A 71,815-nucleotide genomic window follows, 5' to 3' on the forward strand; every position below is an offset into this window, starting at 1 on the left:
GCTATCTAACACTCTGTAGCTGTCTAAAATTCTCTTGCTATCTAACTCTGTAGCTATCTAACTCTCTGTAGCTATCTAACACTCTCTGTAGCTATCTAACACTCTCTGTAGCTATCTAACACTCTCTGTAGCTATGTAACACTCTCTGTAGCTATGTAACACTCTCTGTAGCTATCTAACACTCTCTGTCGCTATCTAACACTCTCTCTTGCTGTCTAACACTCTGTAGCTATCTAACACTCTCTAGCTATCTTACACTCTGTAGCTATCTAACTCTCTGTAGCTATCTAACACTCTCTGTAGCTATCTAACACTCTCTGTAGCTATCTAACACTCTCTGTAGCTATGTAACACTCTCTGTAGCTATCTAACACTCTCTGTAGCTATGTAACACTCTCTGTAGCTATCTAACACTCTCTGTAGCTATCTAACACTCTCTGTAGCTATCTAATACTCTATGTAGCTATCTAATACTCTATGTAGCTATCTAATACTCTATGTAGCTATCTAACACTCTCTGTAGCTATCTCACACTCTCTGTAGCTATCTAACACTCTCTAGCTATCGAACACTCTGTTGCTATCTAACACTCTCTAGCCATCTGACACTCTCTGTAGCTATCTCACACTCTCTGGAGCTATCTTAACTCTCTCTTGCTATCTGACACTCTCTGTCGCTATCTAATACTCTCTGTCGCTATCTAATACTCTCTGTAGCTATCTAACACTCCCTGTAGCTATCTAACACTCTCTGTAGCTATCTAGCACTCTCTGTAGCTATCTAACACTCTCTAGCTATCTAACACTCTCTGTAGCTATCTAACACTCTCTAGCCATCTCACACTCTGTAGCTATCTAACACTCTCTGTAGCTATCTTAACTCTCTCTTGCTATCTGACACTCTCTGTCGCTATCTAATACTCTCTGTAGCTATCTAACACTCTGTAGCTATCTAACACTCTGTAGCTATCTAACACTCTCTCTAGCCATCTAACACTCTCTAGCCATCTCACACTCTGTAGCTATCTAACACTCTCTAGCCATCTCACACTCTCTGTAGCTATCTAACACTCTCTAGCTATCTAACACTCTGTTGCTATCTAACACTCTCTCTAGCTATCTAACACTCTCTGGAGCTATCTAACACTCTCTCTTGCTGTCTAACACTCGCTATCTAACACTCTCTAGCCATCTGACACTCTCTGTAGCTATCTCACACTCTCTGTAGCTATCTCACACTCTCTGTAGCTATCTCACACTCTCTGTAGCTATCTCACACTCTCTGTAGCTATCTCACACTCTCTGTAGCTATCTCACACTCTCTGTAGCTATCTCACACTCTAGCTGTCTAACACTCTAGCTGTCTAACACTCTCTAGCTCTCTAACACTCTCTAGCTCTCTAACACTCTCTAGCCGTCTAACACTCTGTAGCTATCTTACACCCTGTGGCTATCTTACACCCTGTGGCTATCTTACACTCTGTGGCTATCTAACACTCTGTGGCTATCTAACACTCTGTGGCTATCTAACACTCTGTGGCTATCTAACTCTGTAGCTATCTAACTCTGTAGCTATCTAGCACTGTAGCTATCTAACACTCTGTAGCTATCTAACGCTCTCTGTTGCTATCTTACACTCTCTGTAGCTATCTAACACTCTCTGTAGCTATCTAACACTCTCTAAATATCGAACACTATCTGTAGCTATCTAACACTCTCTCTAGCTGTCTAACACTCTAGCTATCTAACACTCTCTGTCGCTATCTAACACTCTCTGTCGCTATCTAACCCTCTCTCTTGCTGTCTAACACTCTAGCTATATAACACTCTCCAGCCGTCTAACACTCTCTAGCTGTCTAACACTCTGTAGCTATCTTACACTCTCTAGCTATCTTACACTCTCTAGCTATCTTACACTCTCTAGCTATCTTACACTCTGTAGCTATCTAACACTCTGTAGCTATCTAACACTTTGAGGCAATCTAACACTCTGTAGCTGTCTAAAATTCTCTTGCTATCTAACTCTGTAGCTATCTAACACTCTGTAGCTATCTATCACTGTAGCTATCTAACACTCTGTAGCTATCTAACACTCTGTAGCTATCTAACACTGTAGCTATCGAACACTCTCTGTAGCTATCTCAAACTCTCTGTAGCTATCTCACAATCTCTGTAGCTATCTCACACTCTCTGTAGCTATCTCACACTCTCTGTTGCTATCTCACACTCTCTGTTGCTATCTCACAATCTCTGTTGCTATCTAACACTCTCTCTAGCTCTCTAACACTCTCTAGCTCTCTAACACTCTCTGTGGCTATCTAACACTCTCTGTAGCTATCTAACACTCTCTGTAGCTATCTAACACTCTCTGTAGCTATCTAACACTCTCTGTAGCTATCTAACACTCTCTGTAGCTATCTCACACTCTCTGTAGCTATCTCATAATCTCTGTTGCTATTTAACACTCTCTCTAGCTATCTAACACTCTCTGGAGCTATCTAACACTCTCTGTCGCTATCTAACACTCTCTGTCGCTATCTAACACTCTCTCTTGCTGTCTAACACTCTCGCTATCTAACACTCTCTAGCCATCTGACACTCTCTGTAGCTATCTTACACTCTGTAGCTATCTAACACTCTGGAGCTATCTAACACTGGGGCTATCTAACACTGGGGCTATCTAACACTGGGGCTATCTAACACTGGGGCTATCTAACACTGGGGCTATCTAACACTGGGGCTATCTAACACTGGGGCTATCTAACACTGGGGCTATCTAACACTGGGGCTGTCTAACACTGGGGCTGTCTAACACTGGGGCTGTCTAACACTGGGGCTGTCTAACACTGGGGCTGTCTAACACTGGGGCTGTCTAACACTGGGGCTGTCTAACACTGGGGCTGTCTAACACTGGGGCTGTCTAACACTGGGGCTGTCTAACACTGGGGCTGTCTAACACTGGGGCTGTCTAACACTGGGGCTGTCTAACACTGGGGCTGTCTAACACTGGGGCTGTCTAACACTGGGGCTGTCTAACACTGGGGCTGTCTAACACTGGGGCTGTCTAACACTGGGGCTGTCTAACACTGGGGCTGTCTAACACTGGGGCTGTCTAACACTGGGGCTGTCTAACACTGGGGCTGTCTAACACTGGGGCTGTCTAACACTGGGGCTGTCTAACACTGGGGCTGTCTAACACTGGGGCTGTCTAACACTGGGGCTGTCTAACACTGGGGCTGTCTAACACTGGGGCTGTCTAACACTGGGGCTGTCTAACACTGGGGCTGTCTAACACTGGGGCTGTCTAACACTGGGGCTGTCTAACACTCTGTTGCTGTCTAACACTCTGTTGCTGTCTAACACTCTGTTGCTGTCTAACACTCTGTTGCTGTCTAACACTCTGTTGCTATCTAACACTGTGTAGCTATCTAACACTGTGTAGCTATCTAACACTGTAGCTATCTAACACTGTAGCTATCTAACACTGTAGATATCTCAAACTCTCTCTAGCTATCTAACACTCTCTGTAGCTTTCTCACAATCTCTGTTGCTATCTAACACTCTCTGTAGCTGTCTAACACACTCTAGCCGTCTAACACTCTCTAGCCGTCTAAAACTCTGTAGCCGTCTAAAACTCTGTAGCCATCTTACACTCTGTGGCTATCTTACACTCTGTGGCTATCTTACACTCTGTGGCTATCTTACACTGTGGCTATCTAACACTCTGTGGCTATCTAACACTCTGTAGCTATCTAACACTCTGTAGCTATCTAACACTCTGTAGCTATCTAACACTCTGTAGCTATCTAACACTCTGTAGCTATCTAATACTCTCTCGAGCTATCTAACACTCTCTGAAGCTATCTAGCACTCTCTGTAGCTATCTAATACTCACTGTAGCTATCTCACACTCTCTGTAGCTATCTCACACTCTCTGTAGCTATCTCACACTCACTGTAGCTATCTCACAATCTCTGTTGCTATCTAACACTCTCTAGCTATCTAACACTCTCTGAAGCTATCTAACACTCTCTGAAGCTATCTAACACTCTCTGTAGCTATCTTAACTCTCTCTAGATGTCAAACACTCTCAGTAGCTATCTAACACTTTCTGTAGCTATCTAACACTCTCAGTAGCCATCTCACACACTCTGTAGCCATCTCACACACTCTGTAGCCATCTCACACTCTCTGGAGCTATCTTAACTCTCTCTAGCTATCTAACACTCTCTGTAGCTATCTAACACTCTCTGTAGCTATCTAACACTCTCTGTAGCTATCTAACACTCTCTGTAGCTATCTAATACTCTCTGTAGCTATCTAACACTCTCTGTAGCTATCTAATACTCACTGTAGCTATCTAATACTCTCTGTAGCTATCTCACACTCACTGTAGCTATCTAACACTCTCTGTAGCAATCTAACAGTCTCTCTAGCTGTCTAACACTCTAGCTATCTAACACTCTCTGTAGCTATCTAACACTCTCTGTAGCTATCTAACACTCTCTGTAGCTATCTAATACTCTCTGTAGCTATCTAACACTCTCTGTAGCTATCTAATACTCACTGTAGCTATCTAATACTCTCTGTAGCTATCTCACACTCACTGTAGCTATCTAACACTCTCTGTAGCAATCTAACAGTCTCTCTAGCTGTCTAACACTCTAGCTATCTAACACTCTCTGTAGCTATCTAACACTCTCTGTAGCTATCTAACACTCTCTGTAGCTATCTAATACTCTCTGTAGCTATCTAACACTCTCTGTAGCTATCTAACACTCTCTGTAGCTATCTAAAACTCTCGAGCTCTCTGACACTCTCTGTAGCTATCGAACACTATGTAGCTATCTCAAACTCTCTGTAGCTATCTCACAATCTCTGTAGCTATCTAAAACTCTCTGTGGCTATCTAACACTCTCTGTAGCTATCTAACACTCTCTGTAGCTATCTAACACTCTCTGTAGCTATCTAACACTCTCTAGCTATCTAACACTCTCTAGCTATCTAACACTCTCTAGCTATCTAACACTCTCAGTAGCTATCTAACACTCTCGACGGATCTAACACTCTGTAGCTATGTAACTCTCTGTAGCTATCTAATACTCTGTAGCTACCTAGCACTGTATCTATCTAACACTCTCTGTAGCTATCTAACACTCTCTGTAGCTATCTAGCACTCTCTGTAGCTATCTAGCACTCTCTGTAGCTATCTCACACTCTCTGTAGCTATCTCACAATCTCTGTTGCTATCTAACACTCTCTCTAGCTTTATAACACTCTCTGAAGCTGTCAAACGCTCTCTGGCTATCTAACACTCTCGAGCCATTTAACAATCTTTTGCCATCTCACACGCTGCAGCTATCTAACACTCTCGTAGCTATCTCACACTCTCTGTAGCTATCTAATACTCTCTCGAGCTATCTAACACTCTCTAGCTATCTAACACTCTCTGAAGCTATCTAGCACTCTCTGAAGCTATTGAACACTCTCTGTAGCTATCTAATACTCACTGTAGCTATCTAACACTCTCTGTAGCTATCTCACACTCACTGTAGCTATCTCACAATCTCTGTTGCTATCTAACACTCTCTCGAGCTATCTAACACTCTCTAGCTATCTAACACTCTCTGAAGCTATCTAACACTCTCTGTAGCTATCTTAACTCTCTCTAGATGTCAAACACTCTCTGGAGCTATCTAACACTCTCTCTTGCTATCGAACACTCTCTGAAGCTATCTAACATGCTCTGTAGCTATCGTACACTCTCAGTAGCTATCTAACACTTTCTGTAGCTATCTAACACTCTCTGTAGCCATCTCACACACTCTGTAGCCATCTCACACTCTCTGCAGCTATCTAACACTCTCTAGCTATCTAACACTCTCTCTCGCTATCTAAAACTCTCTCTAGCTATCTAATACTCTCTGTAGCTATCTTACACTCTATGTAGCTATCTCAAACTCTCTGTAGCTACCTCACAATCTCTGTTGCTATCTAACACTCTCTCTAGCTATCTCACACTCTCTGTAGCTATCTCACACTCTCTGTAGCTATCTCACACTCTCTGTAGCTATCTCACACTCTCTGTAGCTATCTCACACTCTCTGTTGCTATCTTACAATCTCTGTTGCTATCTAACACTCTCTCTCGCTGTCTAACACTCTCGCTATCTAACACTCTCTAGCTATATAACACTCTCTAGCTATATAACACTCTGTGGCTATCTAACACTCTCTGTAGCTATCTCACACTCTCTGTAGCTATCTCACACTCTCTGTAGCTATCTCATAATCTCTGTTGCTATCTAACACTCTCTCTAGCTATCTAACACTCTCTGGAGCTATCTAACACTCTCTGTCGCTATCTCACACTCTCTGTCGCTATCTAACACTCTCTCTTGCTGTCTAACACTCTCGCTATCTAACACTCTCTAGCCATCTGACACTCTCTGTAGCTATCTTACACTCTGTAGCTATCTAACACTCTGGAGCTATCTAACACTGGGGCTATCTAACACTCTGTTGCTGTCTAAAACTCTCTTGCTATCTAACTGTGTAGCTATCTAACTGTGTAGCTATCTAACTGTGTAGCTATCTAACTGTGTAGCTATCTAACTCTGTAGCTATCTAACACTCTTTGTAGCTATCTAACACTCTCTTGCTATCTAACACTCTCTGTCGCTATCTAATACTCTCTCTTGCTATCTAACACTCTCTGTAGCTATCTCACACCTTCATGATGCTTTCTTACACTCTCTCTAGCTGTCTAACACTCTAGCTGTCTAACAATCTCTAGCTGTCTAACACTCTCTAGCTGTCTAACACTATCTAGCTATCTAACACTCTCTAGCTATCTTACACTCTGTAGCTATCTTACACTCTGTAGCTATCTTACACTCTGTAGCTATCTTACACTGGGGCTATCTAACTCTGGGGCTATCTAACTCTGGGGCTTTCTAACACTGGGGCTTTCTAACACTGGGGCTATCTAACACTCTGGGGCTATCTCACACTCTGGGGCTATCTCACACTCTGGGGCTATCTCACACTCTGGGGCTATCTCACACTCTGGGGCTATCTCACACTCTGGGGCTATCTCACACTCTGGGGCTATCTCACACTCTCTGCTCTTCCTTCCCTGCCGTGACAACCTTGCAGCCCAACCTATTGAAAACTGACACCATCGATTTTTCAGACCTCATAAGTATGTTAATCGAATCCAGTCACAAGATCCACCCAATAATAACCTGAGGAGTAAGTAATGACCAGCAGTCACCAATCTCTTCAGTCCTTCCATCTTTGTCCCAAATTGCACCCTATTCGCTTTATAGTGCACATACTAAATTAAACCTCATTCTGCTCGTGTCGTGACACATTGCATAAAGGCAAAAGGAAATAGGCCCACTTCTGATGGATTTCCTTCCCAGTGGCCGTTATTAAGAATGATGACACGTCACTGATAATGGCTGCTGCATCAGATTGACAAATTTCGACTGTGTCCAAAATGGCACCCTATTCCCTATGTAGTGCACTGTCCCTCGTCAAATGTAATGCACTATATAGGGAATAGGCGTCAAAAGTAGTGTACTGTAGGGAATGGGGTGCCACTTCAGACACACCCTTGTCATGATGAGGGGAGGAGCTAGCTACTATCATGTCACAAGGCATCTTAGCCTCTCTCTCTCTGTCTCTCTCTCTCTCTCTGGCCAGCAGAACAATGCAATTAGTGGTGTAGCTTTGCTCGTAGTTAGGTCTTCCTCTGTGACACGTCCTACATCATCACGGCCACATAGGGATTGAGTCAGCTTTTCTGCAAGAGGATAATGAGGAACAATACGGTGATGGGGGCCGGTTGAGTCAGAGTAATGAGAGAGTCAAACTCTGTTCAATTCAACCACAGCAGAGTAGAGCACCTTCCTGTTTTATGGTTATTGTGTCTGTTTTGAATGATACCCTAATCCCTACATAGTGCACTCATTTAACCAGGGCTATGGTCAAAAGTAGTACACTATATAGAAAATAGGGTGCATTTCAGACCAAGCCATTGAGTTTTGTTCTATTTTCTCTACCAGCAGCAAACCACCGCAAAACCAAGCTGACACATAGGCTTTTATTCAAATATATATAAAAAAGAAAAACCTCATTCAAATATGCTATTAGAATTTCAAGTTTGGTTGAAAGGATTCTACACAATGTCCAGGCTTTATATTCAACTAAAAATACATGCAATAAAAAATGTAAACTTCAAATGGAGACATAAATAAGAAATGTGTTCTTTGTTGCTTTGTTCTCCCTCTCTAGTTTTCACACACCAGACTAAACATTAGCCTGGTACCAATTACCAAGGTTAGGTTTCTCACTGTGACTTTAGACATCATGACAGAAACATCACAGATCAAAGAGAACCTCCTTCATATGTACGCCCAACACATCCCATTTAGGTCAACTATCACTTCACAAATTGGTTAAAAAAAACAGATAACAGCAGAGGAATGAATTATAATTTAAGTGTATAACAAATACTTTAACCTGGGTGGTTTGAGCCCTGAATTTTGATTGGCTGAAAGCCATGGTATATCAGACCGTATACCACGAGTATAACAAAACATTTTGTTTTACTGCTCTATTTATGTTGGTAACAAGTTTATAATAGCAATAAGGCTCCTCGGGGGTTTGTGCTATATGGCCAATATACCACAGCTAATTTATATTTGTTGCGTTGTGCCTAAGCTGTGGTATATTGGCCATATACCACACCTCCTCTGGCCTTATTGCTTAAGTATATTTCTGTTGTAAGAAGGAAGGCAACAACAGTTCCTTCACTGCACTGGTTAATAAGAGCAGAGCAGGCCTCCGAGTCTGAATGAAACTGCTGCTGCCTGCTCTGTTGCTGGCATTCCAGGCTCATCTGTATCCTATCACTGAAAAGTCCCCTGAACAGAAACAGCTTCAGCTCCACCCAGGCTTTCCTTCCTTTAGGGAACGGCTGTTATCTTCGAGGAGGGATCGCTTTTGGCTCTGCCCCATGCACCCCCAGTCCCTGCTTCAGCCCCAGCCTCAGCCCTATAGCCTCAGTCCTATAGCCCCAGTCTCGGCCCTATAGCCCCAGCCTCAGCCCTATAGCCCCAGTCTCAGCCCTATAGCCCCAGTCTCAGCCCTATAGCTCCTGCTTCAGCCCTATAGCCCCAGTCTCAGCCCTATAGCTCCTGCTTCAGCCCTATAGCCCCAGTCTCAGCCCTATAGCCTCAGCCCTATAGCCCCAGCCTCAGCCCTATAGCCCCAGCCTCAGTCCTATAGCCCCAGTCTCAGCCCTATAGCCTCAGTCCTATAGCCCCAGCCTCAGCCCTATAGCCCCAGTCTCAGCCCTATAGCCCCAGCCTCAGCCCTATAGCCCCAGCCTCAGCCCTATAGCCCCAGCCTCAGCCCTATAGCCCCAGCCTCAGACCTATATCCCCTGCTTCAGTCCTGTAGCCCCAGTCCTATAGCCTCAGCCCTATAGCCCCAGTCTCAGCCCTATAGCCTCAGTCCTATAGCCCCAGCCTCAGCCCTATAGCCCCAGTCTCAGCCCTATAGCCTCAGTCCTATAGCCCCAGCCTCAGTCCTATAGCCCCAGCCTCAGTCCTATAGCCCCAGTCTCAGCCCTATAGCCTCAGTCCTATAGCCCCAGCCTCAGCCCTATAGCCCCAGTCTCAGCCCTATAGCCCCAGCCTCAGCCCTATAGCCCCAGCCTCAGCCCTATAGCCCCAGCCCTATAGCCCCAGCCTCAGCCCTATAGCCCCAGCCTCAGACCTATATCCCCTGCTTCAGTCCTGTAGCCCCAGTCCTATAGCCTCAGCCCTATAGCCCCAGCCTCAGACCTATATCCCCTGCTTCAGTCCTGTAGCCCCAGTCCTATAGCCTCAGCCCTATAGCCCCAGTCTCAGCCCTATAGCCTCAGTCCTATAGCCCCAGCCTCAGCCCTATAGCCCCAGCCTCAGCCCTATAGCCCCAGCCTCAGTCCTATAGCCCCAGTCTCAGCCCTATAGCCTCAGTCCTATAGCCCCAGCCTCAGCCCTATAGCCCCAGTCTCAGCCCTATAGCCCCAGCCTCAGCCCTATAGCCCCAGCCTCAGCCCTATAGCCCCAGCCTCAGACCTATATCCCCTGCTTCAGTCCTGTAGCCCCAGTCCTATAGCCTCAGCCCTATAGCCCCAGTCTCAGCCCTATAGCCTCAGTCCTATAGCCCCAGCCTCAGCCCTATAGCCCCAGCCTCAGCCCTATAGCCCCAGCCTCAGCCCTATAGCCCCAGCCTCAGCCCTATAGCCCCAGCCTCAGCCCTATAGCCCCAGCCTCAGCCCTATAGCCCCTGCCTCAGCCCTATAGCCCCAACATCAGCCCTATAGCCCCAGCATCAGCCCTATAGCCCCAGCCCTATAGCCCCAGCCTCAGCCCTATAGCCCCAGCCTCAGACCTATATCCCCTGCTTCAGTCCTATAGCCTCAGCCCTATATCCCCAGCCTCAGCCCTATAGCCAAAGCACTATAGCCTCAGCCCTATATCCTCAGCCTCATAGCCCCAGCCTCAGCCCTATAGCCTCAGCCCTATAGCCTCAGCCCTATAGCCTCAGCCTCATAGCCCCAGCCTCAGCCCTATAGCCTCAGCCCTATATCCCCAGCCTCAGCCCTATAGCCAAAGCACTATAGCCTCAGCCCTATATCCTCAGCCTCATAGCCCCAGCCTCAGCCCTATAGCCTCAGCCCTATAGCCTCAGCCCTATAGCCTCAGCCTCATAGCCCCAGCCTCAGCCCTATAGCCTCAGCCCTATAGCCCCAGCCCTATAGCCTCAGCCTCATAGCCCCAGCCTCAGCGCTATAGCCTCAGTCCTATAGCCTCAGCCCTATATCCCCAGCCTCAGCCCTATAGCCCCAGCCCTATAGCCTCAGTCCTATAGTCCCAGCATTATAGCCCCAGCCTCATAGCTCCAGCCTCAGCCCTATAGCCCCAGCCTCAGCCCTATAGCCCCTGCCTCAGCCCTATAGCTCCAGCCCTAACCCTATAGCCCCTGCCTCAGCCCTATAGCCCCTGCCTCAGCCCTATAGCCCCAACATCAGCCCTATAGCCCCAGCATCAGCCCTATAGACCCTGCCTCAGCCCTATAGCCCCTGCCTCAGCCCTATAGCTCCAGCCCTAACCCTATAGCCCCAGCATCAGCCCTATAGACCCTGTCTCAGCCCCGGCCCTATAGTCTCAGCCCTATAGCCCCAGCCCTATAGTCCCAGCCCTATAGCCCCTGCCTCAGCCCTATAGCCCCAACATCAGCCCTATAGCCCCTGCCTCAGCCCTATAGCCCCTGCCTCAGCCCTATAGCCCCAGCATCAGCCCTATAGCCCCTGCCTCAGCCCTATAGCCCCTGCCTCAGCCCTATAGCCCCTGCCTCAGCCCTATAGCCCCTGCCTCAGCCCTATAGCTCCAGCCCTAACCCTATAGCCCCTGCCTCAGCCCTATAGCCCCTGCCTCAGCCCTATAGCCCCAACATCAGCCCTATAGCCCCAGCATCAGCCCTATAGACCCTGCCTCAGCCCTATAGCCCCTGCCTCAGCCCTATAGCTCCAGCCCTAACCCTATAGCCCCAGCATCAGCCCTATAGACCCTGCCTCAGCCCTATAGACCCTGCCTCAGCCCTATAGCTCCAGCCCTAACCCTATAGCCCCTGCCTCAGCCCTATAGCCCCTGCCTCAGCCCTATAGCCCCTGCCTCAGCCCTATAGCCCCTGCCTCAGCCCTATAGCTCCAGCCCTAACCCTATAGCCCCAGCATCAGCCCTATAGACCCTGCCTCAGCCCTATAGCTCCAGCCCTAACCCTATAGCCCCTGCCTCAGCCCTATAGCCCCAGGCTCGTCCTGGTTCTCATCATCTTGAAAATAAAACTAGAGATCTTAAAACAAAGCACATTTTCATGAAAGAGGGTCTGGAGATTTCCATTGCTGTATGACTGTGGCTGTGCAGTGTGAACAATCCTCCTTTTTCCACTCATCTCCGTGAAAAAAAAGAGAGAGAGAGAGAGAGAGAGAGAGTTGATTTTAGGAGAGCTAAGAGGAGAGGTTCTCCTTCCTTTGGAATGCTATGGAGACTAATCTGCTGGGATTCCATTCAGGCACCCTGGGGCAGAGGGACAGAAGACCAAAGAACTGCTCCTCAGTCCTGGGGTGAGCTGGCCCTCAAAGCTCAATGAGAGATTGTCTGTGTCCCCATGGTACCCTATTCCTTTTATAAGTGCACTACTTTTGACCAGGGCCCATACAGGAAATATGGTGCAATTTCAGACAGCCATTTTGCCCAAGTTCCACAGGGGTTGGTGTCACACAACCTGCATCTTATGGGCTGATTAACTTGGCTTTACTTGAGCTTGGTAGAGTTAGTATATACATTTACAAGATCTCTCCTCAAAGAACAACATTCAAGTAAAGTCATAGCAGGTGAAATGTATGAGAACAGTCTTCAGTTTTATTACTTCAGCTTCATGAATTAAGTATATTCACCCATATCTGTTCTCAGTTCCAAGAATCAAAACATACATGAATGATATTGTCCAATTGTCATTTCACTCCTTCACGTGACACTTCACTCGAGGACAGACAGAGAAGCACCTCTTTTAAGAGGGGAAAATCTATGTAGAAGAACAGTCAGTCTGTCCCCCATCCATACACCAGTTCTCATTCACAGCCCACGCCCCTTTAGCAGTTATCCAGGGGTTATCCCTAGTCTCAGACGATGTGTGGACTAGAAGGGAGGGCTGGTTGAGAAGGACTACAGATCAGACAGACTAGTGCATGCTTTCGTCCTGGACCCAGCTACTGGGAAAACAATAGCAATGCCCAGTTATATACTTACTGTATGGTTATATTTACAGACAATTCATATGTACAGTTTCTACATTATCTTCTCTATAAATGCAATAGAAAAAAAGTCCAATGTTTTCAATTATGAAAGATGGATCATGGAAGCCCCTTGAGTGTCTTGATATCATCAAATGTCTGCCGTGGTGGAGACCTGTGAGAGCCTGGGGTCGGCGTCGTGCTCGTAGCGGTAGCGGTATCCCTCCAACACCTCCGTGCAAGCTTCCCGCATGTCATTGATCCTCTTCTTGATGCCCTGCCGGTTGAGGTAGAGGACCAAGAGGAAGACGAGTCCCACGAAGCCCAGGACGATCCCTAAGAACACGTAGGAAGTCTGGAGGGCCAGGTCCGCCCCCTCATCCACCCTGTGGCACCCCAGCGCCACCCTGTCCCCGCCCACCCCAGCCTGTCCAGCCACCCCAGCCGCCAGCCTCAGCAGAGAGATGTTCTTCATGTCTGGGGGGAAGGCACACACCAGGCTCTCTGCATCCCCCACATGTCCCTGGGAGGAGTTGAGCCAGGCAGCGAAGGGCTCCATGCCACAGATACAGGTCCAGGGGTTCTCCCCTAGAATGAGTCTCGCCCCGGGACACAACGAGTCCAGCTCAGCCAGGCCCTCCTCCTGGACGGTCCGCAGAGCATTGAAGGTCAGATCCAGCTGCTCCAGAGAGTCCAGCCCAGAGAAGGTGCCATTGTAGAGGGCTACCAGGGAGTTGTTGGCCAGGATGAGCCTCCGCAGGCCCCCCAGGTAGGAGAAGGTGTGAGAGGGCAGGTAGATCAGGCTGTTCCCTGACAGGTCCAGGGTCCGGATCTCCCCCAGAGTGGACCAGCGAAGAGACATAGCCAGGTCCATGACAGAGGAGTGGTTGTAGAGAGCTCGGCTGAGGTTGAGCTCCCTGAGGGTGTGGCCCGGGACAGTGAAGGCCTCTGGGTTGATGACAGTCAGCTGGTTGGAGCTCAGGTCCAGAGAGCGGAGGGAACGCAGTCCGGAAAACGTCTGAGACTCTATCTCTGTTATCCTGCAGGGAGGGAGGGACAGTGGGAGCAGAGGATGTATAGTCATTACTGTTATTATAGACCATGAGTAACACAATAGTAGGCACATGGTTGATTCAAGACTACCCAACACAACAGGACACTACTCATCAAATGTTTCATGCTAAGACACATTCAAAAGTGTGAGAAAATATAAATATAAAAAAATATATAGACAAACTCTATGACTTGTTTGCTATAATAACACATTGATATTTCAAGTAATGCTAATGAAAGTGAGTCTAATAAAAGTAGGCCAAACTACAAAAGTCTTATTTTGGGGAGGGGGGGGGGGCAATGTTTTATCTTACCGGTTGTTACTCAGTGACAACGTGGTTAAATTGTCCAGCCCTTTGAACGATTCTGGTCCAATTCTGCTGATCTGATTGCCCGTTATAAACAGATTCCTCGTGTACCCTGGTATCCCGGACGGGACACTCCGCAAGTATTTGGAAACACACTTGACGGTTTGCGCGGCTTCTGAGCATTCGCACCGGAGAGGGCATCCGGATACGCGCCCAGAGATTGAACATAGCAGCGCAAACAAAACAATTAGTGGGGCCAAATCCGGCATTTTTTACAAATATGCTATACTAGTTTTTGTACATTCAAAACAAAAAAACTCTACTGAGCGGCACTCACGGAAATTGACTTGATTGCCATTTCAAACGAAGAACAAACTCGCCCCTATTGCCTACTTTTCTAAGCGCGACAAAAGTTATGCATATGCTTTGGGCTACAGAGCACTGTAGCTCGCCAGCTATATACACACCAGCTATATACAAATATGTGTATCCTACTGCCGATGAGAGTGAAACGTGGAGAGAGTCCTGTCGTACACTGTTCAGATTGTCCTCAGCATCTCCTTGATCCGTTCTGTATTACAAGTCCTGGCTGGATGTTCAACTTTTTAGCATTTCGGAAGCCCAAGTGTGACTGAGAGGCAGTGTCCGATTTCTATGACAAAAAGGGATCTCGCTGTCGGGGTTGTTTGATCCCAGCGGATGCAAGCGGGGCGCAGCTCCACTCAAACAATGACATTAAAGCACCATCGCGTCGTAGGCTACAATCACTAGGGAGGGGCTTTCCAGCTTTCCACTCAGCCTGTCCAGAGCCTTTCTGCTCTCCCACTCTAACAAGAAGGGTGAAATTACTACCCACAATTGGGGCGTTCCTGCATATGGTCATTTCCCTCCACTCAAACAGGAGTAATACAGGCCTAGTTCACTCATTTTGTCGGGAAATAAAAATATTCCAAAAATATAGTTATAATATGATTGTGATTTATCAGGGGGTGCTGCAGCACCAGTATTCCACCGGTATGTTATAATATGATTGTGATTTATCAGGGGGTGCTGCAGCACCAGTATTCCACCGGTATGTTATAATATGATTGTGATTTATCAGGGGGTGCTGCAGCACCAGTATTCCACCGGTATGTTATAATATGATTGTGATTTATCAGGGGGTGCTGCAGCACCAGTATTCCACCGGTATGTTATAATATGATTGTGATTTATCAGGGGGCGCTGCAGCACCAGTATTCCACCGGTATGTTATAATATGATTGTGATTTATCAGGGGGCGCTGCAGCACCAGTATTCCACCGGTATGTTATAATATGATTGTGATTTATCAGGGGCGCTGCAGCACCAGTATTCCACCGGTATGTTATAATATGATTGTGATTTATCAGGGGCGCTGCAGCACCAGTATTCCACCGGTATGTTATAATATGATTGTGATTTATCAGGGGCGCTGCAGCACCAGTATTCCACCGGTATGTTATAATATGATTGTGATTTATCAGGGGCGCTGCAGCACCAGTATTCCACCGGTATGTTATAATATGATTGTGATTTATCAGGGGCGCTGCAGCACCAGTATTCCACCGGTATGTTATAATATGATTGTGATTTATCAGGGGTGCTGCAGCACCAGTATTCCACCGGTATGTTATAATATGATTGTGATTTATCAGGGGCGCTGCAGCACCAGTATTCCACCGGTATGTTATAATATGATTGTGATTTATCAGGGGCGCTGCAGCACCAGTATTCCACCGGTATGTTATAATATGATTGTGATTTATCAGGGGCGCTGCAGCACCAGTATTCCACCGGTATGTTATAATATGATTGTGATTTATCAGGGGCGCTGCAGCACCAGTATTCCACCGGTATGTTATAATATGATTGTGATTTATCAGGGGCGCTGCAGCACCAGTATTCCACCGGTATGTTATAATATGATTGTGATTTATCAGGGGCGCTGCAGCACCAGTATTCCACCGGTATGTTATAATATGATTGTGATTTATCAGGGGGCGCTGCAGCACCAGTATTCCACCGGTATGTTATAATATGATTGTGATTTATCAGGGGGCGCTGCAGCACCAGTATTCCACCGGTATGTTATATGATTGTGATTTATCAGGGGGCGCTGCAGCACCAGTATTCCACCGGTATGTTATAATATGATTGTGATTTATCAGGGGGTGCTGCAGCACCAGTATTCCACCGGTATGTTATAATATGATTGTGATTTATCAGGGGGTGCTGCAGCACCAGTATTCCACCGGTATGTTATAATATGATTGTGATTTATCAGGGGGTGCTGCAGCACCAGTATTCCACCGGTATGTTATAATATGATTGTGATTTATCAGGGGGTGCTGCAGCACCAGTATTCCACCGGTATGTTATAATAACTGGATGCACAAAGTGGCCAGAATTAGTCATACACACGAAGATGGAGAACTGACACATTCCCAGATCCTTGTGTCATGACACTTGATTTGAACTATTGTGGGGCACTGAATAAGCACTCATGGGGTCCACTTCAGCAACGTTTAAAAGTTAAAGTTCTTAATTTAATGTAGTGAGCCATCAGGTTGAATATATCTAAATACTCGCCAAAGTCATTGATATAACAATGTTATAACAATGAAGAACACAGGCTGTGTCTATAAATAAGTATAATTCACAAGCGAAAAGTGAATGTATCCAAATCAATAAAGACGGACGCACCTTCAAGCATTTGCAGATCAACATGTGTGCTACAGAAAATGCGGATAGAACAGTGTCAGGTAGAAGTGCCCTCCTCTCTCACTGTGATATTAGATCAACAAGGCTTTTCAGAGGAGGGGGAGCAGAGCCTCTGTCTGCCCACCCCTCCTCCCCCAATGCTCTCTACAGAAAAAGAGAGAGGGAGAGAGCAGAGGGTGTTTGCAGAATGATGACAAATGGCAATTGAATCTGCGGTTGTCCTTTTCACAGCCTAGTGTTTACTCAGAAATATGATACGAATGGTTGGATCAGTGGTGAAATTCACTTGAAATTGAGCGTTTAATTAAATTAGCATTTTCTCCTTGACACAAATGAGACTAACTATAATGTTGAGCACATCTAGTACTAAACCTATGCTGTATGAGTAGGCATAAGTAATATGATCCAATACCAGCATAATGTATGCATTATTTCTTTAGAAATTAAATCACCAACAAATAGTTACAATAATAAATGTCTTTATTGGTATCATAGTTACATGTTATTTAAATACAATCATAGTTCACTCAGTCCCTTGCAGATTATTTAATGGGAAACCTGAACTCTAATCTTCAAGGGATGAAAATAACAAAATAAGGGTATTGGTGTTTATAACTTTATATGATTATTGACACTCAGTCATAATAGCATCCCAACTGTCTTTTGTTAGCAAGACAATGTGAGAAACCACAGGTGTCCACATTCCACAACCCAGCTTCTGGTTACAACCAGGGGGAAAGAACATCTAATATGAATTCAACTACTCTGAAGAGTGTTACTGATTCTAGAACATAACAGAATGAGAAAATGAGGGGTTCCATTGCCCAAAAACATGTCTGGCTCCTCTGTTTCCATTAGTTAAATAAAAAACAAATTATAGGAAAGGAGCAAGGTTTTCAAATGGAATCAAGGCTACAATTTATATACAATCGTGCCTCTAAATTAAAAAAAGACTATTGCTTCAGTCAACCTCTAGTGTTCTGAGAATGATCATCTATCATAGACATTGTCCAAGGATGCTACTAACAATAAAAAAGGCCACCTAGCCTGGTCCCAGACCTGTTTGTTCTGGATAGACAACTCCTATGGCCATTGGCATGCCAGCACTAGTAGATCTGGGGCCAGGCTTGGACATACCATACAAAATGGATGATGTAGTCCACACAAACAGAGCCACTTTAGGCCCTTTGCACCATTTTCAAAACTACTGACTGGAATTATACACAAGTTTGAAAGTGCATCTTTGACTACAAGCCCCACTGTTTGTTCACAAGAAGCAGAGCTATTCTCCTGCATCTCAGATGATGTTCATCACTCACCGACAATATCAGTCATTGACTTCGGGAAGGAGGGACAACCCTTCTGCTGTTTAGTTTTAATCTACCTTTCTATTATATGGCACCTACACTCCTAGGAAGAAAAAACTAAAATGGTTATGTGGCCGTCTCCATAAGAGAAGCCTTTGAAGAACCATTTTTGGTCCCAGGTAGAACCCCTTTGAGTTCCATGTAAGACCCTTTTCACAGAGGGTTCTAAGTGGAACCAAAAAGAGGTCAGCCTGGAACCAAAACGGGTTCGACTACGGGGACAGCTGAAGAACCCTTTTGGAACCCTTTTTCTGGGAAAGACTGGTAAACAGAGTTAACTACGGATCATTTAAAAGGTCTAATAAAGTCTAGTGTATTATATACAATACTTACAGTTGAAGTTGGAAGTTTACATACGCTTAGGTTGGAGTCATTAAAACTCACTTTTCAACCACTCCACACATTTCTTGTTAACAAACTATAGTTTTGGCAAGTCGGTTAGGACATCCACTTAGTGCATGACAAGTCATTTCTCCAACGATTGTTTACAGACAGATTATTTAACTTATAATTCACTGTATCACAAGTCCAGTGGGTCAGAAGTTTACGTACACGAAGTTGACTGTGCCTTTAAACAGCTTGGAAAATTCCACAAAATGTCATGGCTTTAGAAGCTTCTGACAGGCTAATTGACATCATTTGAGTCAATTGGAGGTGTACCTGTGGATGTATTTCAAGGCCTACCTTCAAACTCAGTGCCTCTTTGCTTGACATCATGGGAAAATCAAAAGAAATCAGTCAAGACCTCAGAAAATAAATTGTAGACCTCCACAATTCTGGTTCATCCTTGGGAGCAATGAAGGTACCGCGTTCATCTGTACATACAATAGTATGCAAGTATAAACAACATGGGACCACGCAGCCGTCATACCGCTCAGGAAGGAGACACATTCTGTCACCTAAAGATGAACGTACTTTGGTGCGAAATGTGCAAACCAATCCCAGAACAACAGCAAAGGACCTTGTGAACATGCTGGAGGAAACGGGTACAAAAGTATTTATATCCACAGTAAAACGAGTCCTATATCGACATAACCTGAAAGGCAGCTCAGCAAGGAAGAAAAAGCCAAACTACGGTTTGCAACTGCATATGGGGACAAAGATCATACTTTTTGGATAAATGTCCTCTGGTCTGATGAAACAAAAATAGAACTGTTTGGCCATAATGACCATCGTTATGTTTGGAGGAAAAAGGGGGAGGCTTGCAAGCCGAAGAACAACATCCCAACCGTGAAGCACGGAGGTGGCAGCATCATGTTGTGGGGGTGCTTTGCTGCAGGAGAGACTGGTGCACTTCACAAAATAGATCGCATCATGAGGCAGGGAAATTATGTGGATATATTGAAGCAACATCTGAAGACATCAGTCAGGAAGTTAAAGCTTGGTCGCAAATGGGTCTTTCAAATGGACAATGACCCCAAGCATACTTCCAAAATTGTGGCAAAATGGCTTAAGGACAACAAAGTCAAGGTATTGGAGTGGCCATCACAAAAGCCCTGACCTCAATCCTATAGAAAATGTGTGGGCAGAACTGAAAAGGCATGTGCGAGCGAGGAGGCCTACAAACCTGACTCAGTTACACCAGCTCTGTCAGGAGGAATGGGCCAAAATTCACCCAACTTATTGTGGGAAGCTTGTGGAAGGCTACCCGAAACGTTTGACCCAAGTTAAACAATTTAAAGGCAATGCTACCAAATACTAATTGAGTGTATGTAAACTTCTGACCCACTGGGAATGTGATTAAAGAAATAAAAGCTGAAATAAATCCTTCTCTCTACTTTTATTCTGACATTTCACATTCTTAAAGTAAAGTGGTGATCCTAACTGACCTAAGACAGGGAATTCTTACTCAGATTAAATGTCAGAAATTGTGAACTGAGTTTAAATGTATTTGGCTTGGTGTATGTTAACTTCCCACTTCAACTGTATATCAAACACACCGTCATTGACAATTTACATCATTTTAGAAAACCCGTTGTGGTAATAAGTAAGTGTATCCAAATGTATTGTTAATAGGTAGTCATCTGCTATGATATTCAGTTATCAGCAATTCCCCAAAAAGCCACAGGATTCAAGAAAATATTTATGACCAGAGACATAGAACATGCAGCCAGGACATGCACACTCACACATCCACTGACAGACTCACTCACTCATGCATTCAGGCACAAACTTGCTTCATAGCAGAACAGTGATGAGTTTTGATATAATATAGTATGGTATGGTATTGCATGTAGAAGATTAAGGAAACTAAGGAGGATAGTTCATTTACAATATACATATAAATTAAAACAGGATATTTGAGATTATACAATGTTACTTAAAGACAATATCACTTGGTCTAATATTTGCGCATGAACATGAAAGGAAAAATATGAGAAAGAAGCCATGGTACCTCTAGGCATAAGCACACCAAAGGAGTGGAAATACCCTAGAAAGAATTGGTATCTTGGCATAAAATCGCCAAACAGCTACAGAAAGTGTAAAACTGCCATGACTGTGAATGTCATGGAAAACAAAAGAAGGATCTTTAAAAACCTACACCAATATATACGTTGTTGTTTTTGTTTTTTATACATACAATGTGGGGTTATTGCAGTAGTAGATCAACATCGATCACATTTACTGGAATTTTAAAGAATGAAGTCCGACAGGATAGAAAGCAGGAATGTGAAAAGGGCTGCATGGTGATGCATTGACATTTCACAATGTCCTTCTAATCTCATCTGAGACAGCAGGAGTGGCACTCTGGCACAGGAGGAGAGGAGACCCCAGGATATTAAGCCAAAGACTGCTTTTCACACTATCGTGCCGACCCAAACCAAGCTGTGCTGGCTCAGACCTTTTTCCTTTCAGCGCGGTTACACATTATGCTGGATGCGTAACCAAGCCAGCTCAGTACATCGGTTCAGTCCAGCTCGGTAGTGTGACAAGGGTATTGGTGTGTTCAACCTGGAGGACCCAGCAGGCTACCTGCTGCTTCTGGCAGCTCCATGGCTAAAGAGAGAAAGCTCAAGGCTCAGCGCTTTGTGGTTTCACTCCAAACAATGAGGGGATTTGAACCTGCCACCGCAGAAGGAAGCCATGGCAATGGATTTTGTGTGCCAACCATCATCTAGGATTAGCCAGTGTTTTAAAGTAGGCTACTACATACAAAATCAATATAGATGGTATAGTCTAAAAATGTAGTTTGATATAAATTGAGCCATTTATGTACATACACATTATCCAGGAAGACCCATGATAGAAGACCATTGTTTTTCAGGCACCAACTATATGAATTCATTAAATTTTTTCAAGAGCCCAGTCAGAGCTAGGAGTCAGAGGTACTTATTTCTTCTAGGGCACATATTGATGTTGGAGTTTGAGTGTTCAGAATCAGAAAGCGGTGATCCCTCTCCTGTAGGGACTGGGGAGATCTCCATTTAGCACACTCACATCCTAGAACACAGAACACAAATGAACTCTGCAGCATTCCAGAACATCATGCATTCCATTCCCATCTGCAGGTGGAGTCCAGAGTTATGAGTCCAGGGTTCCACAGAGGTTACCATGGCCACTGTACGAAGTATCCAAATAATCCAACACACTTCATGAGATTATCTGAAATCTATAATCTGTAATCCCGTTTTGAAAAGAGCCACCATTAAAATGGGTCTAAACATACAAATGTCAATGAGTTAAGAAAAATACAAATATTTAAATAAGATGCAGACAGAAGCAGTTCAACTGTGCTCATTGATATCACACAAGATGAGGCATCACTTGCTAATAGCAGCGTTTTGAGAGTTGTTATCCTGGATACAGTCCACAGTAGTAGATAGGTAGAATTCCTTGAAACAACAAACCACTCTTGGTGAATCACAGGTTATTAAAAGTTGCAGTAATAGGAACTGTATCAAACCAAGCATACCATGCCAATGCAATAACACATTCCTTGAAAGGCATTAAAGTGAAATATCAAGATGGAGTATTTGATTTATCTCAGAGTATGGGAAGCACTGAGTCAATGGATCATCATCATAGTCCCATGTCATTCAAATGGATGGTGGGTGTTGGTTTCAGCATGGCAGAGAGAGAAAGGCAAGGATGCCGCTGTCCCTGTGGGAGAGAAGACTACTACCCCTGAAAGAAAGAACAACCCCTACCCCTCCACCACTACCATCGCTACTGTAATCTACAGAGCCGGCAACATCCTCCTCCACATTCCTAGGTAATGGATGGTTATGATGGTCTATAACCATATACTAGGCCTTCATTGAAAATCAAAACATTTGAAAATTGCATAAACATTTATGGACTTGGGATGTTTGTGGAGGGCATTAAAATATTTAAAAGTAAGCTACCGTCCATCAAGAACAATTACTCTCAACCCCAAAATAAACAAACAACTAAAAGTACCATCCAAATGTATTCCAGCTTCAGTAGGGCCACGCCACCAGTGAAAGCCAGGTTGCCTGGTCCTACAAACAAACAGGCTTTGTGCTTAGTTGAGTAGAGGATGTTTTTGGCCTTCTCTTCAGTGTCCTCTCATTGGTTTGTATGTTGCTGGGTTGTCACAGTTCCATGTCTTTTTCCCTCTCCACCCTCACAATCAGAGTTGAGTAGGTGTGACACCTCCCAACTCAACAGTCACTTTCAACCTGCAGAGGGTTCCCATTCCCTCCCTCCCTGTTTGCCCCAAATCTCCCTCGCCCACCTTCTGCAGGGAGTCCATCCCACTCCCCCCTCTGCTCCGTGCTCCCTGTAAGCTCTGTCCTCCCACCTGGTTGGCTGGTCACTGCAGGTTAATGGTCAGAGCCACAGTTAGGATGATACCCAGCAACATGAGGAAGGGAAGCCAGGTCTTCAGGAACCCTGCACAGCTGGAAAGAGGATACAGAGATGGAGGGAGAGAGAGAGAGAGAGAGGAGGGCAAGGAAAGAGAGAGAGAGAAAAGAGGGGGAGAGAGAGAGACAGAGAGATGCATTGGCTTTCTGGAACAACAAACATAGCAGAAGACGTAAGCGATCATATGAGGTCTGAGGATTGACTGAGTGTAAATCTAATTCTTCACCTAATTTCCCCCATAGTCTTGACAGCACACGCCTGAGATTGCACGCACATACATAATTAATTACAGAGGCTCAAGTGGTTGCCATGACAACCTCTTCAGATCCAGCCAGGCCAGGGTCATGTGACGTGTCTGTCCAACCAACCCACCCACATAGCTACGCTCCAATGTCCATGCTAGGATGAGTACCAATCAGATTGCCTGCATACATGGGTTCACTCTAGGTAGTATGCTAGTGGGAAGACTCCTGCCGCTACCACCCTCACAGGAAGGGGCATGGGGACGAGCTGTCACATTCCATCAACCAAAACATACCACTGTTTCATCAGACTCAATCCTAATATCGCCATAGAATCATCAGGAGGCCCTCTGTCTGTTTGTCCCTCAGATTTTCAGAGGAATTTCAGTGACATATCTATCAGCCCCTGGGACCCAGAGTACAGAGCATACACATAACAATATCCAGCCCTACCTCACAGTTCTGGCCCTAAAAAATTCACAGTGCTGTAAATATTAACAACATCAATGCAAATTCTTTTAACCTTTTCTGCAGCAGTATCTCAGTACCTGACATGTTTTCCGTGGACTAGAGAGAGCAGACAGACAGTGTCTTAGTACCTGATGTGTTTTCCGTGGACTAGAGAGAGCAGACAGTGTCTTTTACCTGACTTTTTTTCTGTGGACTAGAGAGAGCAGACAGACAGTGTTTTAGTACCTGACATGTTTTCCGTGGACTAGAGAGAGCAGACAGACAGTATCTCAGTACCTGACGTGTTTTTCGTGGACTAGAGAGAGCAGACAGACAGTGTCTTCTACCTGACATGTTTTCTGTGGACTAGAGAGAGCAGACAGACAGTGTCTTAGTACCTGACATGTTTTCCGTGGACTAGAGAGAGCAGACAGACAGTGTCTTAGAACCTGACATGTTTTCCGTGGACTAGAGAGAGCAGACAGACAGTGTCTTCTACCTGACATGTTTTCTGTGGACTAGAGAGAGCAGACAGACAGTATCTCAGTACCTGACATGTTTTCCGTGGACTAGAGAGAGCAGACAGACAGTATCTCAGTACCTGACATGTTTGCCGTGGACTAGAGAGAACAGACAGACAGTATCTCAGTACCTGACATGTTTGCCGTGGACTAGAGAGAGCAGACAGACAGTGTCTCAGTACCTGACGTGTTTTCCGTGGACTAGAGAGAGCAGACAGTGTCTCAGTACCTGACGTGTTTTCCGTGGACTAGAGAGAGCAGACAGTATCTCAGTACCTGACATGTTTTCTGTGGACTAGAGAGAGCAGACAGTATCTCAGTACCTGACATGTTTTCCGTGGACTAGAGAGAGCAGACAGTGTCTCAGTACCTGACGTGTTTTCCGTGGACTAGAGAGAGCAGACAGTGTCTCAGTACCTGACATGTTTTCCGTGGACTAGAGAGAGCAGACAGTGTCTCAGTACCTGACGTGTTTTCCGTGGACTAGAGAGAGCAGACAGTGTCTCAGTACCTGACATGTTTTCCGTGGACTAGAGAGAGCAGACAGTGTCTCAGTACCTGACGTGTTTTCCGTGGACTAGAGAGAGCAGACAGTGTCTCAGTACCTGACGTGTTTTCCGTGGACTAGAGAGAGCAGACAGTGTCTCAGTACCTGACATGTTTTCCGTGGACTAGAGAGAGCAGACAGACAGACAGTATCTCAGTACCTGACGTGTTTTCCGTGGATGAGGGAGAGCAGACAGAGGTTGATCATGTTCCACGAGGTTTTGTTCTCATAGCGCATCAGGTTCAGAGCCATGGCCACATGGGAGTGACAGTTGTCACAGCAGAGGTTGTGCTGTGGAGGGGGGGAGAGGTACAATCAACATTTGTATGGTCAATGGTACACTATATATACAAATGTATGTGGACACTTCTTCTAATTAGTTGATTTGGCTATTTCAGCCACACCCGCTGCTGACATGTGTATAAAATCAAGCACACAGCCATGCAATCTCCATTGACAAACATTAGCAGTAGAATGGTCTTACTGAAGAGCTCATTGACTTTCAATATGGAACCGTCATAGGATGGCACCTTTCCAACAAGTCAGTTTGTCAAATTTCTGCCGTGCTAGAGCTGCACCAGTCAACTGTAAGTGCTGTTATTGTGAAGTGGAAGTGTCTAGGAGCAACAACGGCTCAGCTGCAAAGTGGTAGGCCACACAAGCTCACAGAACAGGACCGCCAAGTGCTGAAGCGAATAGCCCGTAACAAATTCTGTGTCCTAAGTTGCAACACTCACTACCGAGTTCAAAACTTTCTCTGGAAGCAACATCTGCACAATAACTGTTCGTCGAAACATAATGAAATGGGCTTCCATGGCCGAGCAGCTGCACACAAGTCTAAGATCACCATGAGCAATGCCAAGTGTCGGCTGGAGTGGTGTAAAGCTCACCGCCACAAAGTTTAGAGCAGTGGAAACATGTTCTCTGGAGTGATGAATCACGCTTCACCATCTGGAAGTCCGATGGACAAATTTGGGTTTGGCAGATGCAAGGAGAAAGCTAACTGCCCGTATGGATAGTGCCAACTGTAGAGTTTGGTGGAGGAGGAATAATGGTCTGGGGCTATTTTCATGGTTCGGGCCCCTTAGTTCCAGTGAAGGGATATTTTAACGCTACAGTATACAATGACATTCTAGACGATTCTGTGCTTCCAACTTTGTGGCAACAGTTGGGGAAGGCACTTTCCTGTTTTAGCATGACAATCCCCCAGTGCACAAAGCAAGGCCCATACAGAAATGGTTTGTCGAGATCGGTGTGGAAGAACTTGACTTGCCTGCAGAGCACTGACCTCAACTCAACATTCACCTTTGGGATGAATTGGAATGACCGACTGCGAGCCAGGCCTAATCGCCCAACATCGTCCAATCCCTACAGCAATTTTTCCAACATCTAGTGGAAAGCCTTCCCAGAAGAGTGGAGGCTGATATAGCAGCAGGGGGGGGGGGGGGGTCCAACTCCATATTAATGCCCATGATTTTGGAATGAGATGTTCAACGAGCAGGTGTCCACATAATTTTGGTCATGTAGTGTACCTAGAATCCCAACAGATCCCCCTCATTCGGAATTTGGGATTCAAACCGATGACCTTCCGGTTGGAAGCTTCCACCAACAATTCCTTACCATTCTGTTTTTGTATTCCTCTGAGGCGTCTTGCACTGCTGTGTCCCAGGCGTTGGAGCCACTAGCATACACCCTGGCTACGTCCAGCATCCAGTATCTTCAAATACACAGAGAATCTATCAGAACCTGGAGCTACTACTACTCTGTAGCCTGGTTGGTCCCAGATCTGTTTGTGCTATCTTGAGTTGGGTATACAGCACAAATAGATCTGGGACCAAGCTAACTGCTCTGCACAAGTGCTTTCATTCAAGATACAGTGGGGTACGAAATGATTCACACCCTTGATAAAGATGAGCAATAATGACTGCATAAAATAATGAAAATACTCATTTACATTGAATGCGCAAACATTTTTGAATTTATATTACTTTACACGAATACAATTGCCCAGAGAAAGACATTTTGTTCAACAAGTAATATATATTTTTTCCACACACAAAAAGGCAGGGGTCAAAATTATTGACACCCCTAAAGATTCTTATGAATAAAGTAGTCAACAAATCTAGAATGAATGAAATCCTGAATTAATCGTGAATAATGGTTAGTGAGTAAGTTACAGAGGGTCAAAGATCATAACCCCAAGACATGCTAACCTCTCACCATCACCAAGAACATGTTTTGGGGTGGCAGGTAGCCTAGTGGTTAGAGTGTTGGACTAGTAACCGAAAGGTTGCTAGATCAAATCCCTGAGCTGACAAGGTAAAAATCTGTCGTTCTGCCCCTGAACAAGGCAGTTAACCCACTGTTCCTAGGCCGTTATTGTAATAAAAAAAATGTTCTTAACTGACTTGCCTAGTTAAATATAAGGTTAAATTAAAATAAATTGGGGCCCTCTGTAACTTGCTAACTCATCATTACTTATGATTGATTCAGGATTATCTGTAATCATGGAAGCATCCACATTATTGTAGAAGTGTTTAGAAACATATATTCTCATTTACAATATAAGTGACTCCAAAAATCACACAATACATTATTTACCAGTCATTTCTACTGGGCAAGAAATAATCAGAAACACAACCAAAATGAGCTGCAAATGCAGCCAAAAGGTTTGTAGTCACAAGCTTGATGTATTCATTGCATTCTAGGAATATGGGACTTATTTTTTGAGAATCTTTAGGGGTGTCAATCATTTTGACACCTACCTTTTTGAGGAAAAAGTATATGTTTTACTTGTTAAACAAAATGTATTTCTCTGAGCAATTGTACTAGCATAAAAAAGTAGAATTTCACAGAATTCTTTATTTTATAGAGTCATTATTGCTCATCTTCATCAAGGGTGTCAATAATTTGGGACCCGACTGCATGTTGAGAAAATATGCTGAGATTTTAATATCCCTCTACTGATTAGACCATGAAGAAGACAAACATTTCAGTCATCAGGATAAGACTAAACACACCCCAGAACATTTCGTTTACTTACTTTGTTGGTCTCCCAAAGGCCATGTTGTCTTCCTGCAATAAATCAAAGACAATAACATGCAATATAATTGGTAATGCATTCATAATATCAAACCTAATGAATGACAATGTTAAATCACCCTGAAGCTCACTTTCTGGGGTCTCTGAATTTTCAGAAATTCAGCAGATATCAACAACAAACCATATAAGGTGTTGAAGTGCTACAGGAAGCAGATAGATAAAGACTACCCGGCAGGTGTCAGCCTGGCACTGGTGTGTGTGTTAAGGTGTCAGCCTGGCACTGGTGTGTGTGTTAAGGTGTCAGCCTGGCACTGGTGTGTGTGTTAAGGTGTCAGCATGCTTCAGTTTTGTTTTAGAGTTCATTTCATGCAATTCTACACATTTTGCTATAGGGTGGAGACAAATGTTTGCAATATGATATCGGAGTGAAAGTTACTAACAAAAATCAACGGGCCCCCCCCTGGCGTAACTCGACCATGATTACTGCAAGTTTAGATAGCTGGCTAGACTAACTTACCAATCTAAAATTGCTAGCTGACATGGCTAATTGAATGACTGTCGGTGACTGACATGGCAAGAGAATAACTGCTGATTCACAATCAAAATGTCGAAATTGCACCTTGTGTATTGTACTATTCTAACCACCCAACCCGTAGACTGTTCTCTCTGCTTCAGCACGGCAAGCAGTACTAACAGGCTCCTGAACAGCTGCTATCCCCATGCCATAAGACTGCTAAATAGCTAACTAAAAAGCTAACACGGACTATCAGAGTTGACCTTTGTATCTTATTCTTGCACTGTCTCTATGCACTCTCACAGGGCCCTACACACTATGCACACTGATACTCCAACACACATACAAACGCCATCAGTTGCTCATACACACATAAAATGCTAATATATTTCTGCTGACCATACACACATCTAATCATCAAATACGCTGCTGCTACTCTGTTTATCATAAATCCTGACGCCTAGTCACCTTAGCTCTATACATATCTACCTCTATCAATCCAGTATCCCTGCATATTGTAAATATGGTACTGGAACTGACACTGTATATAGTATGTTGTTTCTGTTCTACCTTGTTATTTTTTGTATTACAGTTGTTATTAATGACTGCATTGTTGGGGTTAGAGCTTGCAAGAAAGCAGTGACTTGATGTACATGGAGAATACTGTAAGGATGGCCAATGTTCTGAATTCTGTCGCTGTATATTTCAAAAGTGCTGAACAAAGTCATATTGACTACGTCCCTTCCAAGCTCGCTCATTAATGTCTTAATGGAAATTACGGATTGAGTCTTATCCGCTCGTCGTTCCCTTATGCCATAGTACATCCCAATTGTCAGTAGAAACCACATTAGTTTAAGCAAGTCAGCCATATCAGCTGTTTTTTTAAGGCAGTAAAGGAGGTTGAATTAAACTTTTCACTGCCAGACAAGGCTCTGCTGATAGCCAGGTGTAGCGGTGGTAAAGATTCACTCCACGGTGCTGAAAAGAAATCTCTGCTGTTGGGGTAGCTTTATGTAGGCCCTAACATTTTGTGGGCACTTTTTGTCACTGTTAAAGTGCAATTAATGTGTTGTGTTGAGACTTTGCTGGCATGTATTTAAAAAAAATAGTTTGTAGTTTGCCCCACCAAGATTTACATGTTAAAATTGCCACTGATCACAACACATGTGAGAAAACAACTTTTATAGTGTGAGCAAATTCAGTGGTTTCCTGCTCTTCTCCCCCTGACATGGATGTGTTGATAAAGAGTCTTTTTGCTTTTTCTACACCTACAGTGCCTTGCAAATGCATTACAACCTGTAATTTAACTTTGAACATCCCACAGAGCACCATTAAATCTATTATTAAAAAAAATGAAAGAATATGGCACCACAACAAACCTGCCAAGAGATGGGCTGCAAAGCTCCACAGCGTAGATTGGAGTATCTGTCCATAGGACCACTTTAAGCTGTACATTCCACAGAGCTGGGCTTTACGGAAGAGTGGCCAGAAAAAAGCCATTGCTTAATAAAGAAAAAATTAAGCAAACACGTTTGGTGTTCACCAAAAGGCATGTGGGAGACTCCCCAAACATATGGTAGAAGGTACTCTGGTCAGATGAGACTAAAATGTTGCTTTTTGGCCATCAAGGAAAACACTATGACTGGCACAAACCCAACACATCTCATCACCCTGAGAATATCATCCCCACAGTGAAGCATGGTGGTGGCAGCATCATGCTGTGGGGACGTTTTGCATTGGCAGGGACTGGGAAACTGGTCAAAATTGAAGACAGTTTATCCAGACAGCTTTATGTAAGCCCTAACAGTTTGTGGGCACAGTGGGCACAGTTTGTCACCGTAGTCGTGCAATTAATCTATTACTTAGTGCTGAGTTGTATAGAGGCTTTGCTGACATGCATCCCAATTTTGGGGGTGGGAACTTTGCCCCACCAAGATGTACAGGTGAAGTCAGAAGTTTACATACACCTTAGGCAATGACATTTAAACACAGTTTCTTCACAATTCCTGACATTTAATCCAAGTAAAAATTCCCTGTCTAAGGTCAGTTAGGATCACCACTTGCTTTTAAGAATGTGAAATGTCAGAATAATAGTAGAGAGAATAATTTATGTCAGCTTTTATTTCTTTCATCACATTCCCAGTGGGTCAGAAGTTTACATTCACGCAATTAGTATTTGGTAGCATTGCCTTTAAATTGTTTAACTTGGGTCAAACCTTTTGGGTAGCCTTCCACAAGCTTCCCACAATAAGTTGGGTGAATTCTGGCCCATCCCTCCTGACAGAGCTGGTGTAACTGAGTCAGGTTTGTAGGACTCCTCGCTCACACACGCTTTTTCAGTTCTGCCCACAAATATTCTATGGGATTGAGGTCAGGGCTTTGTGATGGCCACTCCAATACCTTGACTTTGTTGTCCTTAAGCCATTTTGCCACAACTTTGGAAGTATGCTTGGGGTCATTGTCCACTTGGAAGACCCATTTGCGACCAAGCTTTAACTTCCTGACTGATGTCTTGAGATGTTGCTTCAATATATCCACATCATTTTTCTCCCTCATGATGCCATTTATTTTGTGAAGTGCACCAGTCCCTCCTGCAGCAAAGCACCACCACAACATGATGCTTCCACCCCCGTGCTACACGGTTGGGATTCTGTTCTTCGGCTTGCAAGCATCCCCCTTTTTCCTCCAAACATAACAATGGTCATTATGACCAAATAGTTCTATTTTTGTTTCATCAGACCAGAGGACATTTTCTTCAAAAAGTACGATCTTTGTGCATGTGCAGTTGCAAACCGTAGTCTGGCTTTTTTATGGAGGTTTTGGAGCAGTGGCTTCTTCCTTGCTGAGCGGCCTTTCAAGTTATGTCGATATAGGACTCGTTTTACTGTGGCTAGAGATACTTTTGTACCTGTTTCCTCCAGCATCTTCACATGGTCCTTTGCTGTTGTTCTGGGATTGATTTGCTCTTTTCACACCAAAGTATGTTCATCTATAGGAAACAGAACGCGTCTCCGTCCTGAGACTATGATAGCTCCGTGGTCCCATGGTGTTTATACTTGCATACTATTGTTTGTACAGATGAACGTGGTACCTTCAGGCATTTGGAAATTTCTCCCAAGGATGAACCAGAATTGTGGATGTCTACAATTTATTTTCTGAGGTCTTGACTGATTTCTTTTGATTTTCCCATGATGTCAAGCAAAATGGCACTGAGTTTGAAGGTAGGCCTTGAAATACATGTACACCTCCAATTGACTCAAATTATGTCAATTAGCCTATCAGAAGCTTCTAAAGCCATGACATAATTTTCTGGAATTTTCCAAGCTGTTTTAAGGCACAGTCAACTTAGTGTATGTAAACTTCTGACCCACTGGAATTGTGATACAGTGAAATAATCTGTCTGGAAACAATTGTTAGAAAAATTACTTGCCAAAACTATAGTTTGTTAACAAGACATTTGTGGAGTGGTTGAAAAATGAGTTTTAATGTAAACTTCTGACTTCAACTGTAGATGCTAAAATCACCACTACAAGAAAGGCATTTCATTGTACTTGTGCATGTGACATGAAATCTTGAAACTGAAACTATTCTAACTCTCAACAGTAAATTGAGACCCCGACTGAGTTTTGTTTAGGGAAATTGATCCCCTACAAAAGGGGGGACGTGGCCGCCAGTGCCTTTCCCTGAGCTAGAACAAACATTTAGTCTCTAGTTCTTACAGACCAGGGAAATCCTACTGTAGGGTGTATAGATAGTCTTTCTTATTCAATTTAGCAATCCCAAAGAATGGACTTTATAGTTGGGGCCAACACAGGGTGCTTGTAGCAGTGTGTTAGTAGCAGTGTACTTGTTGGGGAGCTTCAGGGAGTTAACAGACCATATTGAACTCTTTATTGATCCCTGGGGGGACATTTCCCTGACAAGTTCTTCCAGGAAGGCCAATGTAATAGTGAGCACACACACTGCTATTTAGACTCTTCTTCTCTTGAAACCTAGTCCCCAGTCCAGTCCCAAGGCAGCGCCCGCAGTAATAAGTATGATATATATATCAATCACTGCAAGGAGCAGCACTTGACATACGACTTCAATATAGGGTTCTGCTTGCAGATCTAGTTATATAGATCTATAGTTCACTACCTCTACAGGCAGCCAATAGGTATTTCAATGTGGTTTAAAGCCAGCTCTTCCAATTTATATTTGCCTGTTCACAAATCTGTTCGTGCTGTCTTGGCAACTCTTATAACAATACTTATACAAGTATTACAGACAAAGCTCAATATCCTGGAACAGAGAACTCCGGTTTCCCCCCAACCCAGATTAATCTACAGGAGTAGGCTTAATCTGGGTCTGGGAAATGGGCCCTAAATCTATGTAAGTGTGTGTAGTGTGTCTAGGCCTATCAGGATTTCAGCTGAATGATATAGGTCTATTTTCTTCTGCCACTTGAGAATAAGAACAGAAAAAGAGGGCAGTAAAAAAACAGAAGAAAGGAGAGGAAGAACACAAGTACTCACAGAGACAAAGTAGGGCCCAGCAAAGTCCCGGATGATACCAGAAGAGGTGCAGATTCCCATGTGTCCAATGAATGGTAGCAGCCATCTGCAAGGGTGCAACTTTGGTTTTAGTAGTGGTGGGGACATAACCTGGGGGGGGGGGTCTAAAAGCTCATCTCTACACAATCCAATATGACAGCCCTTCTAGCCATCTCTATTTAGAACAACGATATTGTGTTGCAACTTTAACCACTAGCCTAACAAATGAACAACTCTTTAAAAAATTAAGTAAAAAGACTTGAATGTCTTTATTGAGACATACTTTATATCAAATTTCAGCCAGACCGCCTAGCCAGCCCGAGCCACCTGCACACCCAACCCCCACCAGTCAACTCAATAACTTAACTCTCCCAACACAATTCCCCCCCCCCCCCCCCCCCAAGGTAAAGGCTTGGAAGCAAAAGTAAACAAAAACATACAAAGAAAACACATACACATTAACACACAGAAACAGCACATCCTCCTTATAATTAATCTCATAGGCCTAATAATATTGTAGAGCTCTTTTTACTTGCACACAATATAGCTGGGTAGCCCCATCCTGCCCCTAGGTGTCTAAGGCCCTGCAGCACCCCAACCCAACACACCCCACTCAGCTTTAGGATCTAAGTGAAACATTAATTATTGGTTTCAGGTGTGTTAGACCAAGGCCATGGTGTGCCATCCATTGTGACATTGTTGGAGGAAAACCAACCTTCTAAATAATAGCAATGCATTTCTTAGCCACTATAAATCCTAGGTTACAGTTTCCTCTGAAAACAGTCTCCAGTATCAACATTTCCAAGCAAACAAAAACAAGGAGAAGGGAGAATCTGTAGACATGCTGAGACAAAAGAACATACACTTTGCCAGAATTCAGCCAGCCTTCCCAAGACCATAGCATCTGCGTCTATGTTCCCTTTTGTGTTTTAAAACTCCAGCAGAGGAACCACATTTCTGAGTGCATATAATTCAGTTTCACTGGCATGTAGTACGTTCTATGGATGGTCTTAAACTGCAGTAATTCATGTCTGAGACTATATGAACATGACTTCGCATTCAAACATCTGTATCCATTAATCATCATCAATAGCGTCTACTAGGTCTTCCTCTCATTTTTGCTGTACATGTTAATCTCGAAAACATAATTCCACTTTGACATTATGGGTTATTTCGTGCAGGCCAATGACCAAAACCTCCTCATTTAATCCATTTTCAAATGCAGGCCGTAACACAACAAAATGTGGAAAAAGTAAAGGGGTGTGAATTCTTTCTGAAGGCCCTGTAGCTTAACTGATCAAATGAACAGACAGACAGGGCAGTGTATTATTCTCTTACACCTCAATCACACTGACAGTGTCATTGCATTTTGGTACACCAGAAGTACATTCATCTCCAATGGGACGCTGCGTTTGCCTTGCAGCATTGCGTTGCAGAGGTTGTTGCAGTGTATTCTATGTGGTGCATTCTGTGTGGTGCATACGTTGGATTTATCTAACATATGCATCAAATTGTATGCTTGACTTGACAGAAATAGTAGCAAAAGGTGAATATTATCCACCAAAAGTGTGGGATTACAAAAGTTGGACAGCAGAATTCATTACACAACATTGATGCAATGACGACGTCGGTCTGATCGCAGCATAACTGCATTGAGTTACAGCGATTGCACTTATTTTGACCAGGGCCCATAGTAATGCACTACATAGGGAAAAGTGTGCCATTTGGGATGCAAAAACAACATTCTTTCCTCATACATCTGGCAGCCCACAACCGCACAGTTAACTAGTCCAACGCTCTAACCATTGCACTCCACGAGTTGCCTGCCTGTTACACGAATGCAGTAGAAGCCAAGGTAAATTGCTATCTGGCATTAAACTTATCTTACAAAAAACAATCAATCATAATCACTAGTTATAACTACTAATCCAGTTTTGCTGGCAATATTAACCAGCTGAAATTGTGTAATTCCTCTTGCATTCATTGCACGCAGTCAGGGTATATGCAACAGTTTGGGCTGCCTGGCTCATTGCGAACTAATTTGCCAGAATTTTACGTAATTATGACATACATTGAAGGTTGTGCAATGTAACAAGAATATTTAGACTTAGGGATGCTACCTGTTAGATAAAATACAGAACGGTTCCATATTTCACTGAAATAATAAACGTTTTGTTTTCGAAATTATTGTTTCCAGATTTGATCATATTAATGACCAACGGCTCTTATTTCTGTGTGTTATTATGTTATAATTAAGTCTGATTTGATAGAGTAGTCTGACTGAGAAGCAGCAGGCCCGTAATCATTCATTCAAACAGCACTTTTGTGCGTTTTGCCAGCAGCTCTTCGCAAGCACAGCGCTGTTTATGACTTCAAGCCTCTCAGCCTAATGGCTGGTGTAACCAATGTGAAATGGCTAGCTAGTTAGCTGGGTGTGCGCTAATACTGTTTGAAACGTCACTTGCTTTTAGATTTGGAGTAGTTATTCGCCTTGCACTGCAAGGGCCACGGCTTTTGTGGAGCCGTGGGTAACGCTGCTTCGAGTGTGGCTGTTGTTGATGTATTCCTGGTCCGAGCCCAGATAGGGGCGAGGAGTGGGACGGAAGCTATACTGTTACACTGGCAATACTATAGTGCCTATAAGAACATCCAATAGTCAAAGGTGTATGAAATACAAATGGTATAGAGAGAAATAGTCCTATAAATACTATAATAACTGCAACCTAAAACCTCTTACCTTGGAATATTGAAGTCTCATGTTAAAAGGAACCAGCAACTTTCACATGTTCTCATGTTCTGAGCAAGGAACTTAAACGTTAGCTTTTTTACATGGCACACATTTTTACATGGCATATATTACTTTTCTCCAACACTTTGTTTTGCATTATTTAAACCAAATTGAACATGTTTAATTATTTATTTGAGGCTAAATTGATTTTATTGATGTTTTATATTAAGGTGAAATAAGTGTTAATTCAGTATTGTTGTAATTGTCATTATTACAAATAAAAAATTAAATAAAAGTCGGCCGATTAATCGGTATTGGCTTTTTTGGTCCTCCAATAATCGGTATCGGCTTTTTTGGTCCTCCAATAATCGGTATCGGCGTTGAAAAATCATAATCGGTCAACCTCTAGTTTATACCAATGATACCATCATATTATGCATTCAAGAGATGCTCTTTTGCAAAAGTGAAATGGTGCAGGAAAGAGGGGCAGGACACAGAGGAGGCATCCTAGATAATGTCTGGCCCAATAGAGAGTGCAGTGCAGTAGTGCCCACCTAAATACTAGGCAGAGAGATTTTATGTAGGGGTGAGTTGGTTGTTGGGGAGAAAGCGGGTGGTGAGGACTGTCTCAAATGGCACCCTATTGTTATTCGTGCACTAATTTTGACCAGAGACAAATGTAGTGCACTATAAAGGGAATAGTGTGCCATTAAGGACGCAAGCTGTATCTGTCTCCTCCTTGATCCAAAAGACACTCCCTACAACACTACACCACAATCAGATTTAAATATAGCTAATAAAGTACATTTCTATTATGAAACAGCCAAACCATAGAAATGTGTTTTGGTAGTCTGATAAATGCAAAATGCCGACAACCGGTCTGTGAGGATGATGTCACCTTAAACTACTGTAACAGCTCGTGGCTTTGTTACTATGTAGCAAGTTGCCTCGCTGAAACTGATAGATTGCGTCAAGCCACTTTGATACAAAGCCAGCTGGTTGGATTAATAATTTGGTTACATTGCAGCCATTTCGCTAAAGTTATTGTAACCTAGCTTGCATGTGTGCCTTTACGAAGCCAGCAAAGGCTATTTCGCCCTGGGCTATGCTGTCAAGTGTCCCTGACCGTGTATGTCGGAAAAGAAAAGCCACCGTTTTAAATTTGACAAGCTTTGTCCTCGGAACATATCGGTATTAATAACCGACTGCGAGAGCTTAAACAGAGCTGGTAAGCGAGCTGATAGCAACTGGCTAGCCAGCTAGCAAACGTTAGCGTCGGAGCTGTCACCAATAACTCTCCCACACTGATTATGAATCACGCACTAAACACAACAAAGCAGACAAGCAAGTTTACTCCGGAAACTCACGATAGTACGGGGATAGGTGTCCACACGATACAGTAGGGGTAACGACTCGTATCGGGGTTTATTCTTTCAAAGGCTATGTGGTAATTCTTCATGGTGTCGATATCGACATCCGCCATCACCAACTGAAAAATGAATTTCATTCGCCCAACTTCCTGGCAACCAGCTTCTCCACAGACAGAACAATGAGATTGGCCATCGAGCAATTATGACAAATGTCAGATGGACCATCTTTTTGTTGGGTGGGCTGGTGGAAAAAATGGAAACAGCCAGTGACCCATAGGCTTGTTAAGATTTTTTTTTTATTAAGATTTTTGTTATCATTTTTGCAATTTCTCTGTTATCATCATAATATATTTGAGTATTTTCAGGGCTCCCGAGTGGAGCAGCGGTCTAATGCACTGCATCTCAGTCCCTGGTTCGAATCCAGGCTCTATCACATCTGGCCATGATTGGGAGTCCCATAGGTCCCGTACAATTGGCTGGTCTTCCCTGGCTACCTGAACCTGCTGAGACCCCTGTCACCATCTGATCCTGCTCAGAATTACCTTACATTTATACATTATATTAGGGGCAACAGGTAGCCTAGTGGATAGAGCGATGGGCCAGTAACTGAAAGGCTGCTGTATTGAATCCCTAAGCCGACAAGTTTGTTGTTCTGCCCCTGAACACGTTCATAAATGGCAAAAAAGACTGGCAAAAAATACATCATGGGGAATAAGGTTTTGAAGTGTCTGTCCTATATCTAAGAGATAAACTCAGTAAAAAAGAAATGTCCTCTCACTGTCAACTGCGTCTAATTTCAGCAAACTTAACATGTGTAAATATTTGTATGAACATAAGATTCAACAACTGAGACATAAACTGAACAAGTTCGACAGACTTGTGACTAACAGAAATGCAATAACGTGTCCCTGAACAAAGGGGGAGTCAAAATCAAAGGTAACAGTGTGTGGCCACCAGCTGCATTAAGAACTGCAGTGCATCTCTTCCTCATGGACTGCACCAGATTTGCAGTTCTTGCTGTGAGATGTTACCTCACTCTTCCACCAAGGCACCTGCAAGTTCCCAGACTTTTCTGGGGGGAATGGCCCTAGCCCTCACTTGTGCGATCCAACAGGTCCCAGACGTGCTCAATGGGATTGAGATCCGGGCTCCTCGCTGGCCATGGCAGAACACTGACATTCCTATCTTGCAGGAAATAATGCACAGAACAAGCAGTATGGCTGGTGGCATTGTCATGCTGGAGGGTCATGTCAGGATGAGCCTGAAGGAAGGGTACCACATGAGGGAGGAGGATGTCTTCCCTGTAACGCACAACGTTGAGATTGCCTGCTATGACAACAAGCTCAGTCCGATGATGCTGTGACACACCGCCCCAGACCATGACGGACCCTCCACCTCCAAATCGATCCCGCTCCAGAGTACAGGCCTCGGTGTAACCCTCATTCCTTCGACTATAAATGCGAATTCAACCACCCCTGATGAGACAAAACTGTGACTCCTTAGTGAAGAGCAGTTTTTGCCATTCCTGTCTGGTCCAGCGATGGCGACGTTGTTGCCACTGATGTCTGGTGAGGACCTGCCTTACAACAGGCCTACAAGCCCTAAGTCCAACCTTTCTCAGCCTATTGTACCCTCCTGAGCACTGATGGAGGAATTGTGCATTCCTGGTGTAACTCGGGCAGTTGTTGTTGCCATCCTATACCTGTGTGATGTTAGGATGTACCGATCCTGTGCAGGTGTTCTTACACGTGGTCTGCCACTGCGAGGACGATCAGCTGTCCGTCCTATCTCCCTGTAGCGCTGTCTTAGGCGTCTCACAGTACAGACATTGCAGTTTATTACCCTGGCCACATCTGCAGTCCTCATGCCTCCTTGCAGCGTGCCTAAGGCATGTTCACGCAGATGAGCAGGGACCCTGGGCATCTTTCTTTTGGTGTTTTTCAGAGTCAGTAGAAAGGCCTCTTTAGTGTCCTACGTTTTCATAACTGTGACCTTAACCGTTCCACAGGTGTATGTTCATTAATTGTTTATGAGTCATTGAACAAGCATGGGAAACAATGTTAAATCCCTTTGCAATGAAGATCTGTGAAGTTATTTGGATTTTTACGAATTATCTTTGAAAGACAGGGTCTTGAAAAAGGGACGTTTCTTTTTTTTGCTGAGTTTCTAAGAAAGCTCAGGACATATTTAGTTTTTTTGGGACACAAAACAACCTTGTATGGGTTACCTTTGGGCTCCTGAGAGGTGCAGCGGTCTAAGGCACTGCATCTCAGTACTAGAGGTGTCACTACAGATCCTGGTTTGATTCCAGGTTGTCTCACAACCATCCATGACTGGGAATCCCAATTGACCCAGTGTCGTACAGGTTAGGGTTTGGCCGGGGTAGGCCTTCATTGTAAATAAGAATTTGTTCTTAAGTCATAGCACAGATTCTCAATTGGATTGAGGTCTAGGCTTTGACTAGGCCATTCCAAGACGTTTAAATGTTTTTCCTTAAACACCTCTTAAGGATGAGACCCTTTTTTTCAATTTTCACCTAAAATGACCCAAATCTAACTGCCTGTAGCTCAGGACCTGAAGCAAGGATACAGTGCCTTGCAAAAGTATTCATCCCTGTTAAGGTTTTTTTCCGTTGAAGGAGAGGACCAAAATGCAGCGTTATTTCGATACATGTTTAATAAAAGATAAACACAAACAATACAGAACAATAAACGTAAAAACCTAAACAGCATATTTCGGTGCAAACTAACACAGAGACAGGAACAATCACCCACGAAACACTCAAACAATATGGCTGTCTAAATATGGTTCCCAATCAGAGACAACGATAAACACCTGCCTCTGATTGAGAACCACTCCAGGCAGCCATAGACTATTCTAGACAACCCCACTAACCTCAATCCTATTACCTACAAAAAAAACAAGACAAAACACACCACATAAATAACCCATGTCACACCCTGGCTAGACCAAAATAATAAAGAAAACACAAAATACTAAGACCAGGGCGTGACAATCCCCCTTGGCGTTTTTCCTATTTTGTTGCATTACAACCTGCATTTTAAATGGATTTAATTTGGATATCATGTAATGGACCTGCACAAAATAGTCCAAATTGGTGAAGTGAAATGAAAAAAAAAATAACTTGTTTAAAAAAATTCTCAAATATAAAAAACAGAAAAGTGGTGTGTGTATATGTGTTCACCCCCTTTGCTATGAAGCCCCTAAACAAGATCTGGTGCAACCAATTACCTTCAGAAGTCACATAATTAGTTAAATAAAGTCCACTTGTGTGCAATCTAAGTGTTACATGATCTGTCACATGATCTCAGTAAAAATACATCTGTTCTAAAAAGCCCCAGAGTCTGCAATTACCACTAAGCAAGAAGCACCGCCAAGCAAGTGGCACCATGAAGACCAAGGAGCTCTCCAAACAGGTCAGGGACAAAGTTGTGGAGAAGTACAGATCAGGGTTGGGTTAAAACAATACCCAAAACTTTGAACATCCCACGGCGCACCATTAAATCCATTATTAAAACATGGAAAGAATATGGCACCACAACACACCTGCCAAGAGAGGGCCGCACACCAAAACTCATGGACCAGACTCGGAGGGCATTAATCAGAGAGGCAACAAAGATAACTCTGAACGACCTGCAAAGCTCCACAGCGTAGATTTGAATATCTGTCCATAGGACCACTTTAAGCCGCACACTCCACAGAGTGGCCAGAAAAAAAGCCATTGCTTAAAGAAAAAAATAAGCAAACACGTTTGGTGTTTGCCAAAAGGCATGTGGGAGACTCCCCAAACATATGGAAGAAAGTACTCTGGTCAGATGAGACTAAAAAGGAGCCTTTATGTCTGGCGCAAACCCAACACCTCCATCACCCTGAGAACACCATCAGCAGGGACTGGGAAACTGGTCAGAATTGAAGGACTGATGGATGGCACTAAATACAGGGAAATTCTTGAAGGAAATCTGTTTCAGTCTTCCAGAGATTTGATACTGGGACAGAGGTTCACCATCCAGCAGGACAATGACCCTAATTATATTGCTAAAGCAACACTCAAGTGGTTTAATAAAGATTGCCGTACAGCAGTGGAACCCAACCAACATGAAGGAGCTGGAGCAATTTTGCCTTGAAGAATGGGTAGAAATCCCAGTAGCTAGATGTGCCAAGCTTATAGAGACATACCCCAAGAGACTTGCAGCTGTAATTGCTGCAAAGGTGGCTCTACAAGGTGTTGACTTTTGTTGGGGGAGTGAATAGTTATGCACGCTCAAGTTTTCAATTGTTTTGTCTTATTTTTTTGTTTGTTTCACAATAAAAAATATTTAGCATCTTCAAAGTGGTATGAATGTTGTGTAAATCAAATGATACAACCCCCTTCCCAAAATCTATTTTAATTCCAGGTTGTAAGGCAACAAAATAGGAAAAATGCCAAGGGGGGGGGGAGACTTTTGCAAGCCACTGTATGCATATTCTTGATACCATTTGAAAGGGAACAGTTAGAAGTTTGTGGAAATGTGAATTGAATGTAGGAGACATATTAGATCTGGTGGATGATAATAGAAAGAAAAAAATATATATTTCTTGTACCCTCTTCTTTGAAATGCAAGCGTAAGGCCATAATGTATTATTCCAGCCCAGGCGGTGTATGTGCAAAGTTTTAGACTGATCCAATGAACCATTGCATTTATTTTCAACATTTTGTATCAAGACTGCCCAAATGTGCCTAATTGGTTTATTAATGCATTTTCAAGTTCTTAACTGCACTCTCCTCAAACAATAGCATGGCATTATTTCACTGTAATAGCTACTGTAAATTGGACAGTGCAGTTAGATTAATACGATTTTAAGCTTTCTGCCAAAATCAGATATGTCTATGTCCTGGGAAATGTTCTTGTTACTTACAACCTCAATTGCATTAGCCTACGTTAGCTCAACCGTCTTGCAGGGGAGGCGGGGGGCACCGTTAAAAGTGCATTTGGGAACTGTCTCTATTTTAATTGTTATAGCAATGTTTATTCAATCCTGAATCTCAGTCTCTTCAACCAGCGAATGGGTCTTAGTTTATGAGCTCTCTGGTGTCTGGTTACGTTACATAGCCAAAGGCACAGGAGGTTGAAAAATTCGGTCTATTTCCCGCCTATTTCATTCGCTGAAATTCCGTTCACTTCTTGGCAGAAAGATATGCATACAGACAACACATTACACAGCTCAGTGATGTGGGCTGATGTGGCAAAAATCTAGGGCTGAAATTTTGTCCCAATCCGCCCTATCACAATCAGACAGCCAGGAGAGAGAATGCTGAATGTTCAGCCTCTAAAACCCAATTTTCTCTTTGTAATTATACTGAACAAAAACTGTAATGCAACATGCAACAAATTCAAATATTTTACTAATTTAGAGTTCACATTAGGAAATCAGTCAATTGAAATAAATTCATTAGGCCCGATTCTATGGATTTCACATGACTGGGAATACAGATATGCATCTATTGGTCACAGATACCTTTTAAAAAAGCAAGTAGAGGCATGGATCAGAAAACCAGTCAGTATCTGGTGTGACCACTATTTGCCTCATGCAGCGCCACATCCCCTGCGCATAGAGTTGATCAGGCTGTTGATTGTGGCCTGTGGAATGTTGTCCAACTCCTCTTCAATGACTGTGAGAAGTTGCTGGATATTGGCAGGAACTGGAACATGCTGTCGTACACGTCGATCAAGCGCATCCCAAACATGCTCAATGGGTGACATGTCTGGTGGGTATACAGACCATGGAAGAACTGGGACATTTTCAGCTTCCAGGAATTGTGTACAGATCCTTGCAGTATGGGTCCGTGCATTATCATGCTGAAACATGAGGTGATGGTGGTGGATGAATGGAATGGTCTCAGGATCTCATCAGTATCTCTGTGCATTCAAATTGTCATCGATAAAATGCGATTGTGTTAGTCGTCCGTACCTAATGCCTGCCAATATCATAACCCCACCATCACCATGGGCACTCTGTTCACCATGTTGACATCAGAAAACCACTCACCCACACAACGACATACACATGGTCTGCGGTTGTGAGGTCGGTTGGACCTACTGCCAAATTCTCTAAAATGACGTTGGAGGCGGCTTATGGTAGCGAAATTACCATTTAATTCTCTGGCACCCTCAATACTTGAAACATCTGTGGCATTGTGTTGTGTGACAAAACTGCACATTTTTAGAGTGGTCTTTTATTGTCCCCAGCTTAAGGTGCACATGTGTAATAATTATGCTGTTTAATCAGCTTCTTGACATGCCACACCTGTCAGGTGGATGGATTATCTTGGCAAAGGAGAAATGCTCACAACAGGGATGTAAACAAATTTGTGCAAATGGAACATTTCTGGGATCTAAACTTTACATGTTGTGTTTATATTTTTGCTCATTGCCGAAATCAAGTGCCAGTGATGCACTGACTAGCATTTTCCTAAAGTTCAGCTAAATCATGGCTTTCAGGTGGTTTAGTAGGACTTCAAATACATCAACATTTGCTCTTTCTATATTACACAAATAGTGTAGGCAAAGAGAGGAGAAGTACTCTGAGGTGGGGTGGGGTGCAGGTTGAAGGCAGAAGCAGAGGCAGACGCAGCTGTTAAAGAAGCTATCTATCTATATCTGTGGCGATGCAAAGGTGGAACTGGAAGCAGAGAGGAACCCATGGGACGTGGCTGGGTTCAGTGTACTCCATGCAGCCTTCTATTAGACATGACAGGTGATATGGGCAAAACAAATTACTCAGCAAAAGCAGGCAGACGTTGAAAAATGAAGGAAGGAACAGCGGGCTGGTCTTAGCAGAACCAGGGGAATTCTCCAGCAAAATGCCACCTCAATATCCAGCGAGCACAGGTCCTCAACCATACTACCCAATTAGGCCCCATGATGTGGAGCCTAGCACCGGATGGAATTTTATGGCAGCTTGAGGTTCCTTTTCAAGTCAAAAGGTTTGAGATGTTTAATGCCAATGTGTGAACTTATCATCCTCCCAATCCCCCTATCTGTAATTACCTTTACATTTTTTTAAATTCACCTTCATTTTGACTGAGAGTCAATGCCGAGACCAAAGTCTATTTTCCAGATGACCCCTGTTTAGCTGGTTATTACCTATTTTCATACACTGTACAGCTTTAAAGATTCCCCTGAAATGGCCTTAAAGTCTTTCAGAATGGGAGGAACAGGAAGGGATTATTAAAGAGAAGGCTAGGGGATGTGTTTTAAGCCAATAGAAGAAAGACAACGATTTGAGGGAGAATGTAGAGAAGAATCATTAAGGCTTTGGTGTTTACTTCACAATAGCCTCTTCAGCAAGTGTGTGCGTCTGTATAATGTGTGTGTGTGTGTCTGTGCATCTGTGCAGGAGTGCATGTGGAGTTAACTTGTAAACATTCTCCATAGGCAAACAATCTCTCATCTCATCTGAAAACATCACTGTATTTTTTTTAAACTAGGCAAGTCAGTTAAGAACAAATTCTTATTTATAGTGAGCCTAGGAACAGTGGGTCTACAGCCTTGTTCAGGGTCAGAACAACAGTTTGTTTTTTACTTTGTCAGGGATTTGATCTGTTGACCTTTTGATTACCGGCCCAACACTCTAACCACTAGGCTCCCTGCCACCCCACTTACATCAGGTCCTGCAATATGTGAGTCCCTGCAACCAAATCTCATTCAACATCCATAACTAAACCCACTCATCATTGGATTTGCTGTCTTTTGTCTCAGTTGGAGATATTGATTATGTGTTGGCCAATAAACGGCACATGGAGCTTTGAACCTTTATAAGACAGTGACTGAGGCTTTTGGCAATCACAATGAATCATTCAGTTTAGGTATCAGACACACAACCGCTGTTACCCACCCCCTAGTCTTGTCCACCAGCAAAGGCTTGTTGGCGATTATCCTGGGGACGAGGTTACCTAGTTGACACCTATAGACATCACAAGGAAACCACAACCCATATTGTATATATCACACCGTGAAATAGGAAAATAGACAGTACAAAGCAACCCTTAGAGACCACAGTATCCTCACAGTTGGGTGAATGCAAGGTTCATTTCCATCAGCAATTTGTTGTGTTTACACTGCAATTTGTATTTATGTATTTTATTGAACCTTTATTTAACTAGGCAAGTCAGTTAAGGACAAATTCTTATTTACAATGAATGCCTACTGGGGAACAGTGGGTTAACTGCCTTTTCGGGAGCAAAATGACAGATTTTCACTTTGTCAGCTCAGGGATCTGATCTAGCACCCTTTTGATTAACAGCTCCACACTCTAACCACTAGGCTACCTAAAGAGGTCATACAGTCTATGATGTATAACAACTGACAGACGTTTTGGGATGATGCTGTCAATACAGACCGGCTCAACGGTTTTGAACATCATCAATCATGAGGAATATTGACTGATAAGGTCCCAAAGGTTTTGTCATGAATGTGACTGCATGGTAATTTCAGGAAGATGAATACATTGCAAGGTGACAAAGCTAGATGTTCGTGGAAGTGAAGGTTAAAGTATAGAGTATTTCCATCTGAGAAGTAGATACACAATGGATAGCCATTACACTCACTCTGACTCAAACATCTTAGCTGACATTGTTGTTATTGATTGATTGCCAGGTAAATACATTGTTGACATGATATTCAAAAATAAGAAATAAGATGTCAAAACATTAAAAAAAAGAAAAGATGAGTGTAAGAAATGAAAACAATGCAACAACAACAACAACAAAAAAGGGGGGTTGCATTAAAAGGGGTCTGATCAAATTGATTGGATAGTTTTTTAAATGTCCACAGGCTGCTCTATTTTACAACTCATGACAGCAAAGCACAACCCTGCAGAAGATGCTGGAAATATTGATGCTCAATAAAAGGTGAGTACATTGTGCACATCTGGATCATACATTTCTATAACATTGTATAGAGTCAAAGCTCCAAATTTGTGGGCTCTGCGCTCCCTACATTCCTGTACATAATCTACATCAATGTGAAAGGAAACAGTGCCACACAGTGGATATATTTTAAATGATTTCACATTTGGCACAAAATACATGCAGCAATCTATTCTGAGGAATGGTTTTCCACACATAGGTTAAGACAACTCCTGGATTATTTAATTCTTTGGGTGTTTAAGATATTTTAACGCAATTCTTAAATACAAGGCTGAAAAACAACTGAAATATCCCAAGCAATTATGCGAACCAGAAAAGCTTGAATGTCGGCTAACAGTGACCTACACCTGTTTGTTTTCTCGGTTGCTGACAGCTGACCATTAACAAATACCTTGAAAGCAGATGGAGGGTTAATTCAAGTAAAAACTCAGTCCACCTAACTTTATTAATAGGGTTTACCCACCTTTTACGGGATTTTTTTTAATGTTGTGATTTTTATATAACTAGACAAGTCAGTTAAGAACAAATTCTTATTTACAATGACGGCTGACCCCAGCCAAACCCGGACGGCGATGGGCCAATTGTGCACCGCCCTTTGGGACTCTCAATCACAGCCAAATGCGATACAGCCTGGATACAAACCAGGAACTGTAGTGACGCCTATTGCACTGAGATGCAGTGCCTTAGACCGCTGCGTCACTCAGGAACCCAAATAGGGGCATATTCACCCAAATTAGAAAAAAAACTTTTGGTTAAGGCTATCGTGTTCAAAACATCTTTAAGTGACTTTGCTGAGTTTTACAATCATTTTTTAGACCCTTGCGGATGATTTGGACATGATTTACAAAAAATGCTAATATCGGTCCAATGATGTTGACAACTGTGCCATACAGGTTGCAAAAAGAGATTTTTGATGTACCGATTCCATGGCACATGGTGTATGAGTTGTTATATAAATCAACGCAAGATTCGAGACTTCGTGCTTTTCAGCAAAACATATTTTGTAGAATTCTTGCCACCAACAAAATGTTGATTATTTGGGGCATAAGATCATCGAAGCTCTGTAGATTTTGTTGTGAGGATACAGAATCAATAGACCATTTATTTTGGTATTGCCCTCAGGTAGCCTGTTTCTGGTCTCAGGTTCAGGAATGGCTGAAAATGCACAGCATTGATCTAAAATTGACCCTAGAAATAGTACTGTCAGGAGATCTGGAGAGACCAGGTCAGTCAATTACTAATATACTGATACTCTTAGTAAAAGTATTTATCTTCAACACGCAATCTGTAGATTCTATTCGATTAGATAGATTGAAATTGTACGTTAAACATCACAGCATAGTTGAAAGATACGTGTTGCGTAGAAACTGCAGAGATAGATGGGATGGGCTGAGGGTTGGTATGTGGAATTGGAGACAAGTGGGAGTGGAGTTGCTGTGTGGGAGATTGACCATCATTCTAAGATAAAAGTCAAATAAAATACAAAATTTTAAAAAGTCAAAATAAAACATAAGAAAAAGTACATTTCAATGACACTAAGTGGCAGTGTTTTTACAACTAATGCCGGTTTGCCTGAGGCTGATGCCGTGCAGGTGTTTGTACACATGCTTATACACACACTCTCATTCAAATAAACACATACAAGAACACACGCATACATGTAATTGTGCCAGACATGCACACAAACATATAAAGTAGGCATTGCTGTTATGATTTCAGTTGTCCTTGATGTCCTTTGTTTTAAATGTATTATTTTGTTTTATACATTTTTTGCATTGTTGTTGGCTGTTTTCTTCTATCTTTTCCTTTTTTATCTTTAGTTCTCTTGGTTATTGGTGCATTGGGGGGTTCTTGGGGGAGAGGAATGGAATTCATTGTACTTTTAATTTTTCTTCCGTGTGGGGAGGGCTGTGGGAGGGGTCTAGAATGGTTGAGGAACAGCTATTGGGGAACTGTGGGGGGATCTTGGAGGGTTCAGGTTCAGGTTTTTTGGCCTGGTGGTAGATCGGTCAACGTGCCCTTGAGCAGGGCATTGACCCTGGATGTTTCTGTGTGTCGCTCTGAATGGGAATCTGTTGTCACGTTCTGACCTTAGTTCTGTTATTTTATCTTTGTTTTAGTATGGTCAGGAAGTGAGTTGGGTGGGCAGTCTGTTTGTTTTTCTATGTTGGTTTTTGAGTTCGGCCTAGTGTGGTTCTCAATCAGAGAAAGCTGTCAATTGTTGTCCCTGATTGAGAATCATACTTAGGTAGCCTGGGTTTCACGTTTGGGTTGTGGGTGTTTGTCTTCCGTGTCAGTGTTTGTCGCCACATGGGAGTGTTTCGTTCATTTTCACGTTTATTGTTTTGTATTTTGTAGTGTTCAGTTTGTTTTAAAATAAACATTATGGACACTTACCACGCTGTGTTTTGGTCCTCCGATCCTTCTCGCTTCTCCTCCTCGGAAAAGGAGGACGAGATCCCTTACATCTGTTGGATGACTGGTATGATGAAGTTGTTGAGCAGCTTCACTGCAAGTATATTGTATGTTTTGAATAAATATATTTTTTTAATTAAAAAATATCTGTCCAATGACTTAGGATTTGTGCCACAAATTATTAATGTTAGCATGTGGAAACAGTGACTGGGAAACGAAACCAAAGAATGGATTGCTGTCATACCTTGTCCATGCTTACAGGGTCAGGAAACTCACGTGTCATTTTTGAATTTGGGTGAACTATCCCTTCAATGCTATTTTGCATTTCGGGGTTTACCCACCTGTTCTGCTAGATGATGTGTTTTTGGGTATACATACCTACTTACCTACAGAGTTTAGACTCCACCCACCCATGTTTTTACTACATCCCTCAAGGGATACTTCAGTATATTCTGGATACCATGAAGCAAAATAGTAAACCCTGGAACCCCAGGGAAAAAGGAAAACTCAACCAAATTCTAAGAACTCGCTTGGAGCTGCCAAAAACACTCCTTTTACCCTTTATCATAGATCAAAAATAGCTCAAGTTGGTCTTTCATTAGAAGAGGAGAATACCCCCCTTCTCCACACCCAATGAGTAGGGTACTGCCAATGGGATACTGCCCAAATTGGCACTGTCAACATATTATGTAATTGTCTGCACCCTTTGAAGGGAGCTTTCAAGCTACAAAGCGGACCTTTGTTGATCATCTGAAGCAGTTCATTCTTAGTTTGGTACATTGTATATGCTCTGGCATGGCTTCCAATCTGGTTTAATAGGCAGGCAATACTGGGTAATCAAATTACAGACACATTGGATAGGGCAGTTTTTAAAAAATGGATTGTGCACATCAAATTTGCTGATAATGCTAGATTATGGAATATTTCTAATTTAAAAGGAACTGAGACCCACAAACTGTATAAGCACCAAACATTTGAATAATGATGTCAATGCTATGCCGTTGACATAGCTTCTCCCTGTCTGAAACCGGCTAAACACACAGGAAGGAAAGTTTTCCAAAGGAGACTGAGATTGTGCAATGCTTCATTCCTTGATACCACGTTCCGGACACATCCATGCAAAAGAATGTTCCTAATGCCGCCCACGTTCTGTTTTTTTGTTGTATTTGTAGCGTTTTATACCATTGGGACTTAAATGACATTTTACATGATTTAGACTCCACGTAGAAGCTTTTTAGCAGGCTAAAATCTAGGATACTTCGTTTTTGATGTATTGAAACTTGTATTGAAACTGTATTGAGTTCTCACTTTTTTCATATCCCAGTTTAATAGGGTTTTTCAATGAAATATCGTTATTTATTCTCTCAGTATTCATCCCTTGATACTGTATCAACTCATTAATCAATTTCACCGTCATGTGAAACCATAGAGGGAAATCCAACGTTGACTAGAAACAGTTGCACGGTGACTAGTCCTAAAGGTATGAGGGACAGTTCGCAGTCGATCAGACATCCACGCCAAAGTTTCCTGTAGCCAAGGTAAATACCACATTTATACTCTCTCTCTGTCTCTCTGTCTCTCTCTCTCTCCGCTGCTTGGAACGACCGCCTACTTACTTTCCATTGGACACCTCATGTTCATTTAAGACGCTCATCTGTTGCACTCCAGTATCTGAGTGGTTGGCAAGGTTGTCACCGGTCGGGGAGGCGTGACCGACCGATGACTGTCCGAGGGGGACATGGACTGACACAGTCGGACGATCATCACATCTGAAGGTGAAAGATCCCGCGGAGGGTCCTGCTGTGCCGCGTGTTCCGGAGCTGTCTGATGTAGGCTAATAAAGTACGCCTACAGTAGTAGCCTTGAAGAGGAAGAAGAACGCCCACATGCATTGGTATTTCCTCTTTCGTCTTGTGCAATATTCTCTAACTTTTTACTTATCACGTGAAACAGTGTACGCAAAAAGAGCACAAGTATAGCCTATACAAAATTAAATTGAATGCATGTCAACATGTTAATATTGGATGGGCGTGAAATAGGTTTTTCTGGTTTTTGGAAGAGAGCAGTGTCAGAAATGAATTTCACACTGATTGCTCTGCCTGCCTCTCTCCACAGCCTTTGTCACTCAAATATGGGAAAGGCTGGAGGGAGAGATTAATACTGTAGGTTTATGTGAGGTCTTGATTGAATTATCATTGTGTCAACGATATTTAGTCAGTGGGTGCCACCGTGTAAATTCCTCAGTCACATTAGCCATAGGCAAACACTTGACAGGGTTGACAATAGGAAATAGGTGTTGCTGAGATTTGACTGAATTTGCCTTGTTATCATGTAAGGATCCCGTTTTGAAGGTGTTGTAGCTACATTTCTGTTCATTCGCAACTCTGTTTTATCAGATGTGGGCATGTGGCCAATATCTAATAACAAAGTTAAAGTTCCTGTGTAAACATGTCTGACAGTATGTCTGCATCTGAAAATGCATTCTTTCACCAGTTCAGGAAAGGAACATTTTATTACTTGATAAAAAACTTGCTTGCATCTTATGATCAGAAGAACATGGAGAGAGAGGAGAGAACAACGTTTGAGTTTTCACCCTGAGGAAGGCGAGTGTATTATGAATTCAAACTTGCATTAGAAATGCATTTCAAGTGTGACTTGAATGTATACATTTGAATCAGATGTATGTTTTGGTTATTAGACCCCCATGACATTGACATATTATTCATTTAGCAGACACTCTTATCCCGAGTGATTTACAGGAGCAATTAGGGTAAAGTTCATACACCACACTGCTTACAAAGATATCCTTATCTTTTCATCTTCAAGGTTGAAGTGTTCATGTTCTCCCTCCCCATCCCCTATAGCACCGCTCCTTTCCATCCTAGCACTGTTGTGAAAACTACAGAGAGAGGGACTGGATCAGACACGGAGCATTAGAAGTTCTGGGCAAGGTCCATAGACAGTATAGTAGCCTAATCTGCAAGGTTAACTGCAGATTAAGGCTAACTACTGCTAATAAATTGTCAGGTTTGCTGCAGGAGTCAGAACAGGTCTGGTGTAATCTGGCCTCCTGTCCCTGGGGCCTTGGTGGCCCAGCCAGGTAGGGCCAGCATGAAGGATGTCCTCTGATTGCCTGGTTAAAACAGACTGAACCCGCACTCGCCAGGCTCGTCCTCTCTTCTCAGGTGGCAGGAGTTTCCAGGTCAACTGTGAAGGAGAGACGTTCACTTGGACTAGAGACTCATTCTGAAGTAATTTGACTGCTGAAGCACGTAGTGTGATGTGTTTCTATTTATTGAAGGAATTTGTCTTTTTAACCTGTGTGTCAATGTGTTTGGGAAGTCCTCCAACAAAGGTGATGTCTACTACAAATAGTTTTACTTGCTCTGCAGTTTTAAAATAAATGAAGTCATTTTAAACCTCTTTGTACACCTAGTTATTGTTTTGAAGCCTTTTAGGTGTTAGGGTAGGCCAGCTCTGAATGCTAAATGCTTTCCTAATGGCGTCATTCTCCTTCTTTTTCAGTTGCCAGTCTCCTGAAACTATCCAGCCAGCAACAACAACGGTCCCACCATCCATCAGACCATCCCTCATGGCAACGATTGTCATGGATAGGATTGGGCGTCTGTTCATCAACCTCCAGCAGGTAAGGGCGGTACCCCAGATGCTGACAGAGGTCGCCCCCTCCATGCCCGGCACGCTACGGGACACCGAAGTTCCCGGGTTCTTCAGAGAGCGCCACATCCACGCCGGCTACCGACCACTCCACCAGGGCTGGAGGTACTGTAACAGGATGTACTACAATACCCACAATGCTATGTAGAACATCCGGTTTTATTACAGTAAAGACGTCTCTGAAGCTAACATAATGGTCTCTGAAGCTAACATAATGGTCTCTGAAGCTAACATAATGGTCTCTGAAGCTAACATAACGGTGTCCCGTCTCTGAAGCTAACATAACGGTGTCCCGTCGCTGAAGCTAACATAACGGTGTCCCGTCGCTGAAGCTAACATAACGGTGTCCCTGAAGCTAACATAATGGTGTCCCTGAAGCTAACATAACGGTGTCCCTGAAGCTAACATAACGGTGTCCCTGAAGCTAACATAACGGTGTCCCTGAAGCTAACATAACGGTGTCGCTGAAGCTAACATAACGGTGTCGCTGAAGCTAACATAACGGTGTCGCTGAAGCTAACATAACGGTGTCCTGAAGCTAACATAACGGTGTCCCGTCGCTGAAGCTAACATAACGGTGTCCCGTCGCTGAAGCTAACATAACGGTGTTCTGTCTCCTTATCGATACAGGTACTACTTCCTTTCGCTGTTCCAGCGTCACAACGAGACCATCAACGTGTGGACCCACCTGCTGGGGTCTCTCCTTGTCCTGGTCAAGTTCCTCCAGCTGGCTGAGACGGTAGACTTCATCCATGATGCCCACGCCTGGCCCCTCCTCATCCTCCTCCTGTCCTCCCTGGCCTACATGGCCTGCAGCACTGTAGCCCACCTCCTGGCCGCCAAATCAGAGTTCTACCACTACTGCTTCTTCTTCCTGGATTATGTAGGAGTGGCTCAGTATCAGTATGGCAGCGCCGTGGCTCACTTCTACTATGCTGTGGAACCAGATTACCACCGGTGGGTCTCCTCGGTCTTCATGCCCACTGCCACCTTCCTCTGCTGCCTGTCCTGCCTGGGCTGCTGCTATGGGAAGTATCGCAACCACAGCCTGCGGGTCTGGGTCCGGAAGGTGGGGCAGGTGGTTCCCTCGGCTATGGCCTATGCCTGGGATACTAGCCCGGTGTTCCACCGCCTCCTCCTCTGGCCCACGTCGCACAGTGATGACATCACTGCCGCGGCCAGTGGCGTAGTCGGCGACCCGGCTATATCCTTCCATGGGGGCCAGGTAGCCTTCTTCCTGTCCAGTGCGTTCTTCTTCACCAACCCACTTCCAGAGCGTCTGTTCCCAGGCCACTGTGATTTCCTGGGGCAGGGCCACCAGCTGTTCCACGTCTTCCTGGTGATCTGTACCCTCTGTCAGATCCAAGCCTCTCACCTGGACTACCTGGGCCGACGGCCACTCTACACACAGCTACACGGAGAGAGAGGAGCAGCAGCCACTATCTATCTGGTTCAGTATGGAGCCACGCAGGTGGTCTGTGTCTGTATAGCAGTCTTCATGGCGAGGAAAGTAAAACGGTTGCTTGACTGCAGAGACAAGTCCAAATGAATTGGCTTGGAGACGATGTAAGAGGGTAGGAAAGTTAGAATCACTTCCCAGTGGGCAAAACCGGTTGAACTGGGTTGACGTTATTACAGCCAGAACCCTTTGCCCAGTTTTGCCCTCTGATTTGGTACCAAAGTGATCAATGTGGCCTGGATTGACTCGACACACACTGCCTTTGTTTTTTAAATGTACATTTATATGATAATATTATGTTTCTCTACAGCACCTGTGTCCTTGAGAGAGAGTTGTTTACCTTTTACATAATGGAAGTTGAGGAAGCCTATCACTAGCATGGTCACAGATCTGTGACCATAAGAGTTGGCAAGACTGCACAAACAGATCTGGAACCAGGCTAGCCTAGCACTGAACAAAGCCTCAATGACATGTAAGAATGTTGATAGCTTGCATAGTACTTTCTATATTTGCTATGATTGCTCACTGTAATCCTAGAATAGATCTGCTTAGTAGTTCTGTGTTTTTCAATTGGCATGGTGGTGTCATGATGTATGTAATGTACATTATCGTACACCTGTAAATTCTTGCGGAGGGTATGTTCCATCGCTACATTTTCCTTTTGATTGACCACGAGGGGAAAAGGGAAACGTGTCACCTCTCTTACCATGGCCTACCACTGCCAAGACACACTCTTCACTCAGTGCTGTGACGTAAACCGGAATAGAGACAGGCTCTGATTGGCTCTTTCTGGAAGATCACCATGGTGACCTATAACAAAACATCAGTTCAGCCAATGGGATTGAGTAAAGGTGCGAGGACAACTCACTTTATACATTGCAACACACATAGCCAATCCCAATTGGGTCCCCATGCCTTCCCCTTTGCCATATTAAACCTTATGTGTTTGCAGATCTGAAGGGTGATAGGTATTATGTGTAGTGTTGGAGCTTCCAACTGGCAGACCTGCAATCTCAGGGATATCGCCAAGGAAAAGGGCTCGGGAGTGTATTGGGACCGGCTTTGTTCATGTTTACCCTTTGTCCACCACTCTCTGATTGTGGTATCAGTGGAGGCTGCTGAGGGGAGGAGGGCTCATAATAATGGCGGGAGCAAATGGAATGGCATCAAACCATGGAAACCATGTGTTTGATGTATCTGATACCATTCCGCTCCAGCCATTACCACGAGCCCGTCCTCCCAATTAAAGTGCCACCAACCTACTGTGGGAGGATTAGTTTCCCCCTGACTGATGCCCAAAAAATACCTTCACAACAATGCAGTGTTATTATGACATGTTAGGAATCATAACAATTTGCAGGGCCTTCACATTTCAGAACTTTGTTAACTTTATGGCATTTGTAGAACAGCAATAAAAACTACTTGAAGCCCACACCATTTTCCTTTCATTATTACTGCAACCTCAAACCTCCTTCCCCCCCAGTGAAATATTAAAGACATGCTCAGGTACTTTGGCGACTAGTATTTTTTTCAACCTCCGGTTTTGTGCTGGATGTGTCAATGTGTAGTTCATACATGCATCTATCAGCATAATTACTGTCTTACCTCAATTAGCCACAAAATCCCTAGTTTGAAAGTGATTGCTAGCAAGATACGCACACAGTAGAGAGAGAGCAATGATGTGGTGTACATAGCTGCTCATTTGTGATGTAGTAGTCAATTTTCTGATACTTTTGGCTTATGAGTGCTACTTTCAGAACTACTGGCTACACCTACACTACTGGCTACACCTACACTACTGGCTACACCTACACTACTGGCTACACCTACACTACTGGCTACAAAGAGTGTATACAAAAGTACCAGAGAATCTCTTTTAAAAAGGGGAATCGGCAGTTGCTACATACATTTTGGATGTCCCCATTAATTCTGTAAGAATATAACTTTATAAGTACCTCGTTTAGCAGGGTTGGGGTCAATTACATAAAAATTCCAGTCAATTTAGGAATTTCAATGACATTCCAGTACCAGTCAATTTAGGAATTCCAATGACATCCCAGTTCCAGTCAATTCAGGAATTCCAATGACATTCCAGTTCCAGTCAATTCAGGAATTCCAATGACATTCCAGTTCCAGTCAATTCAGGAATTCCAATGACATTCCAGTTCCAGCCAATTCAGGAATTCCAATGACATTCCAGTTCCAGCCAATTCAGGAATTCCAATGACATTCCAGTTCCAGTTTTCTCCAATGTTTTTTAATGAGGAAAAGTTGGAACTGGAATTTGATTTACTTTCTGAGTTGACTGGAATTGAAATGGAATGGACCTCAACCCTGGAGTTTAGTTCAACTGTTGTTCCACATCACAACCCCAAATACAAGCTTGTTTTACTCCAATGTTTGTAAACAAAGTAAATGTAAATTAAAACACTGTAAAGCATCAAAACATGGTTAAAACTATCATTTTGATTCCAATGATGGTCAGTCCTTGCATGCGTAGAATTTTAGACTGGTTACATTTCTCCAGCCCCATCTCTCAGCCTTTTAACAAAACAGTGGCAGGGAAAACGTTTTATTTTTGTTTCAACTACTGATTGGCCCTTTTATGGAGGATGTAACCATTACATTGCTGCCACAGTATATTGCATCGTTTCTGTCTCCAAGCATTTGACAATGTCAAGCAGAGGTGTTGAAATATAGGGAATCGCTGCCCCCTTGTGGACAGGAAAATAATTTCATCTGAAACACTATGTATCGTTATGCCAAGAATCCATGGGAATAGCTCACATATCCATCCATTGTCTCCATATTGTATAGTGTATATAGCAGGTTGATTTGTTTTCTATTACATCACTAGAACTAATGTAACATTTGGAGCCCACTTTAGTAACCCCAGGAGTTGGTTTGATTGATGTAACATGGACACATTACAGCCTACTGTTCTATGTCCCATCAGAGTGCTGAAATGATCACTGTTATTTGTCTTCTGGTTGTGCTCTTCAATAAAGAAAGACGGAAACTGATCCACAGTATCCTCCACACAGTCCCTGTTCCACTAACTGTCACTAAGCATCAAAGATCCAACCCCACCTAAACTATTTATAGTAGGCAATACTTTTGTTTTTGTGATAATCACTGTCCAAGTCAATGGAATAACCTCAGGTGCAGTAATGGAATATATGGTAAGACCCCCCATTGGAACTGAAAGTATATAACAGTTCTTTGTAAATCTGAATCAAGACTACTTTGGTCTCTGTGTAACTGATGTAATTGTGAACAGTATGCTAATGAAACTAGTTGAGCTTGGCATGGTGATGTAGACATTCATCACTGGCAGAGCAGCAGAGGGAAACAGGCCTGTTCCCTTCCATTGTGAGCCAGGCAGCAGGAGAATGTGGACAAAGTCCAAGTGTAGGGTTAGCTCCAGCTTTGTCTGCTGATTCAGGTTTTTCCATCATGGGATAAAGAGGAGCTGAGCTGGGTGGCTTGGCTGGCTGCAGTGGCTAAAGGCACTGAGCAAAGAATATCAGAACTTACCAAAGGGCGTTAAGGGCGCAAATTATAGTATTGACATCAGTATACCAAAAGTATCTTAGGTTTAGATTCTGTATACTTGTGTCAGCCTCTCTGTCCACAATGAGGTCTGTTTGTCCAAACACAGTTTCACCTCTCCTTATTCTTTGACTTTGACATTGAGGTCACATAGCTTTCCTTTACTGAACACAGACATTTCCCTGCCAGTCCCAGCCTGAACCTGACACTGATCAATACATGGTGTTGAATGATGCTGATTGATCAGGCCTGCTGGGATACAGTCTGGGTGTCTGATTCCAGTTTTGGGCCTATTCCTGGTTTGTACAGTGCCTTTAGACATGGCGATTGGAACTGAAGATATCTCATTTGGACTCATTGCACCAATGGACATATTTCCACCGGTCTAATGGCCATTGCTCGTGTTTCTTGGCCCAAGCAAGTCTCTTCTTCTTATTGGTGTCCGTTGGTAGCGGTTTCTTTGCAGCGATTCGACCACAAAGGCCTGAATCCTCTGAACAGTTGATGTTGAGATGTGTCTGTTACTTGAACTCTGTGAAGCATTTATTTGGGCTGCAATCTGAGATGCAGTTAACTCTAATGATTTTATCCTCTGCAGCAGAGGTAACTCTGGGTCTTCCTTTCCTGTTGCGGTCTTCATTAGAGCCAGTTTCATCATAGCGCTTCATGGTTTTTGTGACTTAACTTGAAGAAACTTTCTAAGTTCTTGAAATTTTCCACATTGACTGACTTTCATGTCTTTAAAGTAATGATGGGACTGTCATTTCTCTCTGCTTATTCAAGCTGTTCTTGACATAATATGGACTTGATCATTTACCAAATAGGGTTATCTTCTGTATACCACCCCTACCTTGTCACAACACAATTGATTGGCTCAAACTCATTAAGAAGGAAAAAAATAAAAAATTCCACAAATGAACTTTTAACAAGGGACACCCATTAATTGAAATGCATTCCAGGTGACTACCTCATGAATGCCAAGACTGTGCAAAGCTGTCATCAAGGCAAAGAATCTCAAATATAAAATATATTTAGATTAGTTCAACACTTTTTGGTTACTACATGATTCCATGTGTCATTTTATCATTTGGGTGTCTTCATTATTATTCTACGATGTAGAAAATAGTAAATCAATAAAAACCATTGAATGAGTAGCTGTGTCCAAACTTTTGACTGGTACTGTACATGTCACAGTCACATCAAATAGTCAACTAGTAGAACTTCAATCTACACACAGGACTAAAAGGTTGCACTGGCCCTTTAAACCACACAGCAAATATAGGCTTTTCAGTCGCAGGAAGGAGAGGCGATTGATTGTAGGCTACGGTAAGAGAGCTGCTCTTGTGACCAACACACAAAGGGATATCGAAAATCGCAACTATGGGCGTCAAATTATATTATACCACTGTTACTGCATCCAGAGAGGTGAGATGAAACGGAGATTATTGATGCATTGTATTCTTGCAGGTGGATACATTTCTTATAGAGACCCTTTATGGACCAGTCTGACAGACACACCCAACGGAAAGCCCTGTCAACGATCCATCTCAGGATCTGATCAGCATACAATGCGAATTAGGTCAATATTGTAATTGTTTGAATATGTGGAGTTATTGATAATTCAGTCCACCATACAGTCGATCGCAAGGTTTTTGAAGAACGGGTTTATTTGGAGATTATCAAAACGCACCAGGAAATGCAAACTCAACCCGAAAATGAGGACGGAAGTCATATTGTTCAGTTTCTCAGTTTTATTTCCTTTATCAGTCTGCTTTAGGCAGTAGATCTCACGGGCCTATTAGAATAATGGGGACATATAGTTTTCGCATTCTTCAACCTACCTGATATAATCGATGCTGGTCTAGACAAATGCAACTGGGTTACTTGTCAACGATTGCGATCGTACATGCCTACCTACCTGTACGGTGGACGTGAACTATTTATTATGCTGTCTAAAAGCATTATAAACACACACGCGTTTTGCTTTTAATGGAATTAGTAACATTGATACAAATGTTGCAGCGTACTTCCCGAGAGTTTGCATTCGCTTACGCCTGGACACAATCAATGTATGCAAATAATCGCGGTGAAACATCTGGTGTCGATTATAGGGGGATTCGTTTTTCGGTGGGCTCTGCGTTATACTGCCAAGTTAGACATCGGGTCATATAATTAAGGATATTTTTGAATTGAAGACTTTGAAAATGTTTAGCCATGGGCTATGTAATTTCACCTCTACTAAAAAGCAAGGGATTGAGTCATTCCGTGTGTCCCAAGCCTTCCTGTTTTCTAGAGTACATTTGAATCTGCTTTAAGTAGTGCGCGTTGGTGTGTCTTGCTCATTGAATGCCCGGCTGCAGTTGGTGGGTGACCTAGGCGTGGTTACACATAGCAAACACACCCTCCCAACTTCCACAACCAGACCCAACAAGATAGCGTTGCACAATTTAATAATCAACTACACATTAGATAAGCTCTCTAGCGTTTATAGGCAAGGTAGACTGTCTACTAGGCCGTTTTGTCTCAAGTGGTAATGCTACCCATCTATCTCTCTTTAACCACAGACTGTAAACAAAACAGATCTGACTGTTTGGTCCCTGGTACTACTAGTAAAGCTTGAAGCCTTTTCACACTATGGAACCAACCCAAACTTTCATATTGTACTTTTCAGCACTATGTGGAATATACACTGCTCAAAAAATGAAGGGAACACTTAAACAACACAATGTAACTCCAAGTCAATCACACTTCTGTGAAATCAAACTGTCCACTTAGGATGCAACACTGATTGACAATACATTTCACATGCTGTTGTGCAAATGGAATAGACGACAACAGGTGGAAATTATGGGCAATTAGCAAGACACCCCCAATAAAGGAGTGGTTCTACAGGTGGTGACCACGGACCACTTCTCAGTTCCTATGCTTCCTGGCTGATGTTTTGGTCACTTTTGAATGCTGGTGGTGCTTTCACTCTAGTGGTAGCATGAGACTACAAGGAGTCTACAACCCACATAAGTGGCTCAGTTAGTGCAGCTCATCCAGGATGGCACATCAATGCGAGCTGTGGCAAGAAGGTTTGCTGTGTCTGTCAGCGTAGTGTCCAGAGCATGGAGGCGCTACCAGGAGACAGGCCAGTACATCAGGAGACGTGGAGGAGGCCGTAGGAGGGCAACAACCCAGCAGCAGGACCGCTACCTCCGCCTTTGTGCAAGGAGGAGCAGGAGGAGCACTGCCAGAGCCCTGCAAAATGACCTCCAGCAGGCCACAAATGTGCATGTGTCTGCTCAAATGATCAGAAACAGACTCCACGAGGGTGGTATGAGGGCCACTGGCGTCCTGTGCTCTTCACAGATGAAAGCACGTTCACACTGAGCACATGTGACAGAGTCTGGAGACGCCGTGGAGAACGTTCTGCTGCCTGCAACATCCTCCAGCATGACCGGTTTGACGGTGGGTCAGTCATGGTGTGGGGTGGCATTTCTTGGGGGGCCGCACAGCCCTCCATGTGCTCGCCAGAGGTAGCCTGACTGCCATTAGGTACCGAGATGAGATCCTCAGACCCCTTGTGAGACTATATGCTGGTGCGGTTGGCCCTGGGTTCCTCCTAATGCAAGACAATGCTAGACCTCATGTGGCTGGAGTGTGTCAGCAGTTCCTGCAAGAGGAAGGCATTGATGCTATGGACTGGCCCGCCTGTTCCTCAGACGTGAATCCAATTGAGCACATCTGGGACATCATGTCTCGCTCCATCCACCAACGCCATGTTGCACCACAGACTGTCTGGGGGACATCAGGAGCATGCCCAGGCATTGTAGGGAGGTCATACAGGCACGTGGAGGCCACACACACACTACTGAGCCTCATTTTGACTTGTTTTAAGGACATTACATCAAAGTTGGATCAGCCTGTAGTGTAGTTTTCCACTTTAATTTTGAGTGTGAATCCAAATCCAGACCAATGGGTTGATACATTTGATTTCCATTGATCATTTTTGTGAGAATTTTTTGTCAGCACATTCAACTATGTAAAGAAAAAAGCATTTAATAAGAATATTTCATTCATTCAGATCTAGAATGTGTTATTTTAGTGTTCCCTTTATTTTTTTGAGCAGTGTATAATGAGGACAGTGCAGTACCGCTAGGCTCAGTTAAACCAGGCCCGGCTCAGTAGTGTGAAAACGGTCATGGATCCCTGACCCTGAACTGACCCTTTCCTCTCCCCCTCCAGGTGAAATCTCAGCAAGCGGAGGTGATGAGGATCCTGGAGAGTAAGAGTATCCAGTACGAGCTGATTGACATCTCAGTGGGCGGAGAGGTCAGGGATGAGATGAGAAGCAAGGCGGGGAACCCCACGGCTGTCCCGCCACAGATCTTCAATGAGGACCAGTACTGTGGGGTAAGGATTTGTGAGATCAGACAAACACACAACCACATCACTGTCAAACGGTATGAAGATAGTGAGTATAGACAAAGGTTTTAACTTAGATGACATAAGCATGTTATGACCCCTTTTTTTAAATATAATATCTTCTACTCTGTTTGGTCTCTTTCCTCCAGAACTATGACATGTTTTCAGACGCAGTGGAGGAGGACAAAGTGGAACAATTTCTGAAGATGGCGTGATGAGGAAGAGTTGTGTGTCGTCTTCCCCCCCCCAAGGCAGGCCCGTTGACTAACCCCCTGCCCCGCTGGCGGTGCTCACCCTCTTTTGTCTCAATGCAGTGATGAATGCCAAATACAACCAACCAATCAAGACACACACCTGTTCCCACCCTGCTGGACTCTTACCTAACCACTGTTAATTGAATTGTTTTTTTTATACGGGCACTTATGCTCTCTCTGCTTTCTTCGTCATTGTTTCCCTTTGTGGTCCTTCCTGGTCAGGACCTGGGTTCAAATACTTTTAAATAATTTCAAGTACTAAAGTCGTGTTTGATTTAAGCTTTCCTGTTGCAATTGAACCAATAGAAAAGGCTAAAAAGGCCAAACCCCACCCACCTGGCACTCCATGCAGACTAAAGCAAATGCTCATAGATTTGGAATGGTATTTGAACCCAGGTCTGCCTGGTCCAACGTGTTCATGTCACTAATCAGTCTTAGTCTGCTTTGTGGGATCAGTGGAACTGCCCAATCTAGATGTGTGGTAATTAGGTCAGGTAATCTGGGCTGCCAACACGTGATTAATGAACATCCACTAATCCAGAGGCTAACATTTACCAGGAATCTATGTTCATGATCGTTCCCTTGCCCAAGAGGAGAATTGTACTTGTTTTTTTTCTTTCACCGATTGGTCTTTAAAACCGTCACCGCAGATATTTTTCAGAGCTGATCTGATTGGTCTAAATGCAGCCCATGATGAAAATAGGGGGGCAATTTCAGACCAAACAATGCTTGGTTATTATCACTTAATCTTATTTACAGTGTTTGTCATTCTTTTTTTTCTTATCTGGCCTTCTTGACTCACATGATGTTCATTTCGACAGACGGAAGCCATTTTGAAACATACTTGGGCCTACTGTAGGTGACTGTAGTCTGGAGAATGAGGAAGCCAACAATCACAGAACCTTAAAGAAATGTGAATTGTGGTAGAGAGAGAATAAGTTAATTGGATTCTACTTTGGTCCAAAACATTTCAATGCTTAGCAGACTAATGGTGTCTATGGTCCATGCTGGAAAAGTGACTCCACTGTGGAAAGTTGTACAGTAGATGGTTAAAACAGACAGCATTCCATAGTGTTGAACTTGGTGCCAATAAATGTGTTTTCCTGATGGATACAGTCAGCTTTGGCCTCCCAATATAGTCTTATTTTACTCTGTTAATGCATTCCAAAGAGAATGGCCTGATCCTCAATCACTGCTCTTCCAGAAATAGACATGTTATGGGACATTGTTGCAAAACTATGTTACACTGTTACTGGCACTACAACTGTACATCCTTACTATAAGAGAGCTGAGCTTGAGTACTAGAACCCCTGAATTTACAATCTGTTGACTGTTTTGGACCTTCAGTCCTGATCTAGCTGTGAAGTCCCATCTCGATCCAGCTTGAAGATGCAATCGATAACTATGCACTTAACTCTGCCTCATACTCCCACTGTTGTACTGACTCTTGGCTACTGAGTGGGAAAACATGTTTCAGACTGAACTGACTCATTCTCAGCCTTAGATAAAACTCACTCACCACATGAGGACGTTGAAGGCCTTACTTTTATTGCTTCAGGTGTCTACTACTCTGCTGGGTTTTCTTCCATGGGATGTTGTGAAAAACGTATGTGCCGTTTCATGTGTAGAGTCTCACATATTGTTCATCCTTGTAAAAAAATATATATATTTAAAAAAAGTTTTAGAAAAATATTGCCCCTCTCAATGTAATCCCTGTATTTGAGTATACCTATCACTATAACCCTTGGTTCCACACAGGAACAGGTGAATTTGGGCAACGCGACACCACACACATAGTATATTTGGGTATGTAGGTGTGGGACCTCTACTTTGTAATGGCAGCATTAACAGACCATGTTTGTGCACTGTTTTGTCAGTTGACGGCGGTAGATGTCTTATTGGTTCACTATCAACTAAATGTTCAACATTTCATGTCATACTTCGTCTTTGAGCTCCTGCTTTGCGTTTTGGGCCAAAATAAAGAAAACATGTAATATACAGAATGAGATGTCTTCCAAGAAGATTGTGGAAAAAGGGTCAAATAAAATGGAATGTCAAAGTCGATTTGTGTTTTGCTGAATTACAAGTCTGATGGTTTAAAAAGTGAATCAAGTGACTCAGTTCAAGTTGATTCATTTGGACGTGTGTTATGAACAATATTCTTTATTGTACAATAGTATTACAAATACAGTTGCAAAGCTCTCAAAACAAAGGAAAACAGTATATCTACAGTATATACATCAGTATATTGATTCAGGGGCACTGTTCTTCCAGATCACATATCTTGATTGAGACATCGCCTTTCCATGTGCAGTTCTCTCCATCTCATTGAGGAATGTTACAGGGCCTTGTTCATCCTGCTGCTGCCCACTCTACACAGTGCCAGTCTGTAATTGATAAGTACTAATCTGCCCAACTAAACTCCACCCCCAATAAAATGGAGACTGAATATTTTGATTCTTGGTGGACAGTGAGTACAAATGGGGATCAATGTGCCATGCTGTGCAGGTTTACAGATAAAAAAAGCTCAACATATACAGTATAGAATACTAGCTTATTAGTTCCAAACCTTTATTCAGGTTTTGCCCATGACCAAAAACATGACATACAGTTGATGTCGGAAGTTTACATACACCTTAGTCTCCCCCGTTTTCCTCCAAACATAACAATGGTCATTATGGCCAAACAGTTCTATTTTTCCTTCGTCAGACCAGAGGACATTTCTCCAAAAAGTCTGATCTTAGTCCTCATGTGCAGTTGCAAACCGTAGTCTGGCTTTTTATGGCGGTTTTGGAGCAGTGGCTACTTCCTTGCTGAGCGGCCTTTCAGATTATGTCGATATAAGACTCGTTTTACTGTGGATATAGATACTTTTGTACCTGTTGCCACCAGCACCTTCACAAGTTCCTTTGCTGTTGTTCTGGGATTGATTTTCAGTTTTCGCACCAAAAGTGCATTCATCTCTAGGAGATGGGACACGTCTCCTTCCTGAGCGGTATGATGGCTGCGTGGTCCCATGGTGTTTATACTTGCACACTATTGTTTGTACAGATGAACGTGGTACCTTCAGGCGTTTGGAAATTGCTCCCAAGGACGAACCAGACTTGTGGAGGTCTACAAAAAAAATTTTCGGAGCTCTTGGCTTTCCCATGATGTCAAGCAAAGAGGCACTGAGTTTGAAGGTAGGCCTTGAAATTCATCCACAGGTACACCTCCAATTGACTCAAAGGATGTCAATTAGCCTATCAGAAGCTTCCAAAGCCATGACATCATTTTCTGGAATTTTTCAAGCTGTTTCAAGGCACAGTCAACTTAGTGTATGTAAACTTCTGATCCACTGGAATTGTGACACAGTCAATTATAAGTGAAATAATCGGTCTGTAAACAATTGTTGGAACAATGACATGTGTCATGCACAAAGTAGATGTCCTAACCGACTTGCCAAAACTATAGTTTGTTAACAAGATATTTGTGGAGTGGGTGAAAAACAAGTTTTAATGACTCGAACATAAGTGTATGTAAACTTCCGACTTCCACTGTACATGTAAGAAAATGCATGATGACTAAGCAGGTACAGTGGCTTGCAAAAGTGTTCACCCCCCTTGGAATTTTTCCTATTTTGTTGCCTTACAACTTGGAATTTAATTCGATTTTTTTAAGGGTTTGTATCATTGGATTCATACAACATGCATATCACTTTGAAGATGCAAAATATGTTTTATTGTGAAACAAACAAGAAATAAGACAAAAAATAACAGAAAACGTGAGTGTTCATAACTATTCATCCCCCAAAGTCAATACTTTGTCTCTTTAAGCTTGGCACATCTAGCCACTCGGATGCCCACACCATTTTTGCCCATTCTTCAAGGCAAAACTGCTCCAGCTCCTTCAAGTCAGATGGGTTCCGCTGGTGTACAGCAATCTTTAAGTCATACCACAGATTCTCAGTTGGATTGAGGTCTGGGCTTTGATTAGGTCATTCCAAGCCATTTAAATATTTCCCCTTAAACCACTTAAGTGTTGCTTTAGCAGTATGCTTTGGTTCATTGTCCTGCTGGATGGAGAACCTCTGTCCCAGTATCAAATCTCTGGAAGACTGAAACAGGTTTCCTTCAAGAATTTCCCTGTATTTAGCACCATCCATCATTCCTTAAATTTTGACCAGTTTCCCAGTCCCTGCCAATGCGAAACATCCCCACAGCATGATGCTGCCACCACCATGCTTCACTGTGGGGATGTTGTTCTCAGGGTGATGAGAGGTGTTGGGTTTGCGCCAGACATAGTGTTTTCCTTGATGGCCAAAAAGCAACATTTTATTCTCATCTGACCAGAGTACTTTCTTCCATATGTTTGGGGAGTCTTCCACATGCATTTTGGTGAACACCAAACAGGGTTGCTTATTTTTTTCTTTCTTAAGCAATTGCTTTTTTTCTGGCCACTCTTCCATAAAACCCAGCTCCGTGGAGTGTACAGCTTAAAGTGGTCCTATGGACAGATACTCCAATCTCTGCTGTGGAGCTTTGCAGCCCCTTCAGGGTTCTCTTTGCTCTCTTTGTTGCCTCTCTGATTAATGCCCTCCTTGCCTGGTCCGTGAGTTTTGGTGGGCAGCCCTCTTTTGGCAGGTTTGTTGTGGTGCCATATTCTTTCAATTTTTTAATAATGGATTTAATGGTGCTCCGTGGGATGTTCAAAGTTTCTGATATAAAAAAAAATCACAACCCTGATCTGTACTTCTCCACAACTTTGTCTCTGACCTGTTTGAAGAGCTCATTTATTTAACTAAATACAGTACTTCTGAAGGTAATTGGTTGCACCAGATCTCATTTAGGGGCTCCATAGCAAAGGGGGTGAATACATATGCACGCACCACTTTCTGTTTTTTTTTGTTAAATTTTTTGAAACAAGTAATTTTTAAAATTTCACTTCAACAATTTGGACTATGTTGTGTATGTCCATTACATGAAATGCAACATGCAACAAAATAGGAAAAACGCCAGGGGGGTGAATATATTTGCAAGGCACTGTAGGTGTAAGAAAAGCAAAAATTCTCTTTATCAACACATCCATCTCACGGGGGGAAGAGCAGGAAACCACTGAATTTGCTCACACTATAAAAGTTGTTTTCTCACGTGTGTTGTGATCAGTGGCGATTTTAACATGTAAATCTTGGTGGGGCAAACTACAAACTACATGACAGCAAAGTCACACCACAACACATTAATTGCACTTTAACCGTGACAAAAAGTGCCCACAAACTGTTATGGACTATATAAAGCTGCCCCAACAGCAGAGCTTTCTTTTCAGCACCATGGAGTGAATCCTTACCACTGCTACACCTGGCTATCAGCAAAGCTCAGTGCTTTCTGTCGTGATGGGGCAGCCAGTAGAAAATACGTAGCGTTGGGGTTGGTAATGTTCTTTAGTTGCGCCGTGATTGGCTCAGTGTTCTGTCACCAAAGGGGCTTGAATATTCGAGCTCTCCCTGTATATTTTGCGGCGACGTAGTGTCCTCATGACTGACAGAACACTGAGCCAATCACAGCGCAACTAAAGAACATTACCAACCCCTACGCTACGTATTTTCCACTGGGTGCCCCTCCACCACAGAAAACACTGAGCGAGGCTGAAACACCTGCATTTTGGAGCTGCCTTATTGAAGAAAGCAAAAAAGAAACCATGTTTGTATGCGGCTTTATTAACTAAATTATTATTTTTTTGTACATTGTTTGCAAACTGATATGTGAGACATATTAATGCCAAAATAAAATGCAAACAGGCAACAACAAAACATGTTTAGTTTTTTTTTAGGTAAACAGGTGGGGCTCAAAAGAGCATGACGAGTTGTGATGGGAACACGGGTGTGACATGAGAATAAAAGAAGAAAGAACAACATTACACTCCTGGCTGCTTGTAATCATTCAGTGTACAGGGCCTGACATTGACACATGATCGGGCACATGAAGTTAATAATTAAAGCCCACTCAGCGTTTTCTGTTCAGGCTGTCCTCTATGTTGAGAGGAACAGAGCCGTGGGTATAGATATACAGCATGGCTCTGGATGGGAACTGGCTGTAAACCTTATCTGATGCTGCACATGTGTCCATCTAGTGGTGGAATGACAACAGTACAAATATCCAAGACTTATCCATGTTTGTGAAATTGTTCATCTATTTATCTACTATTTAAGTATTAATCCTACCACTTGGTAGGTCAAATAAGATTAAGACTCATACAGATCAAAAATATAAACGCAACAGACATGAAGAAGGTGAAGAAGCCGGATGTGGAGGTCCTGGGCCGGCGTGGTTACACGCCGGCCCAGTGGTTGGTTGTGGTTGTGAGGCCGGTTGGACGCACTGCCAAATTCTCTAAAACGGCGTTGGAGGCTTATGGTGGAGAAATGAACATTCCATTCTCTGGTGGACATTCCTGCAGTCTGCATGCAGATTGCACGTTCCCTCAAAACTTGAGACATTGTGCATTGAGTTGCATTGTGTTGTGTGACAAAACTGCACATTTTAAAGTGGCCATTTATTGTCCACAGCACAAGGTGCACCTGTGTAATGACCATGCTGCTTAATCATCTTCTTGATATGCCGCACCTGTCAGGTGGATGGATTATATTGACAAAGGAGAAATGCTCACTCATAGGGATGTACTCAGAAATGTGTGCACAAAATATGAAAAATAAATTTTCTGTGCGTATAAAAATGTCTGGGATATTTTATTTCAGCTCGTGAAACATGGAACCAACACTTTACACAGTGGTAGAAAAAGTACCCAATTGTCATACTTGAGTAAAAGTAAAGATACCTTAATAGAAAGTTACTCAAGTAAAAGTGAGTCACTCAGTAAAATACTACTTGAGTGAAAGTATAAAAGTATTTGGTTTTAAATATACTTAAGTATCAAAAGTAAATGTATAAAATATTTTCAAATTCCTTATATTAAGCAAACCAGATGACACCATTAAAAAAAATGTACGGATAGCAAGGGGCACACTCCAACACTCAGACATTATTTACAAAAGATGCATTTGTGTTTAGTGAGTCGAAAAGTTGTCAAAAATATAAATAGTAAAGTAAAGCGCAGATACCCCAAAAAACGACTTAAGTAGTACTTTGAAATATTTTTTACTTACAGTTGAAGTCGGAAGTTTACATACGCTTAGGTTGGAGTCATTAAAACTCGTTTTACAACCACTCCACAAATTGCTTGTTAACAAACTATAGTTTTGGCAAGTCGGTTAGGACATCTACTTTGTGCATGACACATGTCATTTTTCCAACAATTGTTTACAGACAGATTATTTCACTCATATTTCACTGTATCACAATTCCAGTGGGTCAGAAGTTTACATAGACTAAGTTGACTGTGCCTTTAAACAGCTTGGAAAATTCCAGGAAATTATGTCATGGCTTTAGAAGCTTCTGGTAGACTAATTGACATCATTTGAGTCAATTGAAGGTGTACCTGTGGATGTATTTCAAGGCCTACTCAAACTCAGTGCCTCTTTGCTTGACATCATGGGAAAATAACAATAAATCAGCCAAGACCTCAGAAAATAAATTGTAGACCTCCACAAGTCTGGTTCATCCTTGGGAGTAATTTCCAAACGCCTGAAGGTACCACGTTCATCTGTACAAACAATAGTACGCAAGTATAAACACCATGGGACCACGCAGCCGTCACACCGCTCAGGAAGGATACGCGTTCTGTCTCCTAGAGATGAACTTACTTTTGGTGCGAAAACTGAAAATCAATCCCAGAACAACAGCAAAGGACCATGTGAAGATGCTGGAGGAAACCGGAACAAAAGTATCTATATCCACAGTAAAACGAGTCCCATATCGACATAATCTGAAAGGCCGCTCAGCAAGGAAGAAGCCACTGCTCCAAAACCGCCATAAAAAGCCAGACTACGGTTTGCAACTGCACATGAGGACAAAGATCAGACTTTTTGGAGAAATGTCCTCTGGTCTGATGAAGGAAAAATAGAACTGTTTGGCCATAATGACCATCGTTATGTTTGGAGGAAAAAAGGGGAGGCTTGCAAGCCAAAGAACACCATCCCAACTGTGAAGCACGGGGGTGGCAGCATCATGTTGTGGGGGTGCTTTGCTGCAGGAGGGACAGGCGCACTTCACAAAAGAGATGGCTTCATGAGGGAGGAAAATTATGTGGATATATTGAAGCAACATCTGAAGACATCAGTCAGGAAGTTAAAGCTTGGTCTTCCAAATGGACCCCAAACATACTTCCAAAGTTGTGGCAAATTGGCTTAAGGACAACAAAGTCAAAGTATTGGAGTGGCCATCACAAAGCACTGATCTCAACCCTATAGAAAATGTGTTAGCAGAACTGAAAAAGCGTATGCGAGCAAAGCCTACAAACCTGACTCAGTTACACCAGCTCTGTCAGAAAGAATGGGCCAAAATTCACCCAACTTATTGTGGGAAGCTTGTGGAAGGCTACCCGAAATGTTTGACCCAAGTTAAACAATTTAAAGGCAATACTACCAAATACTAATTGAGTGCATGTAAACTTCTGACCCACTGCCAATGTGATGAAATAAATAAATGCAGAAATAAATCATTCTCTCTACTATTATTCTGACATTTCACATTCTTAAAATAAAGTGGTGATCCTAACTGACCTAAAACAGGGGATTTTTACTCGGATTAAATGTCAGGAATTGTGAAAAACTGAGTTTAAATGTATTTGTCTAAGGTGTATGTAAACTTCCCACTTCAACTGTAAGTCCTTTCCACCACTGACTTTACATGTTGCATTTACAGTTTTGTTCTGTGTATTACAACCAGGTATAAGTCAATAAAAAAACGACTGATTTAGAAGCTGAGTGGAATTGACCTCATCAAGCCATGCAGCAAATACATTTCACCGCTGTGTGATTCTGTTCACACACAAGCACTTCCTCAATTTGTATTGGTTTCAAGTAGGCCTAGCCTGTATTTTACGAGAGCAAAAACAAACAGTTGAGTAAGAGTATTTAGTACGAAACTCATCAAGGTATTCAGAAAGAATACTCTTCAAAATTCAATGGTAAATCTTACAGCCTGGATTTAAAGTATTCACTTAAAAATACCAGGTATCCACCTAAGAATACAAATGTAATTATTATGTGAAGGAGGATTTTATATATTTAGAAATTGTCTCCTATGGGTTCAGGGGCCAATAACAATGGGAATACAACACAACACGTGATGTGATTGGTAAATTAGTTGCAAAAATCGGACCAATAGGAGTCGGGTTTGAAATGTGTGAAAGCCTCCCTTTATTCAGTCTGTAAGACTAACAATCTGTAAAACAGCAACGAAATCTAAGGGCAGAAACGTGTTGGTTTTACGTTTAACATAAAATAAGCATTTGTATCATTGTACCGTTCTCTAAGAGTTGCTGAATTTCATTTTCATGGGTGAGATAATACAATGTATACGAAACGCAAATTTAACAACTTTGCAAATATATTTTTGCCATTCAATGTAATATCCAGGTTTATGTTTTTTGTTGTTGTTGCCAGTAGTGCAACCAAATCTAAATTCCAGGTTGCACAGCAACATATTGGGAGTATGGGATCCCACAGTACCAGCAGTGGACATAGGAGGGCAGTGATGCACGCTATTCATAGTATTTGTCAATGTAACTGATAGAGAAGAAGAGTTCATTCGGGAAGCTGTCTATTTTTATTAACGAGAATTGGACTGTCAAACGTTTCTGTCACAATATATATCAAGGTAACGTCAATTCTTGGCATGTTTTGATAAATACATGTTCCAGTTTGTGGCTGAGGAGGCAACAAGCCTGACGATAGTTTAACAACCAGGTATCATACCAACATTGGCTAACTAGAGACAGTCAGGGTCGCTCTGCTAGGTAAGCTTGTCATTCTTCTGTAAATATTGATGGCAGAAATAATCCCATTCCTGAATATAAATGGGGACTGTAGAATGAAAGTAAACTGGATTTGTAGGACTTCCTAATTTACATTTTTGAAGTTTAGTGT

The 71,815-nt window shown here is 43.1% G+C and overlaps 5 protein-coding genes across 7 annotated transcripts in view; 3 read left to right on the forward strand and 2 right to left on the reverse strand.

Annotated features, from left to right (window-relative positions):
- Window positions 1-12,444: 12,444 nt before the first annotated feature.
- Window positions 12,445-15,015, reverse strand: LOC135551397 (trophoblast glycoprotein-like). The gene is made up of 2 exons (XM_064982615.1): window positions 14,219-15,015; window positions 12,445-13,891 (listed from the first exon to the last, which is right to left on the reverse strand). The coding sequence occupies exons 1-2, from the start codon at window positions 14,479-14,481 to the stop codon at window positions 13,003-13,005; spliced, it is 1,152 nt and encodes a 383-aa protein (XP_064838687.1). The 5' UTR covers window positions 14,482-15,015; the 3' UTR covers window positions 12,445-13,002.
- Window positions 15,016-20,384: 5,369 nt separating this feature from the next.
- On the reverse strand, window positions 20,385-37,338 carry LOC135552069 (transmembrane protein 222-like). The gene is made up of 6 exons (XM_064983450.1): window positions 37,095-37,338; window positions 32,982-33,066; window positions 27,955-27,986; window positions 26,532-26,628; window positions 25,072-25,202; window positions 20,385-23,186 (listed from the first exon to the last, which is right to left on the reverse strand). Exons 1-6 carry the CDS (start codon window positions 37,232-37,234, stop codon window positions 23,099-23,101), a joined length of 573 nt encoding a protein of 190 aa, XP_064839522.1. The 5' UTR covers window positions 37,235-37,338; the 3' UTR covers window positions 20,385-23,098.
- Window positions 37,339-50,107: 12,769 nt separating this feature from the next.
- On the forward strand, window positions 50,108-55,007 carry LOC135552070 (membrane progestin receptor alpha-B-like). 2 transcript variants are annotated; one of them, XM_064983452.1, is made up of 4 exons: window positions 50,108-50,335; window positions 51,469-51,643; window positions 51,967-52,221; window positions 52,747-55,007. In XM_064983452.1, the coding sequence occupies exons 3-4, from the start codon at window positions 52,034-52,036 to the stop codon at window positions 53,663-53,665; spliced, it is 1,107 nt and encodes a 368-aa protein (XP_064839524.1). In that variant the 5' UTR covers window positions 50,108-50,335; window positions 51,469-51,643; window positions 51,967-52,033; the 3' UTR covers window positions 53,666-55,007. The 2 variants fall into 2 exon arrangements, with proteins under 2 accessions (XP_064839524.1, XP_064839523.1); XM_064983451.1 differs by lacking the exon at window positions 51,469-51,643 and having other exon boundaries at window positions 50,109-50,335.
- A 3,401-nt stretch (window positions 55,008-58,408) lies between these two features.
- Window positions 58,409-63,853, forward strand: LOC135552071 (SH3 domain-binding glutamic acid-rich-like protein 3). The gene is made up of 3 exons (XM_064983453.1): window positions 58,409-58,552; window positions 61,358-61,525; window positions 61,687-63,853. The coding sequence occupies exons 1-3, from the start codon at window positions 58,508-58,510 to the stop codon at window positions 61,750-61,752; spliced, it is 279 nt and encodes a 92-aa protein (XP_064839525.1). The 5' UTR covers window positions 58,409-58,507; the 3' UTR covers window positions 61,753-63,853.
- A 7,602-nt stretch (window positions 63,854-71,455) lies between these two features.
- LOC135552072 (trafficking protein particle complex subunit 9-like) overlaps window positions 71,456-71,815 on the forward strand; it is a 310,740-nt gene continuing 310,380 nt past the window's right edge. For both annotated transcript variants that reach the window (XM_064983454.1, XM_064983455.1), the window contains exon 1: window positions 71,456-71,546. The gene's annotated coding sequence lies outside the window, so the exon portion shown is untranslated. The remainder of the gene's footprint in view (window positions 71,547-71,815) is intronic.

This window comes from Oncorhynchus masou, chromosome 13, assembly GCF_036934945.1.
Source record: "Oncorhynchus masou masou isolate Uvic2021 chromosome 13, UVic_Omas_1.1, whole genome shotgun sequence".
NCBI lineage: Eukaryota > Metazoa > Chordata > Actinopteri > Salmoniformes > Salmonidae > Oncorhynchus > Oncorhynchus masou.

Excerpts from the sequence above, each read along its gene's own strand:
- LOC135551397 (XM_064982615.1), bottom strand. The coding sequence starts at position 14,481 with ATGCCGGATTTGGCCCCACTAATTGTTTTGTTTGCGCTGCTATGTTCA. Across the intron at positions 13,892-14,218 it reads TTGTCACTGAGTAACAACCG|GATAACAGAGATAGAGTCTC; the intron begins GTAAGATAAAAC and ends CCCTCCCTGCAG.
- LOC135552069 (XM_064983450.1), bottom strand. The coding sequence starts at position 37,234 with ATGAAATTCATTTTTCAGTTGGTGATGGCGGATGTCGATATCGACACC. Across the intron at positions 33,067-37,094 it reads ACACCTATCCCCGTACTATC|ATGGCTGCTACCATTCATTG; the intron begins GTGAGTTTCCGG and ends GCACCCTTGCAG. Across the intron at positions 26,629-27,954 it reads GCCTTTGGGAGACCAACAAA|ATACTGGATGCTGGACGTAG; the intron begins GTAAGTAAACGA and ends GTGTATTTGAAG.
- LOC135552070 (XM_064983451.1), top strand. Across the intron at positions 52,222-52,746 it reads CCACTCCACCAGGGCTGGAG|GTACTACTTCCTTTCGCTGT; the intron begins GTACTGTAACAG and ends TTATCGATACAG.
- LOC135552071 (XM_064983453.1), top strand. The coding sequence starts at position 58,508 with ATGGGCGTCAAATTATATTATACCACTGTTACTGCATCCAGAGAG. Across the intron at positions 58,553-61,357 it reads CTGTTACTGCATCCAGAGAG|GTGAAATCTCAGCAAGCGGA; the intron begins GTGAGATGAAAC and ends CTCCCCCTCCAG. Across the intron at positions 61,526-61,686 it reads ATGAGGACCAGTACTGTGGG|AACTATGACATGTTTTCAGA; the intron begins GTAAGGATTTGT and ends TCTTTCCTCCAG.